Source organism: Crocuta crocuta, unplaced genomic scaffold, assembly GCF_008692635.1.
Source record: "Crocuta crocuta isolate KB4526 unplaced genomic scaffold, BGI_CrCroc_1.0 scaffold266, whole genome shotgun sequence".
In the NCBI taxonomy this organism is placed as follows: domain Eukaryota; kingdom Metazoa; phylum Chordata; class Mammalia; order Carnivora; family Hyaenidae; genus Crocuta; species Crocuta crocuta.
In genome coordinates this window covers 7,254,651-7,317,757 of record NW_027531005.1, presented here as the reverse complement: position 1 = coordinate 7,317,757, position 63,107 = coordinate 7,254,651, and the positions used below count along the sequence as shown (strand labels likewise).

Below are 63,107 nucleotides of genomic sequence, written 5' to 3'. Positions count from 1 at the left end.
CGGCGGGCGCGGGGGCGCGGGAGCCCAGGCCAGGCCAAGGGACCAGAGGGCGCCCCCTCCCAGCGCCCGGACCCGGGTAACTTCCCGAAACCCGGGACGGAGTTTCTCCTTTGCCCACGGACATGAGGCGGCGTGGAGGGCAAGCGGGGTAATCCCCACTCCCACCCTACCTTTATCCAGGGGGAGCCAGAGGAGCCAGCAGGTCCGGACTCGCTGAGGGGGCTCCACGCCGGGCCTCCCACGCACAGGTACGCTCAGGTCCTCAGGGTGTCCCCAGCATGGGGAGGGAGACATTCACACTCCTATCCACATTCCTCTCGTGTTCTGGACCGTAACTGCGAGTTTGGTGGAAGGACAAGTGGTGTATGAGACCTACTCCCTTCTCCTGTGTTCCCCCACTCTTTCTGGGCGTAGGAACTGCTTGTCTGCTCCTCTCCACCACCTTCGCGGGTCCAAGGCTAGAACTGGGGCTTCCCACTGGCTATACCTTTCTTGGAGGCGCCATGTGAGGCCAGGAAGCTAAATGGGAAGGACGTCCAGGCCAGACGGGCTGTGGGATGGGAGACTAGAGTGGGGGCCTCGGAAGCCTGGAGGGGGGTGGATATTGCCCGTGTGCAAGATGCGTGTATGGGACTGCTTGCTTGGTCTGTGACTGGTCTGAGATCACACCCTGTGTGTTCATGGGTGTGTATATGTATGCACTCACAGAAGTCTGCTGTGTGTGCTTGTCAGTGCCATACGTATGAGAACACACCCCACACCCCTCCTTGGCCTGCAGCCGGGGCACTTGTCCTGAGTGTAGGGAGCCAGGGAGGAACCAACTCAGGTCCAGGGTCTTTTCCTTGCTTATCTCCCACAGCTGTCCCAGATTGCACCCTACCCCCAGCCGGGCGGTGGCCGGCTTTCGCCTGGCTGGCTACAGCTTTGAGCTACTGCAGACTTCTCAAAGCTCAACCTGCCTTCTTGCCCCAACTCATTTGTACCCTTGCCTGCTTGGAGCGTCAGTGGAAGAGGAGGAAATCCCTTTCTGTCCTCCCCCTCTCACCTGGGTGAAAGACTCAGGCTACACTGACTGCTCTCTGCCTCACTTGGCAGCCCGCCCCTTTCTGTTTTCAGCACCAGGGTCCGAACAGCTCCACGCCCTCCCTAGGGCCACCTCTTTCTTCATCAGGGCTGAGCTCAGGGCCTAGTAATGAGCACCCCTTGCTCCAGCCTTTCTGATCCCTCCCTGCACTCAATGCACACAAGTCTGATCCTGATTTCTGTCCTATACCCGGGGTGTGCTTGAAGGGGCAAAACCAGCCTGCAAAATCTCTGAAGCTGACTGGCAGGCATCACCATGTTGCCTGCGGCCTGGCTTCTTTCAAGGGTAGTGACTGATGAGAGGCTGCCAAGGCCTTGCTACCAGCTCCCCTTCCTATCTCAGTTCTTTCAAATAAATAAAGAAAGCCAAATTCGTTCCCTAAAAGAGGAGCCAGCTTTCAGAAGGTGCTGGTGGGGTCCAGAATTTTCTGGATTCTTTAAACAGAATTAATGGCCCCTGATATCACCTTCCAGACAGTCTCACAGCCTTGCCCATTCCTCTTTTCCTAAATCCAGGCCTCACCTTGGTGGAGGAGGGTAGGGATGAATCCTGCCCTCCCCCAGCAGTGAGAGGATTCGGCTAATGTCATGGCTTTGGGGGCTCTGGATAGCGTGGTGTCTGTCCAAGACTGGACTGTCGGAGAGGCCCCGTGAGGAATTTTTGTGGTGACACAGCTTTGTGTAGACCACACTTGGTGGGCTGTGTCCACACAGAGACCTCTGGTATGGCCCCCACCCACACTCTACCCCAAGTGAAATCTAGGACACAGCAAATCTACTTGTGGCTCTCCATTCCTGGATTCCTTTGGCTGATGAAAGCACCAAAGATGGCACTAGAATATTGTCCCAGACACCTCTCTCCACCTTGCTCAGGTATTGTCTTACTGTCACCCCCAACTCCCCCAGGCAGAGCAGAAAGTGTCTTTGTGATGCTGATTAAGGGATAGGTGAAGGAAGCCAAGGAGAAGTCCTTTCTTTCCAGCCTGCCCCACCCTGTTTCAGAGACCTTTGGCAAGCTTGAGACTATGATCCCCTTTCTCTCACTGAGAATCAGAACACTCTTCCTCCCTAGATATTCTCCTCTCTCAGACAGCAGAGATTAGGCCAACCTTGTCATATCTGACCCAGGGCAGATGTTGTCTTTCTCCTACTGAGCCCATATCACTAGAGGAGGTCTGGGCTTGTGGGGGAGGGTGCCTCTTTACAGAAGCTCTGGGACCTGGAGGGAGGCATGCACACTGTCAACAGGAAATGGCCTTTTCTCTGAAGAAGGCATTGTTCTGTTTGCTGCTAAGCTATCAGAGTGAAGAGAGGGGAAAAAAACCCAAAACCACAGTCTAGGGACAAGGGAAGGAGAGGCAGTCATCCCAATCCAGTGGCACTTCCTTCTCACAGGGTAGGAGCCCAAGACAAGAATCTATGACATCTTCAGTTTCCATGGGTCTCAAAGGGGAGTCAAGAAACAGCTGTTTTCCCAAAGGAATTACTTTTCATGACAGAACTGTGTGTGACTCGGTTAAGGAGGTGGCAGCATGGGTGAAATATGCAAACAGCAAGGGGACATACCTTTCACCGAAGGACAGTGCCCACTCCCCCACACCCCTCCCCTCATACCTCAGAGTCTTTGCAGCCAAAATTTGTTCCTCTGGGAGGCAGCAAAGCTGCCACCATCTGCCTAGCCCCACTCTTGGCTACTTTCCAAGCTTCCCAGCTCCCTGGCCTCCTTCTGTGCTCAGCTGGGTAACATCTGGCTGTGGCCTCAGGGGAAGGCTGGCCAAGGTCAGGAAGATAGAAAGGTGTTTACCCTGTGGATCTGAGCCTGGCTTCTCCTCCAGATGTGTGGAGCTGGGACCTAGGGAGGAGAGCTGGGAAAGGTGAGTGGCCCCACCCTGCAGGAAGCCTGCACCTGACATTGCACTGGGCACACTGGGGAGATCCCAGGCCTCTGAGGTTGTCCTTGCCTGACTGCAGGCGTCATGGGCCAGAGGAGCTTCTGGTCCCGTTCACCAGGGTCAGATGCTCAGCAGGGAGCTGGACTAACTCAGTGCCACTCCTGACACAAGAGACCAAATTCTCCTGTGAGCTCCATGCTGGTTCTTAAGCAAGTCCTTATGATGAGCCTTATTCTCTCCATCTGAATAATGGGGATTAACTAAAACAAAGATGGTCCCCACTGAGAGTCGACTTGCTCCCTCCAAGCATGCCTGACTCTTGCATTAGCATCTGAAATCAGACACAACTCCTAAAGAGCTGGCTCCTAAAACATGTGGGTTCCTGGGAGGTTCAGCATGTCTTGGGGCATGGGAAAGGATGATTCTGGGTCCAAGGGTAACTGTACCGGCAACAGTCTCAGCGTCTCCCTGTGAGGGGAAGCCCAGGCCTCATCATTCAGAAATCAGGGACTCACTGCTATTAGAGAAGTGCCCATGGGAAGCCTGTGTGAAAAATAGCTCTGGGCTGGCCAAAATCCCACAGCTCTAATACCCAGCTTAGGGCTTGAGCTGGAAGCCCCACTCTCCCAAACAAAAGAACAGGAGAGTTAAGTGGAAATAGTCCTAAAGTTTATTCTTAAGGCCAAGAAGCTCAGAGTATTCGCACCTGTAAGGACTCTTGTAGAGGCCCCCTGATCACCTCACTGTCCGACTGTGGGACCCCTGGGCCCAGCTTGGACTGAGACAAGGTCTAAGTGAACTGGGACAAGGTTACTGTGTTCTGCTTCCCAGGGGACCTGGATCTCCTGCCCAAGGCCAACCTTTGGATTTGTGCAGCCTGTACGGAGATGAGAGTAGGAGGGCTTTGCCCAGGGGAGCAATCCCCATGGGCAGTGCCTCTTCTTCCCCGAGGCTGTGGGTCACAAGGGTGGTGCTGACAGTGCGTTTGGGAGGGGGAGTGCCCCAGCCCTACCTCTCCTGTCTATGTGACTTTGGACTAGTCATTTCCCCGCACAGCATGAGAACAGAGATAAAGCATCTGCCACAGTCCCTCACAGTAGTTAGTCTGACAAAATACTGTGAAGATAAGTGGGGGGAGGGTAGGAGATTACTGACCCTAAAAGCCTGAAAAGACCCCAGAATGCTGTCTCCCCAAATGCCGTCTGCCTAAATTCTGTTTTCCGCGTTATCCATGCCCTGTGGATGGAAGTCCAGCACCACCATTCAGGAATACAAGGAAGACCCTCCCCCTAGAATAGGGATTTAGGGTGTCGAGCAATAGAACCCACAGTCTTACTAAGCCCCCTGTTCTGGCCGCTTCCTGTTCACCTGCTGGGGAAAGGGAGGCTCCCTGCCCTGAATGGTATGAGATGGTTGAACATACAACACTGACAGTGCACAGCTGAGACGGCCAGCAGTTCATTAGTCACACACAGTCACAGCACAGGGGAGGACACCACATGCGAAGCAGGACCACACAAGGGTCGCCCTCGGGAGCTGCGCTTGGGAGCAGTGAGCTGGCAGGAGCTATGTAGTACAGGCTTTGTTGTGGCCCCTGATTCTTGCATGAGGTCGTGATGCGCTTGTTTGAATAATTTCTCGGGCTGGCAGAAGGTGAAACCCATCAGGTTGAAGACAGGTGGTGTGCAGCTAGGGGAACTAGCTGAGTGCAGAGGCTTTCTGCCTGAGTGGGGAGCATCTAGAGAGAGCAGAGAAACTCACGGTTAGGCCTTTGGGACTCAAAGTTTTTGAGATTTTAAACCTTATAATACAATGTCTCCGGTCTTGAGCCTGATCTCATTTCATCTTCATGACACCCTGTGACATAGTTGCATTTCACAGATGAGGAAATGGAGGCTGGGTAATAAGCCAAAACCGATCAGGTCAGGCCATGTGCCAGTGTCTCCTGACTCCATAGCTCATGCCTTCTCTGTGCCATCCATCAGTGAGAACACCCACAAACCGCAGCTACTTCTCAAAGAAGGCACAGTGAGTGGGGCTGGCCCCAGGCAATCTGGCCATCTCCCGATGCCCTGAGAAAGCCCTTTCCCTTCTCAGACCAGGATTCTCTGCAGCTTTGCTTCTAATTGGGTTGTAACTAGAGAGAACCTACGGCCCGCTTTGGGTCTTCACGATCCTGGACAGCGGAGCTGGTGAGTGAATTTGTGTATTAAGTCATTGGCATTTCTGTTCTGATGGTGAAGGTGAGGATGAGACATGGGTTGAGCTGACCAGACTGGTGGGGAAAACTGGCTCCCAGCCCAGCTCCTTAATCACTGTGTGGCTTTGGGTAAACTCATCCTTCTCTGGGCTCAGACTTCTCAGCTGTACCCAGAGGGGTTTGGTTGAACGCCAAGCTCTTTCAGCTTTGTTGTGCTGTGAACCTCAAGGACTCTGACTGTAGGATACAGAGCCCCATCCACGCGGGTAGAGGCATTTGAAGCAGGTGATGGGAAGGCAGTTTTGTTCCTGCTGGTGACAGACACATGTATTTAGTTCCTTGGGGTGAATGGATGGCGGGATGCCGGGAGTGTGAATCAGGACCCTCCCCCACCTGCTGACCCCCAGCTTACCCGTCCCAGGGAATCACTGAGCTTTGCTGGCCAATGCCTATTTCCAGAAGATGCTCTGGGGACACAAAATTTGGTGTAATTTGCCTTCTGGGAGCCCTGAAGCTCTCAGCCCGGGCTCAGCTTAGCCAGGCAGGCCCTCATCAGAGCAGAGGTGACCTCCTGCTCCAGGCCTGTGTCCCCCAAAGGAACACTTGCTATTCCTTTTAACCCCTTCCTTCTCCTGGAAGGTTGCTGAACTCGGCAAATACACATGCAGGCTGCCCAGTTAAATTTTAAGTTCAGATAAATAGAGAAAAAATCTAAATATAATAAAATATAAACGTGTCTCAAGGTTTCCTTGGTACAGAAAACCTGGATCCTACCCCCAGCCTTGAGGCCCTGGGTCTCTGCTGCCTCCAGGGACAGGAGTGTGTCATCTTGGCCTGGGCCCTTTGCATATGCATTTATGATGCTGATAAAACAGATAATAATAATAATAACAGCAGCTAAGGAAACTGGGTCCAAGCTCATGCAGCTGGAGGTGGCAGGGTGGACTTGAACTTACATTTTTGGTATACTTAATTAACTATTTATTTTATTTGAGAGAGAGAGAGCATGCATGAGCGCGAGTGGGGGAGAGGGGCAGAGGGAGAGAGAGAGAATCCCAAGCAGGCTTCACACAGAAGCCTCTGTACTTCAGTACAGAGTTCAATATGGGACCGGATCCCATGCCCTTGAGATCATGACCTGGGTGGAAACCAAGCATCGGCCACTCAGCCAACTGAGCCACCCAGGTGCCCTGAACCCACATTTTTTGGTGTTCGTTTTGTGCCTTTCTCACAGCACCAGCATAGATTTGCAGAGACAGCTCATAAGAGAGGAGTCTGGCAGAAGCCTGCGGGCTCCTTGCCGTGGGTCAGGTGGCAGCGCTGCGGTGCGTGCAGAGAACAGCGAGTGTGCCCTGTCCCTGCACGGGGCCGACCGGACCACCGTGCAGCATCCAGGCTGTGGGCCAGGCCGCTTTGCAGGGGTTGTGTTCGATTCCACCTCTCAGTCAGCCTGTGAGTGCGAGTCCTCGTGACTTCCCCTCTGGTGGCCTGGGCCGCTGCTGAACCATCTGCTCCCTCGCTGGGCCTGCAGCCGGGAGCTCATGCATGACAGAGATTTCTCCTGGCGACAGGCCTCTGAAGCCAAACTGCTAGGTGGGGACACAAGCGGTAACCACGCATCAGAGGGGTGAAGACAGGCTCCTGAGGGGCACTTTTCCCAATTGCATTTCCAAATTCCATTTGGGAAGTCTCCACTAAAACTGGGGTAGAGAGGGCATGTACTTGTAATCTCATTTTAGAGATGTAGCTCGATTCACTTCTTCAAGATGATATAGAGTCCATAACTGGAGAGCCAGGCCTGGAATCTGACTTCACACCTACTCTGTATCCTAGACTCATGACCCCTCAACTCTGCAGCCATCCCTTGGAGGCAGAGCCTGAGAACAATGGATCTCAACTCTAGCTGCGTATTTAGGGTCACCTGGGAGCTTTAAAACACACAGGTACAACCCTAGTGATTCCGGTGACAGTCTGTGGGTGGGGCCGGCCAAAGCTTCCCAGGTGATTCTAATGAGCATCCGGAGTTGAGATTCAGCATGGAGGAAGTACGAGATGGCATAGGGTAGGGGCTCCCTGATTTACTGCATGCTGGAATCACCTGAGAATCTTTAAATATTGCCACCTGGCTCCCTCCCCTAGATATTATGATGTAATATCGTGTGCACCCTGGGCATCAGGACTTTTTTTTTTTAAAGCTCCCTAGGTGATTCTAATATTCAGCAAAGTTTGGAAACCATTGGTATAGGATCTGGCCTTGCTTTTCCAAGTGTGGTTGGCAGACCAGCAGCATCAAGACCACGTGGGAGCATGTTAGAACTGCGGAACCTCAGGTCCCACTCTGGACCTACTGAATCAGAATCTGCATTTTAACCAGTAATTTGTATGCACATTCAAATTTGGCCTAAGGAATGATGCGATGAAGAGGCAGATGAGGGTATAATTTTTTAATCAATCCATCTGCTCCTTCATTTATTCGGTCATTTGCTGGTAATCACAGAGTACTTGCTGTATGTTAGCAAATGCCGGGCACTGCTTAGTCAAAGATAAATAAGGAGGCTAGGGGTGAGGCAAGATCATAGCTATCAGCACATGAGGGTACGTGTAAGTGTAAAGGGCACACTGTACAAACGTATGAGAAAGGATGCCCTTCACTGTCTGAGAAGCAAAGGATTCATCTTATAGGGCAGGTGTGTTCAGAGGCTACAGAGGTTCAGGATGACTGCTGTGCCTGCTCTGTGTCCTTATGAGGAGCCTCAGCTATAGCTGTGGACAATGAGGTACCTGTGGAGGCCTTAGGTAAGAAGGAATAGAATGTCATGATTCAGATTGGTCTTCTAAAGAGAACTTTAGAAAAATAAGTGGAAAAACTAGACTAGAGGGAATCTGATGGCCACAGAGACCAACTGGGACTGTTAGAAAGACACTGAAGAATCTAAAACAGGGTGGAGAGGAGGACCAGGATTGAGAGATGGTTCTGAAAGAAGGTCCACAGGATTTAGGGGCAGGTTGCATATGAAGGAGAAAAGTTGATCGTGACCCTCAGGTGTGCTGTTTGGGCAGCTAGGGGGAGGTGACACCATTCAGTGGGATGAAGAACACAGGAAGCCAAGCATGTTTGGACAGGCTGAGAGGCCGCTGCGCATTTGACAGTGGAGCTAAGGAGAGAAATCGAGGCTGGCTGTACATCTGAGAGTCAACAGCTTCCAAGGGTTGTTGAAGCCATAAGAGGGAGATCATTTAAAGTTGGAGAGGAGGGGGATAGACAGAATACTGGGGCCATACTTTGAGGGAAGATAGGAGAAGGAAGAAGGAAAGGGGGAAGGAGGGTAGAGATGTAGGAGGATCCAGCAAAGACAGACTTGAAAGAATGGATCAGAAAAGGGAAAAGAACACTAAGAGGGCACCTAAAAATAAAAGCAGACATTCAGGAAAAAGAGCATAGTTCATGGAATAAAATGTTGCGGAGAATTTAGGAAATGAAGACTGAAAATAGGAGTTGACAGTTAGGTCATTAGAGGCCCTGTGGTCCAGCAGCAGGGTGATGAGGAAGACCAGACTTCAGTGAATCGAGTGTACTGAGAAGCGGGACACAGGAAGTGTAGATTAATCTCCAACATCAGTGGGAAGAGAGGGGAGATAGAGCAGTGGTTTCGAAGAGAAGTAGGACAAAGGGACTTCTGTCTCCTGCTTATGCTGGAGAAGATGAGGCAGTTTCTGAGCTGAGAGGAAAGAGTTAAAAGTGGTTAAAGATGTGGAGGGAGAAGAAGATAGCTAGAGGGATCTTAGAGGCACTGGGGACACATGATTCAGAACCAGAGAGAGGAATTCATTTGGCGAGAGGAGAGGGACATTCAAGTAGTTCCCATTAATGTTCTCTATGTTCTCTGACTAGGGGCAAGTCATCCCCTGACAGCCAGGAAAAAGTACTAGGCTGGGCAGCCTCGGCGACAGCAGAGGTTCTGGGGAGCAGGAGAGAAGAGAGAACCAGCCAGGGGGGAGACCCACATCTGCAGCCATCCCTGCAGCCTGCCCTGCGTCACATATTTCCCGGCCATAGTAGCTAAGCTGGTGAGGAGAATAAAGACGGCACGTTTCCTTCAAGTTTGAGAACTGGGTAGGCTGAAGGGCAAGTAAGGAATGGCATGGAGAGTTCTGTGGAGAATAGTGTTGACACCGTCATTTTCAGAGTCAAGTTTTCCTGCCCTTCTCAGGAAGGTCAAGCGCAGGGGCAGTCAGTCACACCCATTCAGTGAACCTTTTGCATGGGGGTGGGGACTAATGGAGCAGCTGGTATCTTGGCTGACCCAGTTCTATTTACAAAGAGGATACCAAAAGCAGTGGCTGCTTTATATCCACCAGCCCAAGGGGGCTCTAGAGACTAGGGAATGCCTCACTCACCTGCCTTCCCACCAGTTCCTGAAGGAATCAGGGGATTGGAGGGTTGGAAGGAAGCTTAGCAATGATCTAGTCCAGCGGTTCAGAAGCAGTGACCCAAGGGGGCATTTTGCAAACACGGGGAGGGCATTTTTGATTGTCACAATGATTAGAGGAACACACTGACACTGAGTGGGCGGAGGCCACATATGCCCGTCTACTTGCAATGCAAAGGACAGTCCTGCACAGAAGAGGTTTGTCTCACATCTCTCATGGCTTTCAAATGCCTTGCTAAGCAGTAGAAACCTGATCATAATTATCTTTGAACTCTGGTTTATATATAAACACAGTTGAATCTGCTAAGAAGGTTTCTGTATATAAATCAAGGAGAGATTGTGCTTCAAAACTTCACTAAGAGTCGTGTGTGAATTTGGAAAATCAAATCTCTGAGGGCAAAGCTCCCCGTAGTAATTGAGCATTGAAATGACACACCCGTGTCACTGCCATTGGTACCAGTTGCATTCACGGTCATTCTACATACAGATGCAAGCATCTCACTATCTCCTTCTATTATGCGGTATCATGCCTGAGAGCTTATACATAATATTCTTATATGGTGTCCTTTTTAGTTTTACATTTCAATTAGAGAATTGTATTGACTTTTCAAAAATATGTTTTCTTAAATAGATTTTACTCTCTGTTATTTTATTTCAGCATAATAAAGAGGGTGTTATCAAATATTTGCTATAAAAGAGGGTGTTTTTAACTCTCGCAGAATTTTTAAAAATCTAGTCTCATCTTTTGACCAGTGAGTTGAATTCTCTCTCCAGCAGCTCTAACTGCTGGTTGTCTAGATCTGCTTGAACATTTTCAGGGAGCTCAAGACCTCTCCAGGTGCTCCATCCCATCATCAGAAAGATGGCTGAGCTGGGAGGTGAGAAAAGTAATTGCATGCAAGGAGCGGAAACTGTCATTGAGTATCTTACACCCTCTCACTCGTCCTACTCATGTCTTTTGAAGCTGCATTGAAAGTGTCAGTCCTTCTATATGAGATCTTTCTGATATTATAGGATGCACAAGCCCCCTATTGTAAGCCCGCCATCATCTCTTCTTTTCCAGACAGAATGTTTGTAACACCTCACTGTTCTGTATGTGACATGATTTTTGCATACTTAGTTATCCTGGCCAAGCATACTAAGCTTGAGGGATTCAGAGAGATCAGTGGGTTCCTTTCTGTTCACAGACATTTTACAGATGATTGACTGATGCCATTCACTGTGCTCAGCTCTGGGGACACAGAGATGATTGAGAAACAGCTGTTGTCCCTAGGAGCTCAGCCAGTGGTGAAACAATCACATGAATGGCAGATTGAACACATTCCAATCTCCTTTCTCTCTCAAGACCCCTCTAGACTTAAAGGAAGAGGGTGTTCTTTAAAAAATATTAACAGACAATGATGAGAGACCATCAGCAGATGAGAGGTTTCCACAAAATTCTAGAAGATTAAGAGTTAGTGAGGGGTGCCTGGTTGGCTCAGTCGGTTAAGCGTCTGACTTCGGCTCAGGTCATGATATCACAGTTCACAGGTTCGAGCCTTGNTATGGAATGGCCCAGAAGAGGAATGGAGAAAGCATGAACTTAACATAGCTCAGGGAAGGAGATGTAGAACAGAAGGGGCTTATTTGCCCCTAGAGAGCCCCTGAGAACCAGTCCCCAAAGGGCCAGGTGCAGCAAAAGGCAAGAATGAGATCTGCTACCAGAATAGGGAGACTCACTGAAAGTCTGCTTATATAACAGTTGACCCCTAACACCAAACAAAATATTTACAGTCAGGGCACTGGAGGTTTCTTCTCAGGAAAGTCGAGTGGTCTTGGAAAACAGGCATGTGAGCTGTTTTCAACTAAGCTCCAACTAAGAACCCAAAACCAAACTCAACCACTGAGAAAAACCCACTCCTGCACACACCACTCCCAAATGACATTTCAGTGTCTTATTCTTAAATATATGAATGGATAAAGATAATCCACCCCAAGGAGATCTCCAACACAATAAAAGTGAGGGAAACACAGAGAAAAAGAAGACCCCTGAGGAACTGGGAAAACCATAAGAAACTAAGACAAAACAAACACAGCCTCTAACTCATGTCCATGGAGACAGGAACAAAGAGGAAAACTCGGAGGACAAGAAAGCGTTCTTGGAAATAAAAACGTTCTGAAAATGGCTGCCAAGACAAAATATTCACTTGAAGCTAAGATGAAGGAAACCTTCTGGAAAGTGGAAGATGAAAAATCAGTAGAACTGGCAGATGAATTTGAGGAATGTCCCAAGAAGCAGACTAAAAAGACTGATGGAAAGGATGCTAGAAATGAAAAGAACCAATTTGGGAGTTCAAATTGGACTAATAGAAGTTCCAGAAAGAGAGAATGGAGAACACTGAGGGCAGAAATTTCAAATCAATAAAATAGGAAAATTCTCCACCTAAAAGCGTAGCGGTCTCTACCAAGTTCACTGAGTCCATTCCAGAGCACAGAATAAAAACAGACCCACAGCAGTGTACATCCACTTAAAATTTCAGTATATTGGGGATGAAGAGAGTAACCAAATTTTTTCGGAGAGAAAATATAAAATCTCAGTGAATGTTTCATTGACATGAGAATTCCAAATGGCAGCCCTGGACCTCAGAATGCAGAGGAAACAGACCTTCGAAATTAAGAAAGAAAGTAATTTTTTTTAGTTCATTTATTTATTTTGAGAGAGAGAGAGGGCACACATACGCACAGGCAAGCAGGGGTAGGGACAGAGAGAGAGAGAGAGAGAGAGAGAGAGGATCCCAAGTAGGTTCAGCACTGTGAATGAGGAGCCTAGTGAGGGCCTCGATCCCACCCACAGTGAGATCGTGACCTGAGCAGAAATCAAGAGTCAGACACTCAATAACAGACTGAGCCACACAGGTGTCCAGAGAAAAAGTAATTTTAATCCAAGTTTCAACTATCAGACAAATTGTCAAGGGTCAGGAAAACAAAGTCATTTTTCATAAATATAAGAATTCAGCACCCCATTTAAAGAAGTTACTAATAATGTGTTCCACAAAAAAGGGAATGAGGCAAGAAAGGCAGAAAGAAAAATAGAGAAACAGTGGCTCCAATCTGGAGAGCAGTCAGAAGAAACCCCCCAGGCTGATCGCTATGCAGTGAGCCCAGGGAGCCTGTCCAGCTTGGAGCCTGAGGACAGGAGGCTTATGGCAGGGATCTCCTGATAAAAAGGAGGTTCCATAAACTAGAATTTCTGAAGAAAGCGGGGAAAATGCTTACAGGGGATCATGACAAAAATTACATAAAGACAATTAGAAATTCCTAAAAAAATGAAAATCTATACACACAAACAAAATTTAATCTTTGTACCCTAATGGCGTCTGCAATTGCCATGTTTACATGTAATGTAAACACTATTTAACCAGAGGTGGTGATAGAATGGGAGAGGCCAGTTGTGGGCAGCGTAATCGAAATGAACCCTCATCTTTGATATAAGAGGTAAAAATGATGCACAAATTTGCCAAATCAAGACATAACTTTATAGATTACATACATAAAGTATGAAAGTAACTACTGAAAGAAATGGCTTAAAGAGTTAATAAAAGTGTTTGCCTCTAGGAAGTGAGACAGGGGCTGGGAGAGGTGGCCCTATGGTGATGTCTTCTACTCATGAGCAGTCTTTTGATGCAATTTGATTTTTTAATCATGTGCATGTATTGGTTTAACACACACACACACACACACACACACACACACACTCATTTAAAACCCTCAAATCAAGATGTTGTCAGTGGTGAGCGGCATGTTCTGAGTGAAGATTCACACGTGGTAGGCCCAGAGGTTGGGGGTGGTTTGGATGATCAGCATAGGCTTCAGTATTACTAGAGCAGAGAGTCCAAAATAGGTTCTGGGGAAATTGAAGATGACTGGGGTGGGGGGGAGGTGGGGGGGAGGGGGAAGGCAGGCCACAGGACCCTGTAGACCCTGTCAGGAGCTTGGACTTCATCCTGGTGTCAGTGGGGAGCCACTTATTTTGAAAAGGAAAGTGACATAGTTGACTTTGTGATTTGGAAATACACCTTGATAGCAATAATTCTGGAAGCTGGGTCTAGAAGGGTCAGGAATGGAGGAGTAAAATCCATGTAGGAAGCCATTGTCATAACCTGAGGGAATAGTATCTGAGGCACTGAATCAAGACAACAGAGGGGTGCCTGGGTGGCTCAGTCAGTTAAGCGTCCGACTTTGGCTCAGGTCATGATCTCACAGTTCATGGGTTCAAGCCCCACGTCAGGCTCTGTGCTAGCTCAGAGCTTGGAGCCTGCTTCAGATTCTGTGTCTCCCTCTCTCTCTGACCCTCCCCTGCTCACGCTGTCTCTCTCTCTCTCTCTCCCAGAAAAAAAAAAAAGACAATAGATGGGGTGGAGAGACAAACTAAGACAAATATTTAGAAGGTAAATGTGTGGCAGAACTTAACTGACTGAAGGATGGGGTGAGGAAGAGGGAGGAGGGGAGAGGTGGGTGGATGGTGGCACATGTCCCTAAGATGGGGTAGAAGTTTGGCCATAGAGATGATTGATTCAGTTTTGAATGTGTTAAGTTGAGGGGCTTGCAGGAAACCCAAGTGGGAATGTCTAGAAAGCTGTTGGATATATAAATGGATGCTCTGGGGAAAGGTCAATCCTGGGGCCATGGACTTGGGAGATGTCAGCCTGTGGTGGACAGTTGGGGTCCAAAGAAAGCATCCAGTGGGAAAAGCAGGGGACCAAGGACAAAAATCTAGGTTTTAACATGTTAAGGCCATGCTGATAATGCCCTGGATAAGTTGAGCATCTTTTCATATGTTCATGAACCATTTTTATTTCCTCTTCTGTGGTATACTTATTTTGTGTTTTGATAGTTTTCCTATTTATTTCAAAGCAAATCCATCATCTAATTTGATGATAAAACTAGGGAAAGAGTCCCATTAGACTAAGGGGCAGTTAGATGAAGTGTTAGCTAAAACAGGTAAGAGAAAGAAATGAAGCACCAAATTAGAAAACAGGAAGTAAAATTGTATCATTAATGTAAATTGATGTGATTGCATAACTTGAAACCCGGGACAATCAATGCAAAAAAAGTGCAAATTGTAAGAATTCTATGGGATTGCTGGTGCAAAATTAAAACGGTGCATTGGGGCACCTGTTGGCTTAGTTGGTTAAACATCCAACTCTTGGTTTCTACTCAGATCATGATCTCCTGGTTAGTGAGACATCTCGGGCTCTATGCTGACAACATGGAGCCTGCTTGGGATTCTCTCTCCCTCTCTTTCTGCCCCTTCCCCACTCTCTCCCTCTTAAATAAATAAATAAAATGATAAGTTAATAGCATTCCTATATAAAACACCCTGAAGTTAAAAAATATAATGGAAGGGAAAACCCAGCTGTAATAGCAGTAAAAGGACAGGCCCGTATGAAGAATTTTAAAACATTTTTGGGGAATACAATGGAGATGAAAAACCTAAGCCTCTTTCTTGGGTTGGAAATGTTGATCTTAAGCACTATAAAGATGTTAATTCTTCCTAAATTAAATATCTAGATAATATCTAGATGATTTTTTTCTAAAAGCCAGACAAGCTTATTCTCATATTCATATGGAACGATAAACATGCACAAGTGGCCAGGAAATTCTCATACGAAGGAGCCTTGAGAAGAGACCAGCTCAACCTCATGTGAAAACATAATTAAAATGGAAAGGTATTGGAGAATATTCAGTCAGATCAATAGAGCAGAATAAAGGGGTCAGACACAGGCGCTTATTTATGTGGGAATTTAGAATAACAGAAAATAGCATGTCATATTAGAAGGGAAAAGGCAGACAGTTCAATGAATAAAAGTTGATTCCTACTTCACTCTTTACATTAATATAATGGAGCAAGTGTGTCAAAGTTAAAACTGAAGGCATCCGGGGCACCTGGGCATCTCAGTTGGTTAAGCATTCAACTTCAGCTCAGGTCATGATTTCACCGTTCATGAGTTCAAGCCCCGTGTCTAACTCTGTGCTGACAGCTTGGAGCCTGGAGCCTGCTTCGGATTCTGTGTCTCCCCCTCTCCCTGCCCCTCCCTGCTCAAACTCTGTGTCTCTCTCAAAAATAAATAAAGATTGAAAAATTTAATAAAAAACCCTGAAGGCATGAAAGCACTAGAATAAAATATGGAGCACCACAAAATATTATATAATTATACATATAAACAAATAAATACCTTGGAGGAGGGAGAGAACTTATACAACAAAAGACGATATCATATCTATTACATATTAAATCAACTATACAAAATAACACACATCTGCATTGGAAAAAGACACCTTTCAGCAAGATCGAACAACAAATGATAAATTACAAAAAGACATCTGCAAACATATATGGCAGACAAATGCTACTTTTTCTATATAACGAGTCACTATAAATCAATATAAAGATGAACATTTTGGAAAACATGAAAAATAGGCAAAGGATAAGAGTAAGTTTCGTAAAGAAAAATTCATTGGTCTTATACATGTGAGATGTTCAACCTCACTTATAATGAGGGAAATGCAAGTTAAAATCACATGTTACCCGTTAAAACTCAACAAAGACCAAAAATAGCATAGTGTCTTGGAGAGGATGGGGGCCACTCATGCATATTAATGGGAGACTGGACTGGTATAACCAGGATGTACTGGCAAGTGGAAAAAGCAAGGGCAGAACAATGTGCAAAGCTTCCTGCTATTTGCGTTTAAAGAGATAAATACATATATTTGTATAGACACAGAGCAGCTTTGGAAGAATATACAAGACACATGTTTCCTTCCTTCCTTCCTTCCTTCCTTCCTTCCTTCCTTCCCTTCTGTCCTGTCTACCTTTCTTTTTTCCTTCCTTTTTAACTTTTTTTAAAATGTTTATTTATTTTTGAGACAGAGAGAGACAGAGTGCAAGCAAGGAAGGGGCAGACAGAGAGGGAGACACAGAATCAGAAACAGGCTCCGGGCTCTGAGCTGTCAGCACAGAGCCTGATGCGGGGCTTGAACCCACGAACCGTGAGATCATGACCTGAGCCGAAGTTGGACGCTTAACCGACTGAACCACCCAGTCACCCCCTCTTTTTTCCTTCCTTTTTAAAAAAACAAAGAATTTTATTCTAATTATGAAAGTTTTGCTTCTCACAAAAAAACAATTAGAAAATACAGAAAGAGGTTAAAAAACCATGAAGGCACCTTAAGTCTTACCCCTCAGAAATCATAATTAACAGTTGGTATACGTTCTTGGAGACATTTTTCCTGACACATTTTTTATGGTATTCTACTTTGTACACAATTTTTAATCTGATTTTTCTCACTCAATAACATCTCTTTTCATATCATTAAATGTGATATTTGTATCATAATGATATTTAAGTAACATTAAATATGATATTTACATCATAAATACACCCTCATTTTTCATGTGTGGAGGTCTCATAGCTCATGTAAGCTAACTATTAACCAATATTTGGGGCATTTCCAATGTTTTACAGTTGTAGGTAATAATGTGACAATCACCCATGTATGAACTTGTTTATTTCTATATATTAAAAAATTCTCTTAAAATTGAATTGTTGAGTAAAGTATAAGCGTATTTTAAAGTCCTGTCATCAAATTGCCCCAGAGTGCTTGGGAGAGTTTACTCTTCACTCCATATGGGAGAGGCCTCCTTACACTGCCTTAAGCATTAGCAGTCCTCTTAATCTTTGCTATTGTTATAGGTTGAAAAGCAAATCTCATTTCTAAAAATTTTTTTAAATGCTTTTATTTTTGAGAGAGAGAGAGAGTTAGAATGGGAACAGGAGAAGAGCAGAGAGAGAGAGAGAGAGGGAGATACAGAATCTAAAGCGGGCTCCAGGCTCTGAGCTGTCAGCACAGAGCCCGACGCTAGGCTCGAACTCACAAACCATAAGATCCAGACCTGAGCCGAAGTCGGAAGCTTAACCGACTGAGCCACCCAGGCTCTCTGCAAACCTCATTTCTTTTATTTAAAAAAAAATTTTTTAATGTTTCTTTATTTCTGAGAGAGAGAGAGAGGGACAGCATGAGCAGGGGAGGGTCAGAGAGAGAGACACACACACAGAATCTGAAGCAGGCTCCAGGCTCTGAGCTAGCTGTCAGCACAGAGCCTGATGTGGGGCTCGAACCCACTAACTGTGAGATCATGACCTGAGCCGAAGTCGGACGCTTAACCGACTGAGCCACCCAGGCGCCCCTGCAAACCTCATTTCTAAAAATGAATTGCATTTCTTTGATTACCAGTGGAATTGAACATCTTTTATACAGTCATTGCCAATTTATATACCTTACTTCTTTTCCTAATGGATGGTCAGCATTTGTATTCCTTTCTAAGAGCAATTTACATATTAAGGAAATTTGTGTCACATTGCAAATATTTTTTTATTTGAAATTTTTATTTGAATTCATATAATGTTTGAAACTTTTTCATTTGGAAATTTTCAAACATATATAAAAGGAGACTGAGGGGCACCTGGTGGCTCAGTCGGTTAAGCATCAAACTCTTGATTTCAGCTCAGGTCATGATTTCACCATTCGTGGAATCAAGCCCCACATGGGGCTCGTGTTGAGCATGGAGCCTGCTTGAGATTCTCCCTCTGTCCCTCTCTTTCTCTCTCTCTCTCTGGCCTCCCCCACTAATATGCTGGCTCATTCTCTCCCCCCCCCTCAAAATCAATAAATAAACTTAAAAAAAAGGCTGAATAGTAAAGTGAACTTCTGCATATCCACCACCCAGGTTCAGCCATTATCAACACATACACAGGTGGTTTTGATTCATCTGTATCCCTCCCACTCCCCCCCATTATTTTGAAACAAATCCCAGACATCATATAACATCATCTGTAAATATTTTAATTACATAGTATCTTTGACATATGGACATTTTTAATGTTTCAGTAAATCAAATCCACTCAGAAAAAGTCTTCATGAAATCCCAGCACCATTCTTGAATAGCACGTTCTATCCCCCACTGACTAGGAATTCCAACCGGGTTTTCTATCCCATTCCTTTGATCTGCCTGTTTATGCCAACACTAATACCTTACTGCCACAATTACATAGCTTTGAGATATATTTGTTCGTATTTGATATGACAAGTGTCAAGGGACGCTCATATTCAGGCTTGTTTTTCTTCAAATTTTCTTATGTATCTCCTCGCATTTATTCATACAGATTAATGTGAGATTTATTTTATCAATTTGTATTCAAAAACACAATTGAGATTTTGATTACAATTATGGAAATGTATAGCTGAGTTTGAGGAAGATTGACACTTTCACGGTATCTATTCTTCTTATCTCGAAACCAAGTATGGCCCCCTGTTTATTTGAATTGTTGAGTAAAGCATGAGCTCTTTCCTTTATGGAAGTCCTGCAATCTTCTTGCTAAGATTCTTCCCTAATGTTTTACATTTTGGTTGCTATTGTGAATACAACCCTTTTCCCCATTATATTTTCTAGCTGGCTGTTACCGCTATATAAAAAGCTAATAAACGCTGTCTCTCTCTTGCTCTCTCTCTCAGAAATAAATAAAACATTTAATAAATAAATAGCTAATAAATTGTTCTATATTTCTTTTCTAATTACCTGCCTTATTAAGCTTTCTTATTAATTATAATAATTTGGGACGCTTGGGTGGCTCAATTGGTTGAGTGTCCAACTTCAGCTCAGGTCATGATCTCATGAGGCTCGTGGGCTCGAGGCCCGCATCAGGCTCTGTGCTGACAGCTCAGAGCCTGGAGCCTGTTTTGGATTCTGTGTCTCCCCCTCTCTCTACTCCTCCCCAGCTCATGCTCGTCTCTCTCTCTCTCAAATACAAACAAACATTACAATTTTTTTTTAATTAATTATAATAATTTTCACTTGAGGGGTGCCTGGGTGGCTCAGTCAGTTGAGTATCCAGCTGACTTTTGATTTCAGCTCAGGTCATGATCCCGGGGTTATAGAACGAGCTCCATGCTCAGCGTGGAGCCTGCTCAAGATTCTCCCTCTCTCTCTCTCTGCCCCTCTTCTCTACTCAAGCTCTCTCTCTCTAAAATAAATTAAAATAATTAATAATTAATTAAAAATAATTTTCACTTGCTTCTCAAGTTTTCTACGGAGTCCATCAGGTTTTTGACTTCTCCTTTCCAATAATTATATCATTTGTTTTTATATTTTCCTTGCAGTTGACTAGAACTTACACACAGTATCTCATAATAGCTCTAATCAAGGATGTCCTTGTGTGGCTTTGGGCTAGTGTTTCATCTTTAAGCATGTCACTAGTTGCTGGTATAGATTTGGTTTTATCCCACTTTGGAATTACCCCTCTATTCCTAGTTTTTTAAGAGGGTTCTCAAAAGATATATATAGACTATATCTTGTCAAATGCCTTTGGGCTTCTACCAAATGATAATATGATTTTCTCCTTTAATCTACTCATGAGATAAACAGGATTAATAGATTTCCTAATGACCATCTTCAAATTCCTGGAATAAACTTCACTTTGTCATTTATACTATTTTTATTACTCTTCTGCTGGATTCTATTTATAATATTCCCCCCCCCCCCATTAAAGTTGGTATACAAGGCAGCAGATTCCTCATTCAAAAACTTGGCTGAGAAGGGAAGGAAAGAGAATAGAAGCACTGGAGACTCAGAATTAAGGAACTCTGTGTTTTGAGCATATCACTGGGCTCTGGGGACGTAACCAGGGGAGAGGAAGAACTTGAGGAATTAAGAGACAGAGGGTGTGACTGAAGAGCACGGTTTGGGCGGAGAGCGCCGGCAGCTCAGCACGCCAAGGCCCCTGTGGCTGTGTGCGGGGAGAGGGACAGCCCCTGCAGAGGTTGCTGGGAAAGTGGGCAGGGCAGGTGGGGTAGGGCCAAATCTGAGGCGCAGGTTATGGTTGGAGGCCCCGTTGTCATGGGGGTTAAGGAAGCGAGGTTATCTTCCCGTGTTGGTGGGTGAGGGCTGGAGGCAGGTCGTGAAAGTCCAGAACAGTCTGTGAGAGAAACAGAGGCAAATCAAAGGATCAGTGTGAGATGCCAAGATCCCTCTGAGGTTAAAGACTTGGACTTTTTTTTTGTGTGTGTGGCATCAGTTTGCAAAATTATGTAGTTATTTTTCCTAGGAGCTGGAGGGGTGACTGTGGAAGCAGAAGATGGGGCCACGGAGCTGAGTGGGTCCCCCAGTCAGCAGGGGTGACAGGAAGGAGCTGGGAAGACAGACACAAGTCGATCCCTCCCTGAGATGGCCCTTACCGTTTGCCTTTGTTTTAGTCTCCACCTCGAGGCAAAAATTTCCACTTTTGCCCTGTCACAAACAAACACAATGCACCGTGGCTTAAGCCAGATAACTTATGTAACTGATTTCATGCTCTGCCACGTTTTTGACAGTTACAAAAAGTCTGTGCTGTTGGGACATTATGTTGGGACCACAGGAAGTGTGTTCCGATGTGGGGGAAACACTGGGCTGGGGGAGGGCTCCCAAGCCCCCCTTCCCCACAAGGGGGGCCGTTAGGGAGCTGTTCAGGTGGTCTGGTAAACAGGCCCAGCCAGGCAGGGCAGTGGAGCTGCTGGCCCCATGACCCGGAGGCGGGGGACTGGTGGGGACAGGACAGCTGGGAGCCAGCCAAGGGCATGAGTGCCCAGCGGGAGCTGGGGGTGAAAGCCTGCAGGTGAGCAGGTCCAAGGCCAGGAGGTTGGCCTGATGAATGAGCCTGCCGCATGGAACTTGAGGACACCCCAAATGAAGCCGGGGCTGGAGGGGACAGGGAGACGGAGCTGGGACGGGGGTCTCGGTGAGTGTGGGGAGTGTGCAGGGAGCTAGGCAGTGGCAGCACTGAGGAGCGGGTGGTGGGCTGGAAAGTCACCCTGCAGAGGAGGGAAGTGGTGTATGAAGGTTACAGGGGGGAGGGAGGAGAAAGCTGACTCACCCTGAGCCCTGGGACTGAGCCTGATGTGCCCTCCTGAGGAGAATGAAGCCCAGAGCGGGGAGTGACCTGCAAGACACCCCCCTCCCCCAGCTAGTGCTGTTAGTGTTGGGGTTTCCATACACCCAGATCTGCAGCCCCGGGCTCCCCAGCCTCCCCGAGGGTCAGCAGGCTGCCTTCCAGAGGGGGTGTGACCTGTAGGCACCGCCTTCCCCATTTTGCAAGAGCTGAGTCCAGAGCCCTCCATCTGGCCTCCCTGCTGAAGACAGCCTCCCCGGTGGCTTGGCAAAGTGTCCAAACCTGAATGTGGCCATGCACAGGGATGGGACACCCTTCCTGGTAGGACCAAGGAGCTCTGCCTCTGTTTCATAGTGGCTCAAGCCCTGTCTCTCTTTACTGGCATGTTCTTTGGGGGCTGCCCCCTCACAAATGAAAGAGGGGTGTAGCAGGGATGGGATTTGGCTTCTGATGGACTGGGTTCAAATCCTGACTGCACCATTGTTAGCTCCTGTACCCTCAGGCAAGTGGCTGTCTATTTCCAGATTTCTTACGTGCTAAGAGGGGATGCAGTACTTTAGCTATAATCTGTATTTTCTTTGCTGCTATGGCCCAAGGACAGAGTCCGTGTGTCTCTGGGGGAGACCTCCGGGTTCTGCAGAAAGCTGACACTAGGAGGCTATTAGGGGGTGCTCTCAGATCAACACTCGGGGAGGGGAGGGCCCTTCAGAGCTGTCCCGAGTCAGGAGCTGATAGGTTTGCCTTGGAAGGAGACGCCCTTCATTCAAGGACAGTTCTAGAAGAAGGATGGGGACTGTCAGGGTGGCAGCAGCTGGGAGAAGTCCTTCAGTTGTAAATCCAGTCCTGGGCTCAGCCCTGACCTGATGGGGGAGGGGGGCACGAACCCCTGAATATCATGAAAAGTTTAGACATCCTTTCTGAGGTGAGAATCTAGTTTCAATCAGCTTCCCAAAAGGCTCTGTGACCCCAATTTTTAGAAACCATTACTTCAGGGTCTGATTCCAAGTGGAGAAGGGGGCTTCCTTCACCTTCTCACTTCACAGTCTGCCTCTCCCCAGCTGCTCATGTCTGGGAAGCCCCCTCTAGACCTCTAGTAGCCTTGCCCTCTGAGCCCCCTCCTCCAATCCTGTAACCACCTTACCAGTCCTAACCTAAGAGGCTGGGAGGGAGGCTGAAACACGTGTGGACTTCAGTGTTAAAAGTCTGGATTTAAACCCTACCCTTGCCACTCACCATCTATATGGCTTCGAGTAAGATTCTTGACTTCTGTGAACCTTAGTTTCCTTGCCTGTGAAATGGGAATAATTATACCTATATGATAACTACATTCTGAAGATGGATTTAATGAGGTGGCTTAGGACGTGCCCTGCACAGCACATAGAAGAGAGTAATTCACACAACAACAATCATTTTCTTTCTGAGATTGTCATACTTTCCCTTTCCCTATCTGCCTCTCCCGACATGTCTGAGCATAACTGGATGATGCCTCAAACCCTGTATGGTTTAAATCCAAGGGCTGCCCACCCTGGGGCCCCCATCCACAGTCCCCAAGTAGAGGCTGGAGCCCTCAGCGGGTTCCCTTGCTCCTGCATCCTGAGCAAACTCTTGATCAGTTAGAACCCCAAGCTTGTTAAGCATTGACAAGGGGCCTTCCCACCCTGCTCTCCCAGCAGCACCTTGTAGTGGGCGGCCCAGGGATGACTTCTTTTCCCAGAAGCAGAAGTGCATTCCTTGAGGCAAAATCCAACTTCCCAAGGTCTCAGAGCTAGTGAGTGGCCAAGCTAGATTTCTTCCTCGGCGCCATAGTGTAACAGTTAAGAGGGAGACATTGGAGCCAGTCTCACTGCCTGGGTTCAAATCCCGGCTAAGGCTGGGGAACCGTGGGAGGTGTTCTTTACCTTCCTGTGCCTCAGCTTCTTCATCTGTAACAATGGGAAAAATAATAGGCCCTATCTAGCAGGCAGCTGCAGGGACACATTAAGTGTCTAGAACGGTGCCTGCCCTTGCGTAAGCATGGGAGGTGGGGGGCATGGACCAGGGCTGTGCCTCTCCTTCACTTTGAAACACTGTTTCTCCTCAGAATGTGTTAGTATTTCCAGAGGTCTTCCAAGGGGCGCCACCTGAGTCCTAGGTCCCATACTCACCTGACTATTAAAAATCATGCTTGCCTTTTCTGACTTCAATCAATCCTGCCCCCCCCCCGCCGCCAGCTTCTCCACAATCTATAAACAGCAATGCCCTCACTCACCATCTTCTTCAGCTGCTACAGTCCTTCTGTATCCCTTCCCTTGACCTATAAACTCCTAATGAATAAGGTAAAGTCCCTGAGTCTCTTTGCCCTCCCCTCTGCCCTTCCCCACACCCGCCTCAGCTCTCTGTGGGCCCGTTTCCCTCCCCTGAGGTGGCTCACGTCAGGGAGGTCCAGCCAGCTGCTCCAGCTCTTCCCCAAAGCACAGCTGGGATGCTGACCCGCTCCCTCCCTATTTCTTCCCCCAACTAAAATGGCTTTTTATTGTTTGCTGGACATTCTGGATGAGACATTGTAGGTGGCCTCGTCTGTGTTTTCTTCCTTTAAAGGATGTTGAGCTTTGTCCTGGTGGACATTAAATATAGATGGGTCATCTCGATCCTAGGAGGCTGGTATTTTCCTTTGCTGTGTTTTTTTTTTCTTTTGTCTTAGAGTATGTATGACAAGCTTGTTAGCCCTAAGGTGGTCCCTTTCTGGAGTCACTCCTGAATGCTCAAGTACTTCCCGAGATCTCGCAGTTTTTTGCTGGACTGGAACCCTGCGTATAAACACTGCAGGACCCATAGTAGCTCAGGACAGCAGTCACCTGGCTGGGCTTTGTGGGGTCCTGCCCTGTGCATAAGCCCAGTCCTCAACTGAGCTCCATGGGAGCCCCTATACATGCCACACTCTCCTTCCAGGACCCTCTCTGTGTGTCGTATTCTTCTGCTAAGGCTGCGGGAACAAAGCACCACACAGACTGAGTGACCTGAACAGAAAGTTACTGCTTACAGTTGTGGAGGCTGGAAACACCAGAGCAAGGTGTCTCTGTGTACTCAATTTCCTCTTCTTTTTTTTTTTCACACTGGTTTTGTTTGTTTGTTTGTTTGTTTGTTTTGTTTTGTTTTGAGAGAGAGACAGAGCACGAATTGGGGAGGGGCAGAGAGAGAGGGAGACACAGAATCCAAAGCAGCCTCTAGGCTCTGAGCTGTCAGCACAGAGCCAGATGCGGGGCTCGAACTCACAGACTACAAGATCATGACCTGAGCCAAAGTTGGCCGCTCAACTGACTGAGCCAGCCAGGCGCCCCCTAGATTTCCTCTTCTAATAAAGACCCTAGTCATTTTGGGTTAGGGTCCAGCCTAACAGCCTCATTTAAACGTAATCACCTCTTTAAAGGCCTCATCTCCAAATACAGTCACATCCTGAGGTCCTGGTGATTAGAGCTTCAATCTGTGACTTTGTGGGGGACACAACTCAGCCTGTGACCGCTACCCTACCCTGAACACTGCAGCCCTAAATGCTGGTCTCTGCCATCTGCAAAGTGCCTTGGTAGAAATCTGAGACAAATGTGGGCTCACCTCATGTATGTCCTTTCTTTCTTTCTTTCTTTTAAAACTTTTTAAAGTTTATGTATATTTGAGAGAAAGTGAGAGAGAGAAAGTGAGAGACAGAGTGCGAGCAGAGGAGGGGCAGAGTGAGAGGGAGACACAGAATCCGAAACAGGCTCAAGGCTCTGACCTGTCAGCACAGAGCCCGACGCGGGGCTCGAACCCATGAGCCCTGAGAGATCATGACCTAAGCTGAAGTCAGACACTTAGCCTCCTGAGCCACCCGGGCGCCCCTTGTGTATGTTCTTTCCATCAGTACTGAGTCTTGTGCTGCCTGTTACCCAGTGACTGAAAGCAGTGCTTTCATATGTTTGGCTGTTGAATTCAGGAGGGCAAGTCCGGTGCTAGCGACACCCTCGTGCTGTTAGCGGAAGTCCCATGCCAGCTCTCCCCCTTCTCTGCCCCAGTTCAGCGGTCAGCGTTATTCTTGATGCCAAATACTTCCCTCTCCCACACCTGTGCGGGTCCGTTCTTCTCTCCCTCACACCACAGTCAGGATGGCAAGTTGGCCTCACTGGCTCCAAGATAGACGTGAGATGGGGGAGGGTGGCAAATACCTTCCCTTTCATTTTTCTCACTGCCTTTTCCTCCCTCACCTTTAGTTACTGCCTTAAGAAGAAGAGAATCAAATTCCCACAGGAGGTAGCATTGATGGGGAGACAGGCAGAGAAAAAGAGAGGTGAGGGCAGAAGGGGGAAGACAAAGGCCTAGAGATCTTCCCCAGAAGGCAAGTGAGGTGGAGGGGAGGGAGGAGGGAAGGGAAAGGAGGGAGGGGAGCGGGGATGAGGGCAGTGGCTGACTTTTCTTCAGGGCCTCACACGGGTCCACGCTTTGGGCCCCGAGTCTGGATATGACCTTAGCAGGGTAAGAAACACCACTTCCCATGCAGCCTCCCAGGGCAGTGCAGGGGCCTGGGGCCCAGCCCGCTAATAGTAGAGAAGAGCCGAAGGCAGGTTTATTCCGTGACCGTGGGTGGAAAGGGGTCAGCAGTTAGTTTCCAGGGCCTGACATACTCTTGCTCGGCAACTGCCCACTGCCGTGTCAAGAACCACAGCCCAGGAGGCTGTGCTGGTCACCAGAAGACTTCCCAGCAGCCTGGCAGGAGGTCACAGTGTGGGGACGGGCCCTGGAGCCAGAGCCAGGGGATGGGGCCTCCCTCCTACAGACGCAGGCAGGCCTCCTCCCTCCGGGGCTGGAAAAGTGACCGAAGCCTCTGTTCCCGGTTCCCAGATTCCCTCTAGGCCAACTCTTCTGCATGCTGACAACCAGCTCCCAGTCAATGACACCCGCTGCCCCCAGTTCTGAGCCCCCGTCGGCCTCCGAGGGCCTCCGCAGGCAGGCCCAGTGGCCCAACTGCCGGGATGCCTCCTAGGGAGACGTGTATTCCCACCTGTGCCACGTGATGTTGCTTCTTGCTCCCGATGAGTTCAGGGGGCGATGCTCCCAGGCCTGGTCTACACCTGGAAATGGGAAGTAGAGTGCTCTCTGCACGCGTGGACATCTGACCTTTAGAGAGGGGCTCTTTCTCCTTGAGGTCAGATCCTGGAGAGCCCCAGTGACGCGGACGGCTTTCAGACTTTGAGGCCCTCTCCTCAGGGCCCAGCTTCTCAGAGACGGAATTCAGATGGGTAGAGTAGGTGTAGCAGGTTGGATTTCTATTAGCATCAGAAAGAAACAAATCAGGAAACTCTAAGATTATTTATAGAACGAAATTCTATAAACTGCAGTACCTCAGTTCACACACTATTCAGGGTATACAATAGTTATTTTTATCTAAATTATTTCCTGAATGAGAAGAAGACTCAGATGTTAAACAACTGTTACTCTATTTAGTTTCATTTTATGGTTAATGAAACTGTGAGGACAATAAGAACTTACAATCGACCAGAAAATATTATTACTGCGCTGATAAAAAAGAATGATCCATAAATTAATGAGTAAAACCTGAATCAGAAATATTTCTATTTTAACAGGAAAGAGGCAAATGTGAATATCAAAGGGGGAGAATGACAAGGGACGGCTCCTTACCAAGCAGGTGACACCAAGAAGTGTGAAGCTAGGGGGCGCTTGGGGGGCTCAGTCCGTTGAGCATCTGACTCTTGATTTCAGCTCAGGTCATGATCACAGTGTCATGGGATCGAGCCCCATGTCAGGGTTCACAGTCAGGGTTCATAGTAAAGAGAGCCTGCTTAAGATTCTCTCTCTCTCTCTCTTCTCTGCCCCTCTTCCCCACTCATGCCCTCTCTCTCTCTAAAATAAAAAAATAAATAAACTTTAAAAAATAGAAATATGAAGATAAAACGAAGCAAGACATAAGAAAGGTGAGGCGAGGCGAGGAAGTCACAATATAAAAATGCCCATGTTTAGCCCGAGTTCTTGGCGTGAGTCTAGATCAGATGCATGTTTGAGGATGCCATCTCCTGGAACTCTCCGGGAAACGGGGGTCATCTGGGGTGGTGGCAGCTGTCGCAGGAAAACACAGCCCGCCCGCCCTCCTTTCTTCCTTCCTCCATTCGGTCAATGCTGACTGTGGGTGCTGGGTGTACAACAGCCCGCAAGACCGACAAGACAACTGTCCTCATGGGTTTAAGTCCAGCGGGACAGGCAGACATTAAACAAGCTAACAACAAATCACACTCCTAAATCTATATTTACAAAAGGAGACGAAGTGCCGGGAAGAAGTCCGGGGTGCTATGCAGCAGACCAACACAGGGGATCTCACTTGGGTGCTCCGGGAAGGTGTCTCCCGAGGGAGTGACGACGAGGCTCCGCGCAGGCAGAGTGGGAGTTCCCCGGTAGGAGCAGCAGGGCCGGCGCTCCGGGCAGAGGGGACAGACAAGGGCAAGGCCCCGAGGCAGGCTTGCTGGCTCGAGGAGCTGGAAGAAAGCCAACGTGGGCTGGAGCCCAGGAGAGAGGGACTAGGGAGGCAGGAGGAGCCCTGGGGGCGAGGGAGGGGCAGGTGATGGAGTTTTAACCGCGGTAAGAAACCAATTAAGGATTTTTTTTTAAGCAGGGGAGGGACTTGAGATTTACATTTAAATAAGGTTTCTGTGGCTGCGGAGAGGCCGGAGGGTGTGGAGTGAGCAGGTAGGAGGCTACCGTGGTCTACAAGGTCATGGGGGCAGGGGCGTCTATAAGGCAGGAGGAGCGAGTGGGTGGATTCAAAATGCATTTAGGAGTTTGACATTGAGACCTATTTGAAATGAGGGGTGAGGAAGTGGAGGTGCCCGCATTTTGGAGCCCCTCACGGAGGTGGGGGCACTTTTTCCTTCTTGTGTCTGAAGCTCTCCTGTTTTACAATTAAGGGGCGCTAGTGCTGACCTTTGAGAGGGGCACAGTGACACTCCCACAGCCAACCTGTCAAATGGGAAAGCTGGGAGCAGAGCTCAGGGGCGGGCGAAGGTCAGGGTCCCACAGTCTCAGGACACCCCGCCCCCAACCGCTGCCCCAGCCTTTGGTGTCCCTCCTGCCCTGGGGGCTCTCTGGCAACGTTGCACTTCTGCCTGTGTTCCCTGCTGACCCCCTCCGCCCAGCCAGGGCTGCGGGGACAGTGTCAGGGAGGCTTCCACACACCAAGCTAGAGCGCCCTTCCCTTCCCCCCGCTTTGTTTCTCCTCTCTGGGTGTCCTCCAGCTTCTATTTGTGCCTCCCTCTGTCCCTTCAGCCCTTCATTTATCATGGTCACTGTCAATTTGTACACCTTGAGAGCCGAAGGTGACCCTGAATGTGGTGGGGCTTCCACACCTGTTTATTAAATTGGACTGCGTGTTCTAAGTGATCCAACCCCCCTCCGTTCCCTGTTGGCCCCTCTGTCCACACTGCTGGGACCCCTCTCCCAGGGGCCCAGACAACCTATTACATGGTCACGAGCCTGCTGCATCAGCCCCCCACCTTTCCGGGTCAGGTCCCCATGATCTCTCAGCAGAATTGTTGGAAAGCCTCTGACTTCCCCACCCGTGCCTCCCCTGCTCCATCATTTCACAGATTTTTTTTTCTACTCAAAACCTCAGGGGCTGCCCACAGCCTGCTGGAGCATTGCCAACTCCTCAGCCTGTTACCGGAAGACAACTTTGGGCCTTTCTCCCCAGCGCTGTTCCCACAGGCCTCCGTGGTGACGCCTCCCAGGCTCCTTGTCCTCACCGCCACCCGGTCCGGGCACCCCTGCAAGCCCTGGAACGCTCCCCAGGCACCCATCACCGCCCACCTTGCCCACAGTCTGTGCTGCTGCCTTTGGCACAGGCGTCCCAGGAGGGAGATGGGGCTCCCAGGGAGGCCGGTGAGCTCAGTACAGGATGAGTTTTGTTTGAGCGACACGGGACATCCAGGAGGCCACATCTATACTTCCTTTCTAGGCTGGGAGCTCGCAGAAGGCAGAGTCCACGGTGCGCTCACTCCTGCATGCACTCAGTTGACATCTTGCAAGTAAACAAGCGAGGGGCAAATCAATGGCCCCCAGGCCTGTGCTGGGGGGTTCAGGAAAGGGATTGAAGAATCCGGGAGGGAAGGGTGGGTCCCATCCAGGCAGAATGTCAGGCAGAAGAGCTGGCTGGACAGCAGGAGCTCCAGGCCTCCCCATCCCCACCCTGCTGGACCAGAGATGCTGGCGGGCCCCTCCCTCACCCCCTTCAGCAGGAGAGGGGTCCCAAGGAAAGTATTTCTGAGAAGCCGGTCCAACAACCTGTGTGGCACAAGCTGAAGCAGGAGACAGCAGCCTCAGACCTCTTCCTCTGAGCCATCTCATTCTCCATGCCTTCCAGATCCAAACAGGGACCCTGGGAAGGTGAGAATCTCAGCAACACACACAGCTTATTGCCGGAGGGGTGAGACGCCAGGATCAGAATAGCTCTGCCCATCCTGGTGGTGGGGCTCAGCGGCGGGCACACTGGGACTGACTGGAAATGGGGGTGCATGGTGGGAGGCACAGTGGGTTCAGATGAGCTCACTTAGGGCTGAATGTAGAGGGAGAGCAGAGAAGACTCAGGGATGCACGCCAGGCCCCCATGTTGCTCTGGTTCTGGGGGGCTGGGGCAGATGAGGAACGACCAACACTCAGGATGCAACCAGAAAGGAGCGAGCGGCCAGTGGAGCAAGAGGTGCATGGAGGGCATTCCTGGAGCCCAGGAAGGTGTTTCCAGGAGGACAGGGTGACCATCTGTGTCCAAAGCTGTCTATAGATCAGGTGAGATGAGCTCTGAGAATCAACCACAGGGCTCAACGTGACCTTGACAGGAGTGGTCTGGGGTCAAAAGTGATTGCAGAGGGTTCAGGAGAGAATGCAGGGTTGGGGGGAGGGCGGTAGAGTAGCAAACAGACTCTGAGGAGTTTTGTCTGAGGTGGGCTACTGCCAGAGCCTCTCCAGCTGTGCACAGGGGGGGCTTTTGTAGGGGGCGATACCTGGGAGGCGAGCACTGACCATCCAGCAGGTGATAGCTCGCTGACGTCCGTTGGGTAGCCAGAGGGGCCCGATTCAGTTGTAGGGGAGCCGTAAGTCCTAGATAAGAGCAGGTGGCTCACCATAGATCAGAATGGGAAGGAGGTCAAGGGGCATGTGTAGGGGCGGGTGGAAGCAGGTAGGCAGATTTGGTAGTAGGAGCACAAGATGTTTCCATTTGACCCAGACACAGGGTATTATGCCCACTTTAGAGGTGAGGAAGCTGAGGAACAGAGCTCGGCCTGAGACTTGGCTTCTGCTGCCCTAGACCTCAGTAGTGGGAGGAGGAGAGACATTGGGAAGGAAGGGATGGAAGGGACCATCACAGTGGTCTAGTTGGGCTGTGTCCTGGAGGCCAAGGGCAGATGGAGCTGCCTGGGCTTTGAGGCTGGGTCTCAGCCAGTCACTAGCTGCAGTTAAACAGGTCAGTCTCAGCTCCCTCCCCTGTAAGGGGGTGTTAACTGTATCTACTTCCTCAGGTCACAGTGCGGAAAAAGGGAGCAGCACTGAGCTGGCTTCTAGTGAGTCCCGGACAAATGGAAGTGCCTTAAATGCAGACGTCAGCGGAGCCTTGGAAGAGGAGGCCTTCAGTGATGCCAAAGACAGAGCACTCTGGGATGCGGTGGGCGGTGGGCGGTGGGCGGAGGAGCCCTGTGCAAGTGTGGAGGGCCAGGGCTCACTCCCTGTGGGCCTGCGTGTGGTCCAGTCACCAAGGCCTGTGTGGTTCCGCTCAAACCCGCCAAGTGGGCCTCCCCCACCGCAGTGTCCTGGTGGGGCAGGAGGGGCAGGAAGGAATGGAGTCCCAAGAGAGAGCCCAAGGGAACCCTGCTGGGGGAGGGGCAGAACCGGAGGACTCCAGGGGGAGCCGAGCTCAAAGCTGGCTAGGGGTGAGTCTTCTCCCCTGTGTGAAGACCCTGAAGCAGATAGCTGGGCCTGTTCTCAAGATGTAGCTGCCTGCCACGGGAGTCACCACCAGGTCTGGATTCTCTGGGCCAGTGGCTGAGCATCGAGGAAGGGTGTGGGGGGCTGCTCCCTGGACAGGAAAGGGCCTTCTCTTCTTCCTGAGAACAAGCTCGAGTCCCAGCTTCTGTGAAGCTCAGGCCCACCCGTGCAGCGGCAGCATGGATATGCCCGGGTAGGACGCTCTCGAAGCCGTGGCCCCCAGCACTCGCCCCTCCGGGCTGCCTTGTGACCCCAGGCTCTCATCTATGGCCGCCGGTCCCACATTCTGGTCTCTTTCCTGGACCAGCCTGCGGAGCAGGGCCGGTGTCTCCGGGTGGCCTCTGTTTACAAGCCTGGGTTGGAAGTCTGGGAGGGCACGGGGCCCACTTTTTCTGGCACGACCCTTGCCTCCTTACCTCCTTCAGGAAAAGCCTGGCACAAGGCATCCCATCCCGAGCCCTGCAGTGGACCCGCAGGCAAAGCCGCCCATTCTGTAGACCCACGGGGTTGAGTGTACTACGACTTCCTCCACTCCTGGGTGACTGTGGCCTCAGGGGTGCCTCCAGGTAAGGCAGGTGAGTACCAGGCCAGGCTAGCTCAGGCACTGCTGGGAAGTGGTGCTGAACTCCCTTATTATGGAAGCAGGAGGGCACTGAGATGGGGGGGCACCTTTGTGGAGCTACTCATTTGACAGGGCGGGGGACAGTTCCTCAGGCTAAGCCAGCTCAAATGGCTTCCAACCCCTGATTTCCCAGTAACAATTGCATCTGCTGAAAGCAGTCAGTGAACTGAAGGCTCACGCCTGTAAGCTCAAAGTGGCTTGTCCCCAGAGGTCTTATCTAAGATGACACCTTCTTGGGACTGGTGTTTTGTGACTCTTGGGGAGTCCCCAGTGGGTGCTGGGTGCACTGGCGCTGTGGACCAAGGACGGGGCTTAGTCTGTGTGGGCCCTCACCCCAGCAAGCATGGTGGCCTCATAAGGACCTGGGTCAAACTATCTGACTGCATAGTCACAGCAGGAGGCTAAAATGCACCAACGTCAAAGAGAATCCAGGGGCCCTGGAGGGAGCCGGTGCAGGTTCAAGCAGCCCCTTAACTGGGGCCCCTTGACTGCAATCCCGGCTCTTCCAGGGCCCCCCCTCCCCCGCCACAAACCCCAGGTAAGAACTAGGTTGTGACCTTGGGTGGGTGGACAGTGGGATTACAATGGGATTTCTGCTTCCCACCTGCTTCCTGGGGCTCTCAGCTCCCTTCTTCCCTCTCTTCCCTTCAGGCCCTGGCTCTGCCTCCCCGCGGATCCAGCCAGCTAGCCCTGGAGGGGTGCACCCACCTTCCCCTCCTGCCCTCCTGCTGGAGGAGAGCTGCAGTCTCCTTTGGATCTTTTTGCGGTCTGGGCTTGCTGTTCCTCTCTACAGTAGTCAGGAAGCCCTTACCCCAAAAAGTATCTGCGGGAGGCCTTGTCTACAGGGGGACTGCCTCCCCCCCCAAGGGCTCCAGGTGGGTCACATACCACACTCCTAGACAAGGAACAGCAACAAGGAGAGCCATCAACCTAGCTTTCCCTTAGAGCTGCTGGTTGGCCTCAGGACAAACGCCGAGCCTCTCTGTGCCTCAGTGCTCTGCCACACATTTAATGATTTATCTGTGCGCAGTGTCTAGTGGGAGATTCCACAAGGTAAGGAAAAAGCAAGAGTGGCTCAATTAAAGGTGTGGACGCTGTGCTGGTGGCTTAGCGCCCAGCCTGCTGCCTCCTATTTGTAGACCACCTATCTCCCTCTGGGCTCCTTTTGGGGAATCACCTCTTCCATCCCGTGGGCCCTCCTGGTGGGATTGTCGCTCAAGGCACCTTGCCTTGTCCTATCCCCTTGGATATGAGACCCAAGACAGGCCTGGGAATTGGAATCCTGGATGGAGGGGTGCAAGATTGGGAACGAACTGATCTCAGCGGCCGTGCTAAGGAGAAGACTGAGCTTGGTCCTCCTGCGTCCCCTGAACTGCCCAGCGGCTGCCCTTTCTTAGCCTGGACCTTCAAGTGCCCCCCCTGAATCTGGTGAACCGCTCCCAAACGCTTCCAATAAAATCCTCATTGTTTTAGTTAAGCAGTCAATACTGTTGCTTGCCTCGGGATACAGAGACCCCTAGGGGCGGGAGGTGGGATTGCCTACCCTGGAGAAGGGGAGGGGGCAGCCGGCCTGGGGCTTGTTACTGTCCTTAGGGGAGGCTCACATGGTGTCAGCCCCCAGGGGACAGGAGACAGAGCAAAAGGCAGGAACCACATACAAGGCCTGGGTTAGGGCCCAAGGAAACATTCCCAAAGGTGAGAACAACGTTGGGATGGACAGAGCAGGACCTACATAATGCGGAAAAGTTTAAAATAAAGGAACATAGGGTCTTCACGTTCTTTATCTGGGGGTTTCCTTATCTGGAATCCTTCTACTCAACCCTGGGGAGCTGCTGTGCCTGGGCAGCCCAAGGTGGGGGACACAGCCATTACCTGTTATAGGTCACAACATAGCCACATCCTGTGAGAAACAAGGCAGCTGCAAAGTTCCTTCTTTATGCAGAAGCCACAAGAGGCAAGTCTAAGCCAACAGCAACACATGGCTGGTGTGTGGCCTGCACTGAGTTCAAATGTGCTGAAGGATCCTAAGCGGGGCTGTGGGTTCGCTGTGGGGATTCAGGAAGGAGGGCTGGGTGCATGGGGACCTGCAGCAATTGTCTCAGTGAGATCAACTGAGACCCCACCTAGATGCAGCCAGGTATCAGTGGGAGAAGGCAGGATGGTGACAATGGCTGCGGGGCTGACCAGTGCCTGTGACTGTGAAACTCCCTCCCCTGGGGCTACCTTGACCTTCCATTCCCCCCCCAGCTGCGGGCTGGGCCTGGCTTGGCCACCTGCTCCACAACGTGCCTGTGGGGGATGTGTGTGCAGCTCAAGGGTGCCATCGTGTGGTCATAGTGAGGTAGTGCGCCCCACAGCCTCCAAAGTGTTCCATTTACAGGTCACTCCTCCAGCGCCGTCTGACCCTGGGCTGGACTCGGCTCTAGGAGGGCAAGGTCTATTTTCCCACAGAACCAGAGTTTCTTTCTGAGGGATGTAGAGCCTGAGAGGGATGGTGGAGAGAAGAGAGAGAGATGGAGGGGGAGAGGGAGGGGATGTGGGAAGGAAAGGCTTCAGGAGGGAAGGAGACCCTCATTGAAGGTGTCTGTACCCCAGGTCCCTCTCCTAGATCTAGGCCACCTTTCCAAGCTACTTTCTAGCNCGCCCCCCACAGAACCTCTTCCCTGGAAAAGTAGTGAGGCCCAGGAAGAGGGTGTCATTCAAAAAAGGCTCCTGTTTAAATGTTAATGGTGTTAATGGAAAGAACCTGAACCTCAGAACCAATCAGATCTTGACTCAAATCCCAAGTTCTCCGTGTGTAACCTTGGGAAAGCCTTTTTACCTTCTCTACTTCTGGGTCCTCATCTGTAACATGGGGACGTAATGCCCATCTTGCAAGGGTGTGGAGAGTAGCCCCAAGGAGTGGTCACTGCCCTAGAAAGGCAGGCCCCCGACTGAGCCTCGGAGCGTCGGCTCTGGGGAGGCATTGGCTTGCTGCCTGTGCATTGTGATGTCTTTCTGTATTTGTGCGTATGTGTCCATCTGGCAATATGTTGTTTGACTGAAACCAGCCGGGGTTGCATGCCCCCTGCCTGATGCACCCAAGCAGATGGGAGGTGTGGAAGGTGTGCTGAGAGCCTGAGGGTTGAAGTGAGTCAATAACGATGGGGTGGGGGATGGGGTAGTAAGTCTGCTAAAGCTAGAGGGCAAAGGCTGAGCCTTTGGGAGAGGGAGGAAGGAGAGGGGGAAGTGGCATGGAAAGGGTAAAAGAAAGTCAAGAAAGGAACAGAAGAAAGGGGGAGAATGTGAGGCTACATGGGAAGTCCCTCTGGGTGGCTGATGTCCCCCAGCAGCACCCCGCAAGGCATCCTTCTGATCCACGCTGGGCCACACTGCTGGAGTGTCCTTGCAAAAGTCTACTTCCTTCTCTGGGCTGCTACTTCTGCACCTGTAAAATGAGACAAAGTGCTGGATTCTTCCTCTCAGCCATCTCCTCCCCTCCCAGGCCACCTCCCAGGCACCCAGGATAGGGGATCACCAGCCGTCCTCAAGGGTGGGAGCCATTGAGGGCACCGGATGGTGTGCCAGCCGAGGGTGGGAGCAGGCTGAGCATGAACACCAAGCAGGCTCTGGGAGGCAGGAGTCAGAGAAATTACCAGCAATGAAAACCTATAAGTTTCCCCAAAGTACCATTTGAATAGAAATGTCAAGTGCACCTGGAGTTATTATGCCCTGGAATCCTAATGACGTATCGTCCTATATACCAGTGTGATACTATCCCTCGTGTTATGGCACTGCTGCCATCCATTCATCCTGCCTTTCTCCACCTTGAACTTGCTCATCCCGCGGAGCCTACAGAGCCTCCTTTGCTCTTTCCAGAGGTGGCCTCGTGCCAGTGGGGCCTGTATAGTCACAGCGGGAGGACCACCGTGCTCCCCGAATGGAACTGTTGTGTCAGTAGTAGGGGCATGGACAGTTGTCACTCGGTGCTTTTCATTTTTGCCTAATCTGGAGTGTGACTTAAGTCCCCTGGAAGCTGCTGGGCCCGACCACCAGCCCCTCCCTTCTCCCCCACCCTCCCACTGTATCCTTTCCTTCTCCCATTCCTCCTTCCCCATCTCCTCTTCTTTCTCAAGGACACCCTCAGACATGATTCTTTCCTTCGAGAGCCCCTACGGGTGGGGGGTACTCATCCTGCCGCCTCTGCCCCTTAGCTGCAGGGTTTGGGGCTGGGAAGGCAGAACAGTCGCGCGAGCTGGGAGCAGCATGGTTAGTGGCTGGTGGGCAGGGGGCTTTCAGAAGAGGGGACAGAACATCCAGGCCAGTGCATCACCTCAGGATGGACCCTGGGCTTGTTGTACCTACAATATAGCCTGTGCCTGTCCCCCCATGTAAAGCCATATTTGCTCTTAGAGCAGGAAATCTGGACTCCTTTTAAGGAAGTGCGATTTGTAAAATCAAGGTTGCACAATTCATACAATCCAGGAATCCCTTCTCAAACCCCATACTCCTGTGCTCAGCCTTGAAGGACGGCAGGTCTGGAAGTGTGGTCCCTGTACCAGCAGTGTCAGTGTTACCTGGGAGCTTAGTAGAAATGCACGTTCTCTGGGCACCTGTGTGGCTCAGTCAGTTGGGGGTCCGACTCTTTATTTCAGCTTGGGTCAGGATCTCATGGTTTGTGGGTTTGAGCCCCACATCAGGCTCTACGCTGGCAGCGTGGAGCCTGCTTCGGATTCTCTGTCTCCTCTCTTTCTGCCCCTCCCCTGTTCTCTCTCTGTCTCTCAAAAATAAATAATTAAACATTAGAAAAAGAAAGAAAGAAAGAAACGTACATCCTCAGGTCCCAGTGCCAAGGGTGTGCGGGAGATGGTTTGTATCACCTTGGGAAAACCAATTGTGTGCATTCCCTCCCCAGCGCCACACTTAGTGACAGTCACATTGGGGGCTTGAAAACAGCCATTGTAGGAATATTTACACCATGGGAATCGGCAAACACTACAAATCTGCACTTATATTACTTCCTGGGAAGAGTTTCCAGCATACCACCGGGCCCCATCCAGAGCTACTGAATCAGAATCCCTGGAGGCGGGGCCCAGAAATCTGTATTTTAATAAGCTTTTCAGGTCATTCTGATGCACAAACTTGAGAACCATTGCTTCGTTGGTTAGTACTGGTGAGTTCATGAGAGAGATTGGAGGAATCTAGAGGCTGGGGATAAAAAAGGTTGGAGATGTTGGGGTAGCCAAGGAGTACGGTTTTGCAAGGGAAACTGGGGGAAGGTAAAGAAAGAAGAAAGTAAACCAGACACTGGGCCTTCCCTCCGGGCAGAAGGGCAGCCGGGCATTTGGCAGGAGGCTGTCCTGGACAGAGGTGAGCCCTCCAGCCCCCATGCTGGGAAGAGGTGCCGGGGAGGTTTGGGGGTACCCTACTTTGAATGCTCTGGTTTTTCCAGAACTCTGGAGGAGGGAGACAAACTAATCGATTACTCTGAGTCATGAGATGGGGAGACTCATGGAATAATTGGCTGGAAAACTTCCCCTCCGCATGATATCTCTGCAACTAAGAGAAAGACATTTACAAGCAATCTGCTGGAGCTACAAAGAAGGGAAATTCTGACAGAGAAAATGGAAAATCACAGTACCGTATCCATTACTGTTCATGTAAATGTGTGCAAAATGCCATGGGAAATTTCTTTTCTTTTTCCAATTTTGAAATATTGCAAACATACAGAAAAAAGTAAGGAGTAATATCACAAAGACCTTGCACCCACCACCAGAAATAGCAAATGTTAACTTATTGCCACATTCGTGTTGGATTCTTTAAAAAGGAAAATAATACAACCTTATAAACACGGCAGAGTCTCCTTTGCCTCCCTTTCCTTTCCTCCAAAGATACAGGAGCTATCCTAAAATTGATGGATATTCTTATCATACATATGTTCATACTTTATCACATATGGATTACTCATACATTATACCTAGCAATGTTTTGAGTGCTTCTTAATTTCCATAAGTGGTGTCACACTGAACCTACCATTCTGGAACTTGCTTTTTTATCACCTAACATGATATTTCTAAGGTCTGCTCATGTTGTTGTGGGAAATCCAGCTCATTCATTTTAGCTCATGAATAACAATAAACTGTACAAATAGACCACAATTCATCCATCAACCATGGGATGATTAAGTTATTTCTTTTATTTTTATTTTTATTTTTTTAGTCCTCTCTATACCCAACGTGGGGCCCGAACTTATGACCCTGAGGTCAAGAGTCACACACTCTTCCGACTGAGCCAGACAGGCGCCCCACTTTGTTGTTGTTGTTGTTGTTTTTAATATTTTTATTTATTTCTAGGAGAGAGAGAGACAGACAGCTTGAGCAGGGGAGGGTCAGTGAGAGAGGGAGACACAGACTCCGAAATAGGCTCCAGGCTCTGAGCTGGCAGTCAGCACAGAGCCTGATGCGGGGCTCGAACCCACGAACTGCGAGATCATGACCTAAGTGAAAGTCGAACGCTTAACCGACTAAGCCACCCAGGCGCCCCCAGGCATCCCACTTTGAAGTTATTTCTAATTTTTCACTGTCACATGTAATTCTGCAGTGAATATCCTTGAACTTGTTTCTCTAGAGTATGTCCCTGGCAGTGGAGCTGCTCGCCCTTGGGAGAAGGCATTCCCGGTTATAGACACATTGCCAAATTGCTCACAAGCTTGGCTGAACTAGGTCACACTTCCACCAACGTGGATATGATACATCCTAACGCGTTCCTTATTCGGTGTGCTCCTTGGTTGTAGTCTTCCCTGAATGTAAAAGCAATTATGAAGATTTTCTCGAGTTCATTTCTGACTTTTCTCCTAACTTTACTTTCCCTTAAAGGCATAAGTTCTCCAGACACAAATTCTTCTACCACTAGGGTTTTCCAGAGTCTGAACCCAGTGGCCAAGAAGAGAAGACTGGTATGGGCGCCGTGTGTGTTCGGTCATGTGTGTGACTGTGTCTATGTCTGTGTGTGTAGCTTTGTACCAAAGCCAACAAGAAGACAGACTGAGAAGGGTCGGTCTTTCAGAGCGTCTTCTCAACAACGCATAAACCCAGGAGAAGGGAGCCCAGTGTGGCCTGCAATCTATTCTCGTGCTCCAGGTCCTTACCTCCCGCTCTCTCCCTGGGTATGGGTTAAGGAAAGACTTGTCCCTGGATGTCAGCCGGCTGTTCTATCTTCCCCTACCCGCTCCAACCTCCAAATACTTCCTAAGCCATGTAAACAGGGAAAGAGATGTGCTGTGCAGGGGAGGGACGGGTTCCCATGTGCTCCATCTGGGGGAAAGGGCTGACTTTTTGGCCCTGAGCCTAAGAGCTCTCTGCTCGTGCCAACGACTGCCTCCTGCATCGGTGCCTGTAAGGTTGGGAGAGGTGCCAAAATCCTAGTCTGGGCGGTGACAACGGACAGCCTAGATCATGACCACCGACCCCAACCCTCTGCCCAGGGCCATGCAGAAATGGTCTGGGGTGACTTCCCTCCTGGGTCTTGAAGCAGGGAGCCTTCAAAGCCCCTGAAATAAACTTGAGAAGAGGGGGATAGATTGGAGGGACCTCCACAAAATCACCTGTCTCAAACTAGAGATATTTCAAGAGGCAGGAACCCAAAGCGAGTGAAAAGCTTCAGTTCAGAATGCCAAGGAAGTAATTCAAGGAGGGGGCTTTGATCCGAGGACTATTTTTGAATGGGACTCTTTTCCCCCCTTCATGCTTTAAGTGTGGCCAGCACGAGGTGTTTGTTGGGGGAGGGGGGTGCTGTATTTATCCTTCTTCAAAAATATGAAGCCTGAATCCCTTGGCTTTCTTGTTCCACAGACTTTTTTGGCCCCAAACAGCCTGCCCTCATGGGCAACAGGTAGCTTACTTCAGGCTGGAAGACAGCCTTATGGCAAGGAGGTCCCCAGGGAAGGCCTCACCTCTGAGTCCGGGTCCACTGGCCAATGAAGATGAGCGGAGGTGACGTCACTACATCCTATTTCCCAGCCCAGCCTGAGAGGACGGGACCAGCTGAGGAAAAGAGCCAATGTAAGTGACGGATGCCATGACCGATGTTGGTAGAGAAGTGGCGTAAGGCAGATGAGTCAGCAGCAAGTTTAAGCAATGAACAATTGCACCATGGGGTGTTTCTCAAATTCTTGTCTACTTTTAGAAAGTATGCAATACCATTCAGCTGAGCATCTTGATTCTGAAATAGCTACAGAAAATGTTAAAAATGCTGTGGGTGAAGACGTGCCCGCGTGTACCTCTTTTCTAAAACAATAGTTAACAATTGTGCTGCGTGTCCCTCAGTAAATCTTCCAACCTGGTTATTCCTTCATTTCCTCATCTGTAACATGAGAGGAATGTATGAAAAATGTCTCCGGAGATTCCCTCCAGCCTAACATTCTGTGATTTCATATTATGCTCACATTCTTTTTTTTTTTTTAAGTTTTATTTATTTTTGAGAGAGAGAGAGAGCACGTGAGTGGTGGAGGGGCAGAGAGAGAGAGAGAGAGAGAGACAGAATCTGAAGCAGGCTCCAGGCTCTGAGCTGTCAGCACAGAGCCCAAAGTAGGGCTCGAACCCACAGACCATAAGATCATGACCTGAGCGGAAGTCAGACACTTAACCGACAGAGCCACTCAGGTGACCCTCTGCTCACATTCTTAATACTGGCTGGGTGTACACAATGCCAAGACCAAGAGCCAATTCAGTTAGTGTGGACAAAATGTCCTCTCCAATCAATTCTTTGGCACAGTGTAGATAAAACGAGTTAATTGACACAATTTTTCATTTCACAACTGGTAGCTCTGGCATCAGCTTGACCAGCAGTTCCTCCGCGGGGGTGTCCTGACATGCCACATCTGGAGCAGTTATCAGGTGTGTCATAGGCGATTTGCTGTTGCTAATGAACTACCGAGGTTTTGAAATGATTGATGAATTTTTTATCAATTAGGACAGATTCAATGTGTCCCAGTGATAATGCCTCTGTCACTCACTCGCATTCTGATATCCTACCCCATATGGAAGGAGAAGGGATGGACTTACAGCTTTCAGCCAGGGACTGCCTGGGGTCCTGAGCCAATCAGGGAGGCCCATGGGAGGCTGTGGTATGTTGCACATGTGAGTATCATCCATCACCTGCAATGAGCCATTTGAGAACGACTGATAGAAACCTCTGATACATAGTGTGGCAGCACGTCACTGGAGACCCAGGCCCCGGAACAATCCGATCCAGATGGGGACTGCCATCAGTATCCTATGATCCAGCTGCAAGCCAATGGAGAAAAAAAAGCATTGAACAGAGTACAAAATAAAAGTTCTGTTCATTATGTCCACCTCTTGATCCAAAAAGTACTATTTCACCATAATCTGTTGAGAGTTGGAGAAGGACACAGGGGTGTGGAATCATGTTGATTGAGCATGTAGGTGCCAAGTCCAGTGTCAGACACTCATGGCAGGTTTCAATGCTACCCGCCATGTACTTTCTGTTCTTGGCTGGCCAGTGTGATTTGCACTTCCTCCCCATTGTGGTTTGGAATATTCATGTGATATTTGGGCCAGTGACTTGTGAGTACAAGCAATGTGTGTCAATTCAATGCCACCAAATTTAGTTGCTAGCTTTAGACCCTCCAGAGCCTTCACCTCCTCTACCACAGGGACTGGTGACAGGCCAGTGGCAGTTCCATCATCAGCCTGACTCCTGGGAGATATGGGGCAGAGCCCCCAACCAACTGTGGTGCATGTGAATGACACATCACAGGGGAGGATAACGTACAACTTGGTTGATACAAGCCATTAAGATTTTAGGGCTGCTTGTTACTATAGCACAACCTGATTTTATGCTGACAGATACAATGTTTTATATTACATAGTAACATAGTGGAAAAAATGTGAGCTTTGAGTTTAAAAGACTTGGCTTGAATCTTAACACTTACTGACCTTCAACAAGTCCATACCTTCTCCAGGTCTCAGCTTTTTCATCTATAAAACAGTAGTAATGATTCCTATCTCATGATGCTATTAGGTTTGGAAATAGTATTTATAAAATACCTAGCACAGGGTTTGGCACATAGTAGATGTTCAGTTGTAAGTATTTTAATTTCATTAATTCATCAAAATAGGCCAATGGATAAATAGAGACTACAGAGTAGAAGAGAAAGGCTAATTCATTATTGATGTTTCAAATGCCATGATATGTCATGGAGGACACTGGCCAGGGACCCAAGGGTAAGTGGATGTGTGAAGTTATCTGTGCTCACCCTCTGAGCTCAGAGAAGCTCTAGAAAGGAGAGGAGGCCCCAAGGATACCATTTCCAATTTAGCCTTCCTATTGCCAGAGGAAAGGCGGAGGTCACTTACAGAAGTGGTTCGTGCTACCTTCAGCATATAGGACAAGAGCACGGCAGTGGCACAGGCTAGAGTCGCTGTTAGTTTCACGGAAGCTTGTTATCCTACGGAGCAGTGCCAGCCGAGGTCCTTCCCAAAGGTCCAATGAGTTAAACTCTTCTCTCAGATCAGCTTATTAGTAGCATCATGCCCACTTCAGCCGCTCACTCAGGACCCAGGAATAATCTGGAGAACAGAATACAGAGGAAGGGAAGGGAGGAGGGGAGGGGGGATAGGGATCCTTTGCCTCCTCCTGCTCCTGATCAAGCCTGGCCTGATACTGTAGCAGGGGCAGAGCCAGGGGAGAGAGTGGCAAATTCTACCAATCAGAGTCTGCCTGCCTTCTTCCTTCTTTCCTTTCTTCCTTCCTTCCCCTTCCTTCTTTACTCCTTCCCTTCCTTCCTCCTTCCTTCCTTCCTTCCTTCCTTTCCTCCCTCCCTCTTTCCCTCCATTCTTTCTTTCTTCCTTTTTTTTTCCTCCCTCCCTCTCTTTCTTTCTCTCTCCCTTTCTTTCTTTTCTTTTTTTTTTTTTATTTCTAGGAGAGAGAGAGAGACAGCGTGAGCAGGGGAGGGTCAGAGAGAGAGGGAGTCACAGACTGAAACAGGCTCCAGGCTCTGAGCTGCAGTCAGCACAGAGCCCGACGCGGGGCTCGAACCCACGAACCGTGAGATCATGACCTAAGCGAAAGTCGGACGCTTAACCGACTAAGCCACCCAGGCGCCCCTCTCCCTTTCTTTCTTAAGCTAGTTTACCAAGGTATGCATGGCTTTTGGCAAAGCCATTTCTTTCATTGGAAAAGCTGTTCCAGGGATAGGATAAAAGAAATCAGGTTTGTATATGGGAAGAACATAGCCCTCTAAAACCTTAGACAGCTATGAGAACTAAAAAAAATAAAAATAATATTGATAAAAACTTAGACCAGAGAGGGGGCTGTGGTTTCAGCCCCTCCGTTGAGATGACAAAGTAAAAATTTCAGCTGAAGTCAAACTATTCCATGTAAATGTTGGCTCTTATAAAGCTGTGAGAGTTTGTAACAATCCTCAGTGGCGCAGCGGCGTTCACGGCTGTGGATTGCAGGGATCAATCTCCAGCTGCCTCGTCTTGCAGAGAAGACAGGACATCGGGGACTCGGCTGACAGCCCCCTGCAGTGAGGCTGCGGGAGGACTGACACAGAGCTTTGAATCATCTATGGTTAGGCTGCATTGTGTCCCCCCAAAATTCCCATATGGGGCACCTAAATGGCTCAGTGGGTTAAGTGTCCAACTTCAGCTCAGGTCATGATCTCACGGTTCATGACTTTGAGCTCCACATGGGGCTCTGTGCTGACAGCTCGGAGCCTGGAGCCTGCTTCGGATTCTGCGTCTCCCTCCCTCTCTGCCCCTCCCCCGTTTGTGTTCTGTCTCTCTCTCAAATATAAATAAACACTAAAAAAATTTTTTTTAATTCCCATACTGGAGCCCCAACCCCAGGTGTGACCGTATATGGAGATAAAGTCTTTAAGGAGGTAAAGTTACATAAGGTCATAAGGGCGGGGCCCTAATCCAATAGGAGGCAGGTGCTTATCAGAAGCGAAGGCGACACCTGGGATGTACACACACAGCAGAGGCCCCGTTAGGACACAGTGAGAAGGCGCCATCTGCACTTCTCACCAGACGTTTACCCTGCTGGCACCTTGCTCTTAGACTTCCAGCCTCCAGAACCGTGAGAATATAAATTTCTGTTATGTAAGCCCCCCAGTCTGTGGTGTTCAGGCAGGTCTGGCCAGCAAACACAATCTGCAGAAAATAGCTTGTTTTCTGGGTTTTGTCTGCTTATTGATCACTTTTGCAATGTAAGGCACCTTTCCACAATTCTTCAGACCCTCTTAACCCTGCCCGAGATTCCCGATGGTCCCCGGCACCCCGCTGTGAAGCCGAAGGGTAAAACCTCAGAGGCTGAGTCAGAATATGGGCAGGTTACCATAGCCCGGAGACTGATGTTGAACGTGGGAGAACTCAGCTCTGTCAGCCTCTAGTTGTAGGATCGTGGACAAACTCTCATCCCCTCTGTGCCTCAGTGTCCTCATCTGTAAAATGGGGGCAAAATACTATCCTCCCTTATGGGATCATAGTGAGGATAAAACAAGATAACCTAACAATAAGCCTGTAGCTCCGTGCTCAGTGAGCCATCCTCCCTAAAGCCCAGGCAGCCTGGGTGCAGCTTAGAGGGNAGGGTAGGATCTTTCCTCTCCAGGTGACCTGCACTGTGGAGGAGTGAGTTACCTGGCTAGGACGGCTCTCTCTCCACCAAGACCTGTCCCCAATTGAATTCTGTCTCCCGCTTGTTCCCAAACAAGATGAGAACTTCTTTCTCTGGAGAACATTGCACATCTTAATAAATAAGATAATGAAGTAAAGGTTTCACAGACAGCCTGGTTCTCAGCAAGCACTCAATAAACGTTAACGGTTTCTGTCTACACACCTCCCACAAACCATTTTCACGCCACCCCTTAGTGCAATTATGGTTGCAGGACTGAGGCATGATTTGTACCTTTTAGATAGGAATGGCACCGAGTAACCTTATTAATCAATTTGGTTCAGCTTTTCTACAAGGGAAAGCGGTGTTCATGCCGAAGTCTTCTCCAAGCTTTCCCAAACACCTGGAATTAAACAGGCTGAAGCTCACCTCCCCGCCCCCCGCACCCCCAACTGACCCCAGCCAGGGTGCAGCAAAGCCCAGCAGCAGTCCTTCCTGACATCCTGATCTTCGTCACCACATTGGCTGTTGGACAACTCAGCTTTGTGGCTTTACTGAACTGCAACCGGCTTGCCTCGTGTCCTTCACCAGGAGCGAGAGCACTAGTGACCTGGGAGGAAATAGAAACCAACGCAGACAGTAGATTTGCAGCAGAAAACAGCCCCACTTACAGGTGGCCTGAACACAGGGAGGGGGTTGCCTCACGGGGTCAAACTCAATGAGCTGCGACCTTTGGGCCATGGTGCTGTGCGTCTGACACCCTGGGTCAGACTGAAAAATGACCGAAAGCTCTTCCAAGCACTTTTCTGTTGACGCTTCCCTGGGATCATGCTGAGCACACAGGGATGCTCAGAGAAAAGTCCGTTTTTGCTCCGTGTCACCTTCTGGTTAAAATGTACTTTAAAAGCCATGTTCTGGGATGGCCTGCTTTGTACCTACAAAAGAGCAGGCTCTGCAAAGTCCAATGACATTAGGGGTGAGTTTACAATCTAACCTTATCAGGGACCCGGTCGCCAAGGGGCCTTTCAATAGAGATTAGAGATAACGAACTCAGCAAATAGCTGACACTGAGGAAGGAACTCAGGTAAGGAGAATCTTCCTGCTGATTCAGAAAAAGGCAGTCACAAGTTTTGAACATTCTAGAAACATCACACCTTACTATAATTTACTCTCTCTTTTCTCTCTGCAGACTACAAGGAAACAGGGCTAAGACAAAGACAAAAACAGAAGAAACCAACGTGCTCTTCTGAGAAGTTGTAAGGGGGTCAAGAGAGGTCCTTAATTAAACATCGGAGATCAAGGCTGGAGAAAAGCCGCAGACCAGGACCCTTGACAAATCCAATCAGATTTGCTACACAGCTAAGAAAGTTAAAAGACTCAGAGTCAATGAATTCTCCATAAGCTGAAGGAGGACCAGGCTTACACTAATAATAATAAAGGGCCCCAGCATTGGTAATGAAGATAGTGGTTTATGCCCAGGTGCTAGCATTTCTTTGGCTTTAACCCCAACTCCATATCCTATTTTAAAATCATATTTTAATTCTTTGTTCTTGGCTATTTGAATAAAAAGCCTTACTTTAATTTATTGGAAGAATACCAGCGCCACTGGTATTTGAATCACACTTCAGTCACTAATGCCTTCGGGGAACTAAGCAATTCAAGCCGGCTATCTGGTGGCAGTTTGGTCTACGCACAGACGAGGAACCTCAAAGGACCTAGACAATCTGTGTTTGAGAGTGTTGTGAACCCGCAGAGCTGTGGTGAATGCCATAATGCTTGACTAGTACTCATTAATAAACCCCACGCTGGAAAGGACACGATTTTAAAGCCTGAAAATACTGATGGCCAGTGTTCTAACCATGAGTGAACTGACCGTGAGGGAGAATCAGACACAGCATTTCCCCGGGGTGATGCTCCTGAGCCTTAGGCAAAAATGGGAGTAAATGGTCCAGGCAATATGGCCAGAGGGAGGCCCAGGACTTCTGGCAGATTCTATTCCTCTGGCTCCATTTGTTTAGGAAGGAACGGTAGGAATGTTTCCTAAAATCCTTACACACACAAAGCATTGTAAGTTCTGTAGCAGAGAAGTGGGGGTGTTCTGTGCAGTGACATCAGGCTCTTTGGGGGAGCCCAAGCAAGATCCTTGGGCGCCTGAGATGCCCTGGGACAGCAACTGGGCTCAAAGAGGTAGACAGGGAGGCACTGGGGCCCCAACAAAGAGACAGAAAAGTACTCTGTGTCAGAAACATGTATTTCTCACCAAGTATCTTTGTACTCACCCCCATTCTCAGCTCCTTTATCATGAGGGGCCATGTGGCCAATAGCAGAAGTGACAGGTGTTGTTTCTTTCTTGCCTCAGTGCCACAGAGGCTGCAAGAGAGATGTCGGGGCAGGGTGTGGAGTAGAGCTCCTCCAGCAGTGTGTGACCCAGGCCGCTTGCACAGGTCACAGCCTCCTTCTCTCTGTGGGGCCCTGTCCTCAAGGAAGGACTGCCCTTGGGCTGCAGAGCAGGGACTTAGGCGGTCAGAAGACATGGCTAGTTGTTAACCAGTCCAAGCTCAGGGTCAGGAATGACAACGATTGCCTCTCCTGCACGCTGGGTTGCCGGAGGATGAGCAGAAGATGACAGATGTGAAGTGCTCCATGAACGGGAAAGTGTGATGCAAATATGAAGTCACCCAAGAGCCATTCATTTCACAAGCCCTCTCTCTGCCAAGAGCCGTGCTGGGAAAGCCCAAGATGAGAGATACAATCTGTTCTCAAGGAGTTCTGGGGGCTGAGACAGACCAACAGACAAGGGAGGCTAATAGGGTGTGCTGAGTGCTATCATAGACCGGTGTCCTGGGTGAGACGGTCATGGTCCCAGAGGAGAGACTTCTTCCTCATCCCAGAGCAGTGGAGGAGGGCTTCCTGTAGGAGGTGACCTTTCTGAAGGAAGGGCAGAATTTAGCCAGATGAGGAAAAAGGGACCTGCAGGTGCAAAGGCATGGAGGCATGAAAGCTGACACTTTGGAGTTATGGCCCCCAGCCATCGGCAGCCAAGGTCTGGGCCAGGAACATGAGGAACAGAGAACAGGGTACAGCCTAGAGGATGTGGAGAGGCAGGTGGAGGCTGCTTCCTAGTCCCATGAGGACCAGGCGCTGTCAGTACATCATCCCACCGTCAAAGACCCTCCCTTCTCTGCTGACACTGGTTAGGACCAAGAAAGCGCTGGACTTCCTCCCAGCCGTGACTTCCAAGGTGGGATCTCATGGAAACTTCCCCTCACCACCAAGTGCAAGAACACACACACACATACACACACACACACACACCCATACGTATACACACACACGTAACACTCAGACAGCAAAACATACTCAGAGACCCACATGGGGACAAAAGTTTAGGGTCATGACCTAAAGTTCCTGACACAAAAAAGATACACACCCCACACACTCACAAACACACAAAATGCAAGGTCCTACTCAGAATTTGCGAACACAAAACGAGTGCTGTCATAGTCCCTGCACCTCAGGACAGTCCCTCCCTCCCCACTGAACCCCCTACAGGGTCCAGAGCCACCCGCTGCTCCCCCAGGCAGCTCTTCCAGTTTGGACCCAGGGCTCCATCGCCCACTCCTTCGCCCCCGCCCCCGCAGGGAAGGTTCTGCCGGATTCTTGTTCACTCCAGAGTGAACACTAGGAGCTAGAGAAGAACAAGCAGCAATTGCGCTGTGCTTTGCAACCCCCTCAACTCCTCAGTTCTTTTTTCTGGAGAATACTTAGCAGTAAAGCCTAATTTATGAAGTCCCTAAAGATTTGAACTTTCCGCAGAATTGGCTACAGCTTCTAGTGGGTTAGAGTCACACTGGAGTGGAGCAGAAGGCAGGAGCTCAGGAGCTGTGGGGGGGTGGGGGGCACGGGGAGGAGCCACACACCAGGCCAGGGTCCCCAAACCATCGTCGTCCCCAGCAGGGAGCTGAGAGTCACCAAGAGCATGTTGGGGGGATGAGGAGGGGTGTGACACGGGGCACAGGATGAGTCCAGGAAGGCAGAGCCACTCTTCACTAACACCCTAGACAAATCCCAAAACTCCCCAAGCGCGTCCACCCTTCTCCCTCCCCAGACTGCAAGGTCAAACATAGTTTTAAGACTACTTCTCAGATTTTCTCGGTTCTGGGGCCATGCCAGCCCTGGGCCCTGGGGTCGGAGATTCACATCCCTTCCCCACCAGGTACCACCTGAGGGCAAAGCAGAGGTCGGCAGGGCAGATAGAAAGAAAAAATAAAAAGCTAATTCTCCCTGTTGAAAAACCCAAAGAGACTCCCTCCCCTCCCACCCCCCTCCGGGGTCTTAGAGCATTGACTTTAGTAAGTTCATAATTGCAAATGCTTTCCCGGTCTCTCTGAAATGTATGTAAATCTTTTCAAAAGCTAAATAAGCCTCTTGCCAGCTTTATGACCCAGGCCTGCCTTTCTCAAGGACCCTGGATCCATTTCTTTGAAATACAATCATCTGGGAAGCCAGCGCCCCATCTCCTAGTTTCTGTGGGAGGGTGGACCCTAACTTTAGCTCCAAGTTACAAAACCAGCTCTTGTCGTAAAAAGATGAGACTTTTACTTTTCTTGGAATAAAAGCAATTAGCAAACACAGATGGCCACCCCGAAAGCCAGGTGAATCTGGGATGAACTATGTGTGACAAATGGTGCTGTCATGTTTTCTCACCCGATGGGCTGTAGCTACTTATATAAAAAGGAGTTTTCTCTCTGTCTTTGCAATCTTTTCAGCAGATGGCCTGCGATGCACCTCACACTCTAGTTCATGCTGATTCAATAGGAAAACTGGTTCTCTTTCTCTTCTACCTCTGTGGGGAGGTTTGCTGCCTTGGGAGGAGATTTTTGTCCCCCTGATTTCCTCAAGAGGGTTTAGGGCAAGGCCCAGCCTGGGCAGGGAAGGGAGGCCAAAGAGGCTCTTTGAGCAGGGGAGGGGAGGAAGGAGGAGTGGAGGAAGGAGACGGACTGGGTGAAGCCAGGGGCTGGGGGGCGGCCTGGGCAGCAGGTTCCAGGTCCCCCAGCCCAAAGCCTGCCCTTCTCACAAGGCTCTAGGCCCTGGGTTTGCCTGGCTCTCTTTCTCGCCCTGACTGCTAATCTTCTTTTGTTTCCCCTGGAATCACAATCCTATTGAACAGTTCTCTCCTTGGCGGAGGCTGCAGATTCTTGTGCTCTCTTTCCGAGAGTCCCCTTTGTTCCCACAGCGAACCTCATTCATCTGGACCTCATTCATGACAAACGTTTTTAAAATCACTTTTCTACGCACAGACTAAAGTGCACTTTGCTTTTTCTGCGAAGGAAGATTGTGTCAAGTACATTTGTCAATGAATTTGCAGGGAAAGCGTTTAATTGACTTGAGAGTAAAGACTTTTCTGGAGCATTTAATGATGCCTTTGCACACTGGATTGTTGGATGCAGAGCCTTGTCTCCTCTGCCTTTCCTTCCCGTGGCTGGCTAGGGAGCCCACAGAGGGTAGATCTCTGACCTGCTCCCTCCCGGGCCCCTTGGCTGCCTAAGGGCTTAGAGAGGTCATTTGGTTCAAGTCTCTGGATTCTAATTCTCAACACAAGGCCACACCCTTTTCTCGATCACCTTGGGAGCTTTAAAAACACATGAGCTTAGGGGGCCTGGGTGGTTCAGTCAGTTAAGTATCTGACTTCAGCTCAGGTCACGATCTCATGGTTCATGAGTTCAAGCCCTGCGTCAGGCTCTGTGCTGACCGTTCAGAGCCTGGAGCCTGCCTCTGATTCTGTGTCTCCCTTTTTCTTTGCCCCTCCCCTGCTCTCTCTCTCTCTGTCTCTTTCTCAAAAACAAACACTAAAAATTTAAAAAAAAATGTGCTTACTGCACACATCCCACCCCAGAGTTACTGCCTCCATTGATCTGTGGTGGTGCCCAGGGCAACCTTCTGTCTTAAAAGCTCCTGAGCTATTCTACGGTGAGAGGGGTGAGAGCTGAGGCAGCATGGCCCAGGTCAGGCCGCTCATTAAAGCACCTGGGAGTTTTCAAAAAATACCAATGGCTGGCACCAAGCCTAGTGATTCTGATTTTATTGGGCTTGGTTGAGACCTGGGGGCCAGGAACCATGATAGGCAGTGAGGGCAATGCCACCCCAACAGAGAAAAGAACCCTGACTACTCAGGCAGGCTGATCAGGACTAGAATTGGGGCTCTGCTGGGCGACTTTGAGCAGGCTGATGAGCCTCTCTGAACCTCAACTTTCTCATTCTCAACATCAGAATGGCATGACCCACCTTGCAGCTGACATCCTTGGGGCTTCCTCCACCCTCCTGGAGCAGCATGGCTTAAGTATCTCAATAACTTTCTCCCTTGCAAATTTACTATCAGTAATCAACTGTACTACCAGTAAAAATTCAGTTTTTATTAGTAAAAAGGTGCTGCTTTTTGAGATGGGGAAAGAGGATGTCAGGACCTGACGCCGTCCCTGTCTTTGGGAAGTGTCAGGACAGCGGCTCCTTATCTGGGGAAAAAAACCCATTCCAAGGTGCTGGTACTTTTGAATCAAATTCAATTTACCAGGAGAACTCTTCGCACATATTTTAAGTCCTATATGCTTCATGGTTAAGAAAGGCACTCTTTGCTATCAGAGATAATCATATTTGTATCACAATATAAATATGAAGCAGCTTGGCCCAGGAAGTGAGCCTCAAACTTAAAATCTGTTCACACCGTGTCCTACACCATTTATGTGCCTTTGGCTGATGTCCCTCACCCCTCCAGCTTTCATTTGCTCAATTAAATTTTATTTATTTATTTTATTATTTTGAAAAAATTTTTTAATGTTTTTATTTATTTCTGAGAGAGAGAGAGAGACAGTGTGAGCAGGGGAGGGTCAGAGAGAGAGGAAGATACAGAATCTGAAGACAGGCTCCAAGCTCTGAGCTACCTGTCAGCACAGAGCCCCACGCCGGGCTCGAACCCACAAACCGTGAGATCATGACCTGAGTCGAAGTCAGATACTTAACTGACTGAGCCACCCAGGCGCCCCTTATTTTTATTTTTTTATCTAATAATTTATGTATTTTTAAATTTACATCCAAGTTAGTTAGTGTATAGTGCAGCAATGATTTCAGGAGTAGATTCCTTAATGCCCCTCACCCATTTAGCCTACCCCCCGCCCACAACCCCTCCAGCAACCCTCTGTTTGTTCTCTATATTTAAGAGTCTCTTATGTTTTGTCCCCCTCCTTGTTTTTGTATTATTTTTGCTTCCCTTCCCTATGTTTATCTATTTCATATCTTCAAGTCCTTATATGAGTGAGGTCATATATTTGTCTTTCTCTGACTGACTAATTTCGCTTAGCATAATACCCTCCAGTTCCATCCACGTAGTTGCAAATGGCAAGATTTCATTCTTCTGATTGCCAAGTAACACTCCATTGTATAGATATACCACATCTTTATCCATTTGGGCTCTTTCCATATGGCTATTGTTGATAGTGCTGCTATAAACATTGGGGTGCATGTGCCCCTTTGAAACAGCACACCTGTATCCCTTGAACAAACACCTAGTGGTGCAATTGCTGGGTCATAGGGTAGCTCTATTTTCAATTTTTTGAGGAACCTCCATATTGTTTTCCACAGTTGTTGCATCAGTTTGCATTCCCGGCTCAACTGCATTTTAGACTGAGAACCTGGAACATGGGCTTGAAAATTCCACAGCTCCTATGAAGGGCACGGGTTTCCAGGGCTCGTGCCTGATGCCAGTGTGCCGACGTCAGTGGGCAGAAGGGTGTGGCTGCCCAGCACTGCCGGGCATGTGGGGAATATCCTGCTCCCAAGGCCACCCTTCTGTCAGACTTTCTGAACCTGCTGTTGGTTCAGCCAGGTGTAGAGAAGGATCAAGATAAAATAGGTGCGGATTCTGCCTGCCTACCCTCAAATAGATTGTGGTCTGGAAGTTCAAATAAGTCATGCTTGAAACTCACTCTAACACAGTGGAAAAGATGTCTAGCTGCAGGTCAGGGCAGGTGCATTAGAGGAGGTAATATTTTAACTGCCTTGAGGAGGAGGGGAGTGAAGGTCATGGGGCAGGAAACGGCCCAGATGCCAAGGAGCCCAGGATGTGAACAGAGAAGTGGAGTGAGTAAAGGGGGTATAAAGAGAACCAATGGGAAATTGATGGGAAAGGCAGGCAGTTGGTGAGGGGAGGGGCTTAGATTACTTTAGGGTATTCCCACAGGTGCAATTGCTGGTCGAAAGGCATGCATATTTTAAAGCCTTTGGTATACATTGCTCAAGTGGCCTCCAGAAAACATGCTTTAATGTATGCTTTGCTTGCAGTTAAGGTGCCAACAGCCTTGATTTTGACTTGAAAATGCAGGACAAGGACATGCAGCGGCTGTGAGTTGGGGTAGAGTTTGTCATGTCAGTTCAACAAATATTTACCAGTCCCTGGGCTGGGTGTGGGCGAGCAGGGGAAAAGACACATCCCTGCCCTTGGGGAGCTTAGTCTGGTGGGACAGACAGACCACAGTCCAGAGCATGGGCACACCTGGGCTTCCCTTGAAAGCTACGAGCAGGTTTAGGAGCTGAGATGCCTATCTTTTCTGAGTCCTTCCTCTTTGAGGCACTGCACTCACCTCCACTGAGTTCCCAGCTTCCACCAATTCTGGGCAGTCTACCTGGCTCTCCAAGGGACAGTTAAATTTTTTGGTTGCACATCAGCTGACACTACTTTCTGCTACATTCCTTGTCCCAGCCACTTTCCTTCAGCTTTGGGGGAATTTGCAATGTGCCTGGCGGCATCTGCTCTGCTCCCTGCAAGTGGTATAGCTGGGTCTTCTCAGGACCATGGGGTGTCATCAGGGAGCCCTTGAAGTAGAAGTCCAAGGCCTCACCATGGGCACACCTGTTAACCCAGCCTGTGGAAATGAACCTAAGGAAGTAAGCACGAATATGTGAAAGATCTATCTATAAGGTTATGCATGGGAGCACTGTTTATGAGATGAAAAAAAATCATTGAAAAGGATCTAAATTTTCAACCAGAAGAGATAGGTTAAATAATTTATGGCATAGTTGCACAATGCTAGCACTCTAAATTACATCATGGAAGAATATTTAATGACATGAAAAGAACATTGAAGACAATTGAATATATCACACTCCAAAACAGTATCCACTGGATGATCCTATTTATGATAGAAAAAAAGTACATACCCACGTATAGCAAGACACACAGAAGAGAGAAAAGTTATGCATAAAAAATATAAAACATTAGTTGATTTCAGGGTAGGGGAATGATGAGAAACGTAAAGTATCTTTTCCGGATGTTTTCTACAAGAAATGTTTGTGACTTATATAATCAGAGCAAAAGATACTCTATTTTTTAAAGTGACATCTCCCTGGACGCAGGAGAAGACATGCCCAGGCATGTGACAGGTGCTGTGGAACCACAATTCTGGGAGTAAGTCGGGCCCAGGAGAGTCGACCAGAGCTCCTAACCCCGCACGGTGAACTCTGAACTCTATTCTCACAACGTACCGCAGAAATGCTCTTGGCAGGCTTGCCTCAGCCCTGGGCACGCAGACCTTCCCACCCTTAAGCCTCACTACCCGCCATGATGGAACAAAGCAGGACTCAGACCTGCACGTTGCATACAAGCAGAACGGATGGATTTTCTGGTCAGTATGTTCCATCCAGTGCCAGCCAGCAGGCACATTTGAATTCCTTCCCTCCCCGACTGCTCAGCTCATACAAACCTGGTGCCTTCCTCAGGAAGCCCTCCAGACTGACCCCGCCATGCAGTGAGCTCTGAATACCCCTGCTTGAATTAATTAATTAGCATTTGTAGAGTGCTTTCACCTGAATTAACCCAAGCTGTCCTCACAACAACCCTATGAGGTGGTAAGACAGTGCCCTCATTACAAATGAGGAAACAGGCAGAGAGGGGGTAAGTAACTTACTCCCAAGCACTTGTTAATAAAGGCAGTCAGGATTCAAACCCAGGCAGTATGGCCCTCGGGTGAGCCCTCAGAAACGCCATGCCACACAGGCACTCTGGCACACAATTGATATTACTGTCATGTTTCCGTGGTGATTTTGAATTGTTCCCAGATTTTTCCTGGAAGACTGAATTCCTTAAGGGTCCCGGCGGAGTGCTGCACCCCCAGCACAATTACTACTCTAACCGCAGGAGAAGCGGGTGTATCCCACTGAGCCGGCCTCTAGCTGCTAGAGGGTGTCTGCAGGTGATTATGCAAGCAGCCTGGTAAAACATCTCTTTCAGGGACAGATGTCACGCTGGCGACTCTGGAAGCCTCAGGATGTGTCAGTTCTCAGCTTTCTTGTAGGACCGAAGGCTTCTTGCTGTTTCTCCACAGCCCCTTCTCAAATGCCTGTTCAGCCCCCAGGTTCCTGGGGAGGGTCCAGATCTACACAGGATCATGGCCCGAGTCCTTGCACTCCAACCAGGAGGAGAGATTCGGTGAGAAAAAGAGCACGCAGCCCAGAGCGCGAGCCTGTTGGAGTCGACCTCTTGGCTGTCATTTCTTTCTTCAGAGTCTCCAGGCTGGATTCCAACCCAGGATGGAAGAGGCTGTTACCACGTCTGGGCAAATCAGCACAACTATATTAACAGGGGTTATCTCAGCGTGGGGGGATTAGGGATGGCTTTTTGTATGTGTGTGTGTGTGTGTGGCTTTGCTTCTTTGCATTTTTTAATTTTCTGCAATGAACATGATTATTTGGGCAATTAAGTAATTAAAGACAGGGGGAAGGGAAAACTGTATGATTCTTGCTCTGTTCTTCACAGGGCTCTTTCCCCAACCTTCTATAGACGGCCTCGCTCCAGGGCACCCTCTACTTGATGGGGCTTTGTCAGAGCGGCCTCTGACCTTTACCCCAGCAAATCTCACCACTTCTTTCACACACCCCCACTGCATACTACTGCACTTGCAGATTACACAGCGATTCACAGGCCTGAGCCTGCTGGTCCCCACAAACCTGATATCATGAGACGTCATCTTTCCTGTCTTTGAAGATGATGCCTGGAACCACATCTCTCTCCATCCTTGGTCCCTCACGTGGACTTCAGCCCCAGTTCAGTGCTGGGTGTCTGCAACTGGCTGTTCCAAACAGCCACGGTCACAAGCATGGAGGCCCCCGCCTGCCATCCCCCCTCCACACCCAGTGCCTCCCTCTTCCCTTGTCTCTGACAGCAGCAGCATCTCTGAGCCGCAGGCAAGAGAATTTAGGGAACTATGACTGCTTTTCCCTCCTAGGGCCGGACATTCAGTTAACAGGGAGAGCTGGTGTCCTTGTCTTCGAAACATCTCTTGGGTCTTCCCTTCCTCTGTTCCCCACGCCCCCTCACTCATGCTCCGGGACTATTGTAGAAGCAGATCTCACCGGTTCTTCATCTCTGGGGTCTAGCACAGGACCCAGCACATGTATGCTCTCCATCGGAGAGAATGAAATGAATGAACAAATGGGCAAAAAATGACCTTTTAAAATTTTTCTCAGAATTTGAAACAGGCTCCAGGCTCTGAGCTGGCTGTTAGCACAGAGCCCAACGCGGGGCTCGAGCCCACGAACCATGAGATCATGACCTAAGCGAAAGTCGGACGCTTAACCGACTAAGCCACCCAGGCCCTTCCTATATTTTTCTGCCAGTTGAATCTCCCCAAATGGCTACTTGACCATGTGAATCCTCTGTGCCTTTAATGGTTCCTACTTTCTGTCAAGGCCCTTTAAAATCCAGCCCCTCTTTACCTTCTTTTGTAAAGAATTTGATCTCCCCCTCCCTGAGTCTCTCCCTCACTGACATGACCCTTCCGGTGTAATCCCATGGAAACCAGCAGAGCCCATGGAGGGCTGTCTGTCCACCCGGGGCACTGTGGGGCTGTCCGGCTCCCTGACCCTGCTCCGCTACACCCCAGCCTGTGGCAGGTGTGTTTTCACACAGCCACTGCTGTTCACAGTCAGAGTTTATTCCATGGATATGTACTGAGAGCCCGCTATGAGCCAGGAGCTCTCTGCTAAAAACTAGGGATACAAACATTTGCCCAAAGCTTCGTTTAACAGTTTATAGAGCCCTTACTTTGTATCAGGTCGTGCACTAGACCATCATGGAGCTTACATTCTCATGATCCAGATGGAAACATAAGACAAATTAGTAACTAACTGATTGACTAATTGATTGAGTATATTTTTTGATTGGTTCTTTGTAGAAATAAACAAGGTCCTCTAACATAATAACAGTGACAACATCACTCATCAGCAGAAATGACTTAGACCATTTGTGCATCTGGCAGGCATTTATGGAGCACCTACTACGTTGTCAGGTGCTGTGTCAGGGCCTGGGAACAGTGAGGTGCCTAAGATATGGTCTATGCCCTTGGGGAGTTCACCTGTAAGGGGCTATGTACATACCAGTCTCCCCCCACCACATATACACATATTTAATATTAATTTTACTTAATAGACCTATTATTTGCCTGAAGTATACAGTTGCTTTTTTTGTTATTGTTTATTTTTGAGAGAGAGGCAGAGAGAGTGAGTGGCGGAGGGACAGAGAGGGAGGGAGAAAGAGAATCCCAAGCAGGCTCCGCACTACCAGCATGGAGACTGACATGAGGCTCAAACTCACAAAATGTGAGACGTGACCTGAGCCGAAACCAAGAGTTGGACACTTAACCGACTGTGCCACCCAGGCGCCCCTCCAGTTTTGTTTTTTGGTCCAGTTTTTAGGCTGGTGTAGACTCCTCAATGTAGATCGAAAGGTATATTTCATACAAGAGAAGCTCCTTGGGATTGCCTAAAATCAGAAGACAGATTTAGCCTCTGTCTGCCTTTCTTCTCCCTCAATAGGGCACCTCCCAGTGGCTCTGTGAGGCCACCCTCAGACCCCTGTGCACCCTCGTGAGCCTGCAGCTCATGGCTGACATCGTGCAGACCCACAGGGGCCACCTGGACTGACAGCTGTGGCAACTAATGACCCCACTTGCCGGGCAAGTCCTCTGACCATCCCGAATCTCAGTCTCCCACCCGTAACGTGGGAATAAGACCTGCCCTACCTCTTTATGTGAGTTACTGTCAAAATCAGATGAGATTATGAAAGTGCTTTGAAAAAGAAAAAGCACTATTGAAATCCAAAGTGCTAGGTTATCTTTCAGTTTATTGTGAAGATTGTCAGGGTTCAAACACAAAGGACTTTTAAGTTTTACTATTTAATAATAACTCAAGTCTATCAGAAGTTTGATAACACACGATAGTTGAATACAGCAAGCACTATTTGCTGTGTACCCAAGAGCCATTTCTACTCTTCTTCCAAGGTCATTGAACCCTAACTCTTATAGAGCTTTGCTTCATCTACCTTGATCTGCTCCAGCCCCAGGGGGAGACTTAGGATTGGTCGAAATCAGTCATGACAATCACATTCCACTTGCCAGCTATTGGTCTAGGGGTGGGCATAAGTCCCAGTTCTGGCCAATGAGAAATAAGGGAAAATGTGACTTCCCTTCCCCAGCCTGAAACAGAATTTCAAGACAAGAAAACCTTTTGCCTCTGTCTTACTGGGCACTCGTGTGAGGACATGATGGCTGGAGGGATAGGATCTATCTTGCAACTGTGAAGCAATAAGCACGAAGACACAATGGAAGAATAGAAGATCTGAAGGAGCAGGATTCTTTCTTCTTCTTCTTCTCTTTCTCCTTCTCCCCTTCTCCCCTTCCCCTCCTCCTCCTCCTCCTCCTTCTTTTTAAAGTTTTACCTCTGAATTTTATTGGAGGGTCAAACAGACAAAGCACAGTCAGATGAGGAAATGGAACATTTATGTGTGAATGCCTTAGGTGGAAAAATTCTATCTGAGCCAACAAAATCTACTCATACACACATCTATGTACCTTTGATCTGGGCATGTTCAGAAGGAGCAAACTCCTTGATGATGTCACTGAGCTACTGCACCTGCTCTCCTCCAGGTTTCTAGTTAGAAGAGATAACTAAATGCTGTTACTGCTTAAGTCACTGTTACTTGCAGTCATTTGCATATGTAAATTGTGCAATCTCTAAGGAATGTAACTTGGCAATATATTTCTATTTGAATGTGCATACCCTCTGACTCAACTGTTCTCCCACAGAATTATCAGACTTTCTCCCACAGATATACACACACATAAGTAAGTAGATTTAAATAACTGTATTTATTCATAAGGATAAATATAATTATATTCAACAGTAATTAGTCCAATTAAATATATTGATTCAAACATCATGTATGCAGCAATATGGTTAGATTGATGAGAGTGCATCCATAAAATGAAATAGGTGACTTAAAAGGACTGACACAGCTCTATGCATACTGGTAAGAAATTATATTTGGGGTCATTTAAAATGGTCTGTGCATGCTGGTAAGAAGTGATATTCTGGGTATAGTAAGTAGAAGAAGTGAGATTAACAATGGTTAAAGCTGGATGATGGGGATTTGTTAGGCCATGTTTTCTTATAAGTGGAGTATGGAGTGGCACCTGGGTGGTGCAGTCAGTTGAACATCCAACTCTTGATTTCAGCTCAGGTCATGATCTCACGGTTCATGAGCTAGAGCCCTGCATCAGGCTCTGTACTGACAACTCGAAGCCTGCTTGGGATTCTCTGTCTCCTTCTCTCTCTGCTACTACCTTGCTTGCTCTCCCTCAAAATAAGTAGATAAACCTAAAAAAATAATTTTAAAAATGTAGTATGGAGATTTGAAATTTGCTAAAATAAAAAAATTTCAGGGGTACCTGGGTGGCTTCGTCAGTTAAGCATCCGACTCTTGATCTCAGCTCAGATCTTGATCTTAGGATTCTGAGTTCAAGCCCCGCGTTGAGCTCTGCACTGGGTGGGAAGCCTACTTAAAAAAATTTTTGTTGTTGTTATTAAGACAAGGGGCAGCAGAGTAGTGTGTTTACTATGACATCATTTATGTGGGTTTTTTTCAAGCAAATAGATATATGAGGGATATAACATGAATATCCATGGAAGGACACACCAGAAATTGGTAACAACTCAACTGCTTCTAGGGAAAGAAGGAAGCCTGGGAAGAGACTGAATTTTCAGATCTTTTTGCCCCTTTTGAATTAAAGAAAAATAAAATAATCTTTTATATACAATATTTCTTTCAAAATAAAATAATATCAAGATTTATTAATGAACTAGATGTGAAATAGGCAAGTGATGGATAGACAGAGAGGCAGTCATAACCTCGCAATGTGGTTGCAAGAACTGCCTGATGTTCACGCGGTAGCTCTGTTCAAATCCACCCTGCCACGCTGAGGCTGCCAAGAGCCCTGCAAATAAGCTAACTCCTTACTTAACAGCCAAGTTAGAAAGATGTTGGAGACAAGGAAAACTTGATGGCAATGACAGCAACAGTGATATATGAAAGAAAACAGCACAAAGCACCATTTTTACAGGCAGTAAAATATTTCTCTTTAATTTTTTTAATGTTTGTTTATTTTTGAAAGAGAGAGACAGTGTGAGTGAGGAAGGGGCAGACAGAGAGGGAGACACAGAATCCAAAGCAGGCTCCAGGCTCTGAGCCATCAGCACAGACCCCTATGCGGGGCTCAAACTCATGAATCATGAGATCATGACCCGAGCTGAAGTCAGACACCTAACCGATTGAGCCACCCAGGCGCCCCAAAATACTTCTCTTTAAACTGTAATTCCTTTGCAGACACTTTCTCAAAGCAGAAAAGCACAAAAAAAAGGATTAAAAATCATTTATAATCCCACTTCCAGTAGTGATACTGTATATTTTGGTGTGAGTGTGTGATCAGAAAACACTATTTTGTAAGTGATTCATTCTTTAATTAAAAAGAAATTTTTTTTTCAGCAAACTCTACCTTTAATGTGGGGCTGAAACTCATGACCCCAAGATCAAGAGTTGAACGCTCTACCGACTGAGCCAGCCAAGAGCCCAGTAATAGGATTCTTTCTAGTTCACAAAATACAATTATTTCTCCTACATCATTAAATATTATATTTTGCAACATATTTTTTAATGTGTGCATATTGCTTTTATGTGGCTTTTCAATAATCTTATCAATTTCTTACATTGGACATTTAGTTGGTTTCCAACCTTTTCGGTGGCAGTACAATGGCAAATCATAGGCAATGCTAATGATTTCTGACTCCACAAATATTAGCTCAATTTCCTGTCTTCCTTCCTTCAATAAATAGTTATTAAATAAGTGCAAAACAACCAGGCTCAAACTATGAAGGACATTTTTGAGATATTTGGGGGAATTTGAATGTAGACTTCTTCTTTCACCATGCTAAGGAATTAGTATTGTGTGATAATGGTCTTGTGGTTATGTGGAAATGCTTCATTATTTTTTAGAGTCACATACTGAAGTATTTAAGGATGAAATGACAGGATGTTTAAGGGCACCTGGGTGCCTCAGTGGGTTGAGAGTCCGACTTCAGCTTAAGACGTGATCTCACGATTCGTGAGTCCGAATCTCACTTCAGGCTTGTTGCTGTTCAGAGCAGAGACCACTTTGGATCCTCTGTCCCCCTTCTCTGTCCCTCCCCAGCTTGTGGCCTCTCAAAAATAAATAAAACATTTTTTTAAAAAAAGAAGAAATGTTGTGATGCTTGTAATTTGCTTTAAAATATTTTAGCCAAAAAAATTAATGAAGTAAATATGGGAAAATAATAATTATTAAATCTAGGTGATGGGTATATTGCCTACTTTCCTGTATGTTGGAAATTTTGATTTAAAATTATTTCTTGGGGCACCTGGGTGGCTCAAGTGGTTAAGCATCCAACTTCAGCTCAGGTCATGATCTCACAGTTCCGAGGTTCCAGCCCTGCATCAGGCTCTGCGCTGATAGCATGGGGCCTGCTTGGGGTTCTCTCTCCCCCTCTCTCTTTACCACTCCCCCATCCAAAGTAAAACAAACTGTTTTAAAAAATAAATAAATAAAAATTACAAAAAAACCACAATATTATAAAAAAATGAAATGCGTCATGCTAGGTGCTGGACTATGAACTGGGGATAATGCTGTGAATGGCACAGACCCCTGCGGACTTGGTGGGGCACACAGCCTTTAGGGAACATGTATGTCTCCATCACGAAGTTTCCAGTGCAGTCTCATGGTGCAGCCAGGACCTGTGCCAGCCTGGCTTTCCTTGTCCCCTCCACACCATCATCACCGCAGGTGTGTTTGCCCACGTNATATGCTTGACACTGTGAAGGTACCAGGACTTAAAAGGGGGATGGCAGAACCCCTGCTCTCCACTTACAGCCGGTGAGAGGAGGTGGAGGGACCTCACCCCAGCCAGCTGGAAGGAAGGGAGTTGGCTGGGAAGGTGACCAGGNGTGCAATGCGGAGATTCAACTTGGAGAAAGCCTGCATAAGTGCTGCATGCCCACCCATGACTGGCAGGAATAAGGACCCAGAGGAGCCAAGGTGCGGTGTACTCTCTAGCTCAGGGGTTGACAAACTTTCTCACTACACTGCTGGATAATAAACATTTTAGGCTTTTCAGACCAAGAGGCAACATCAGAGATATGTGGGTATAAGGGGGGGAAAATTCCCCCCAAATTTTTTTGACAAAATTCAAGAGCTTATTTATGGACCCCAAAATGTAAATGTCATATTATGTTCACGGGGCCTTAACTTGTCTTCTTTTTCTTTTTCTTTTTTCCCAACTATTCAAAATGCAAAACCCACCGCCTAGCGCAGGGCCATACCAAAGCAGGTGGCGGCAGGATCCGGTCTGGCCCAGCCACATAACCTGCCAACTGCCCCCTCGTGAGACGGGCAGGTTCTTAACGGAAGAATTTGATGTCAGAGCTGCTTTTTGCAGTGGGGACGGGAACGGGCCAGATCTAGTGGTTGGCGCCTGGGTTCCTGGCCCGTCTCTACTCCTTACCAGCTGCGGGTTCTACGGAAATCACTTAACCTCCCTGGACGTCAGTTTACGGTCCCTGAAGCCCGACAGAGGCTCAGGCCTCTACTCCCAGGCCGGGCTTCGGACCCTCTCCCGTGTACGTGGGAAATCCTGGGGTGCGGATGGACTCACACGTGCCCAGAGCGTCCCCAAAAGCGCAGTGCCCGCTCCTCCCCGCAGCCCTCAGGAGCAGCGCACCCAGCGTAGCCCGGGGGCGGGCTCCTCACCACCCGGTGCCGCGTGCCTGAGCATTAGAAGCGGGGTTCGCGGCGCGCCGGAGCAGACCCCCGCCCTGGGCGGGGGCGCGGGGTGTGCACTGCTGGGCCGCTCCCGATAGTACGCGCCTTCTGGGCGCCCGGGGCCGGCGGGGCGCGCCGCCCG

General features: G+C 48.7%; 2 long non-coding RNA genes across 2 annotated transcripts; one reads left to right on the top strand and one right to left on the bottom strand.

Annotated features, from left to right (window-relative positions):
• Positions 1 to 4,417: 4,417 nt before the first annotated feature.
• Positions 4,418 to 35,084, bottom strand: LOC144237114 (uncharacterized). Its single transcript, XR_013336765.1, has 3 exons — positions 34,999 to 35,084; positions 26,574 to 26,838; positions 4,418 to 4,713 (listed from the first exon to the last, which is right to left on the bottom strand). It is a non-coding gene; the product is annotated as an uncharacterized LOC144237114 (long non-coding RNA).
• A 164-nt stretch (positions 35,085 to 35,248) lies between these two features.
• On the top strand, positions 35,249 to 46,276 carry LOC144237108 (uncharacterized). Its single transcript, XR_013336760.1, has 5 exons — positions 35,249 to 35,306; positions 37,609 to 37,793; positions 39,032 to 39,111; positions 40,007 to 40,216; positions 45,985 to 46,276. It is a non-coding gene; the product is annotated as an uncharacterized LOC144237108 (long non-coding RNA).
• Positions 46,277 to 63,107: the final 16,831 nt, after the last annotated feature.